The sequence below is a fragment of the Myxine glutinosa genome, chromosome 2 (assembly GCF_964187855.1).
Source record: "Myxine glutinosa chromosome 2, kmMyxGlut1.1, whole genome shotgun sequence".
NCBI classification, from domain to species: Eukaryota; Metazoa; Chordata; class Myxini; order Myxiniformes; family Myxinidae; genus Myxine; species Myxine glutinosa.
In genome coordinates, this window is record NC_136262.1 from 176,144,944 (window position 1) to 176,217,032 (window position 72,089).

A 72,089-nucleotide genomic window follows, 5' to 3' on the forward strand; every position below is an offset into this window, starting at 1 on the left:
AATTATAAGTAATCGCAGTTGACATCAAATCCTTTATTTTCTCCAACGGCCTTATCTCAGACCATCACCTCAAATTCAGACCCAGTAACTCCACCTGGACAATGGACGTACTGCTTCTGCTCTCCCAACAATGAATGGAGGCTCTCAATCTCAGACATGATGTCAGGGCCATCTTTCTGGACAAATTTCCAATATTTGACAAAGATTGGCACCCTGCCTTGCTCTTCAAACTCTCTGCCTAACGCATCAACGGCAAACCCTTCTCATGGTGAGCTGACTTCCTCCACTCTCAGAACCAGCACAAGGCTCTTAACGGGATCCTTTCATCTCCTCTCCCTATCAAGGATGGAGCACCCCCAAAGCAGTCAGTGACTTGGGTCCAGTCTTCTTCTTCATCTTCATCGATTATCTCAGCATCCGTTCATTTCCTCTCTCTATCGAGGATGGAGCGCCCCAAGACAGTCAGTATCTTGCGTCCAGTCTTCTTCTTCATCTTCATTGATTAATTATCTTTCTGATTCTTTAGAAAATCTTGCTTATCTCTTTGCTGATGACTACACCCTCTGCCATAGCATTGCTCAACTTTCATAGAGACAAGCAACAAGTAGCCTCTTCTCTCTCTGCACACCTTGATATAATCCAGAGCTGATCTAACACTTGGAATGTCTTTCATCCCTGACCAATCTCATATTTCCATTCTGTCTGTATAAAAGGACCATCTGGCAAACCCTCCTATCTGCTTAATTTTAAACAAACCTATTAAAGAAATGTAGTCACTCATACACATCTCGGAGTATTGCTCTCCCTTTTGGCTGGCACACCTGCCTCAAACCTTGCACTTCATGATGCCATGGAAACCAAAGCCTTCACAATCGTTTGGATCGCCCATGATGAAGCTAAATCTCAGGACCTATTACTTTTGTATCATAGGTATGGTAGATGTTAGTGGCATCACTGTCTTCTACTCCCTCCTTTCTGGTATTGCACCCTCTGCCCTTTGTTTGCTCTGCTTCCCTCCCCCCCCCCACACCCCCCCTAACCCCCAAAACCCCCTCGTATTTCCTCTCACCTGTGGAACCAACTCCCACAGTCTGTTCAATGTCAGTCTTCTTCCAGGACTTTACGATAGCTGTTCACCATCACCTCAGGTCATTATTTACCTTTCTACCCACAGTAACCTCTATTCTCATGTCTCCATCCATTCTCATGACCTTTTCTTCAAGCCACTGCTTCCTTTCCAGGTTAGTGTTTTCCCCGCTCTCTCACTCTCCTTTTAATTTTTTTGTTCCATTTCTGTTTCATCTGCAGTTTTTCCTTCCTCTTCTTGTTGTTTTTGATCTTGATTCCACCAGCATGTTCACAAACTGTGTCCGCCCCTCCCATTAATCTCATTCTTTCCCATACGCAGAGATCCTCCAATGAACCGTCTCTTTTGTCCCTTTACCTTGCTGTTGGTGTGTCTCCCCCTTTTTTCATTGTTATTTTTCTGGTGAGTTCTGATCCGTTCTGTGTTCTATGAGTAGCTCTTCCATGAGCCTCGACCTTGCATACAAAAGATGATTTGTAGTTTTAGGATTACGGATGAGGTTCTACCTTTAGGAATTGGAGCAGTAATGTCATGGCTGAGACCAACGACTTCAAAGAGGGAACCATTCACTTCCCATAGGGAATCACATAGAACTCTTTTGTTTTCCTGCAGATTTTAAGGCTCGTGGAGGAACTGCAACACAAATCACACACACACACACACACACACACACACACACACACACATTCAAACAAATAAAAGCACCTGACTTTCCCAGACAAACACAGCCAATGAGTTGTGGAAATGACATCACTTTCCAGAACATTCTGGCTTCTGCGACGACATTGCTTTTCTCTCTATAAACAGCAGGGAAATTGAGGAGGAATTCCCTCCTTCCCAAGAATGCCATCCTATGCAGTTTGTCCATGCTCTATCCTCTTCCTGCTGAGCTTCAAGCTAGGAAGCAGCACATTCCATTGTTGTCCTCTCTGATATGAATCGACCGGGGTTCCAACTGGCGACCACCCAGACTCAAGGCAGATGTCCCAACCGTTGTGCCACCGAGTCTTTGGATTTCCATCTTGAAATAATGTCCGATATTCATAATTGTAAAACGTGTTCAATATATCAGCATCATGTTGAGAAGTTTTTTCTGTTTGTTACTTGACAGTCCGGTGAAAGTATGGGTTTGAGGGTTGAGGAGTAGCGGCGGAAACCCGAATCCTATCCCAGGTTCCTCCTGATGACCTTTGATGACTCTTTACTTATTCAGATTCCTTCTGAAGACTCCAATGCAGTATCTGGTCTTCTGTTTAAATATGTTTAAATTTTTCCTTTGATTTGGATGTGTGACGTTATGAGCAGACGATTCATCCACAATGTTGTATATGTATATAATAGTAAGCGTGCTCAAAAAGCTATCCTTCCATCACTGGCATGGATCATTTTTGCACTGGTAACTCCGGGCCTTATATACATTTTCAATTTCACCAATGAAAGCTGTTCATGTTTTTTCTTTTTTCTTTTTAAAAAGGTTTTATTTTATACGAGACCAAATTCCATGTCCATGGATTTTTACATGGAAAATACAGCACTCCACGTCCAAACATGTTCGCAAACAACTTGGAAAATCTTTCTCTGTAAGTGATTGTTATTGGGTATGTAACATTAACAAAACAAATGGCTATTGTTCATGGTACTGTTTTAGAAAATATTTAGCTATTAATACGGCCCTTTGCCCCAGGGCACAGGCACGTTTTCAAGGCTCAGTGCACCAGGCTCCCCGGAGGCACGCAGAACAAATTTCCCGTGAAAAGGAGAGAAATGGGGAACACGCCCGCACAGCGCTCGCTCGTTGATCACTCAGCATCACAACGCTCATGGACGACAACTGCCATGGACCATTTTCTTGGCCGAAAACAAATTGACTATGTACATAAGGTTTAGAGCTATAAGTGTGGGATGTAGTCGGGCATGAAGCAAAAAATCATTACAATTACGGAATGAATATCTACGCTTGTAAGGATGTCAAGAGGTATCGTACGTCAAATTTAACGATGTCAGAATGGGCAAAAACCTTAAAGCTTAAAACCTTGGAATCCCGACCCATCTAAAAACGGTTATGCCAGAGTTTCACAGGCACGGCGATGCATCGATGTATGTTTGATGGATGTTAAACATGGCGACCCATCTGTTAAAGATCCCATGGTATGCTTCACGAAGAGTAGGCGAGCCTTCGTCGGCACCATGGCCAAAGTCCGAATCCCTGCCCTAACTACTGCTGGGAGAGGGATGGCAAACCGCTCAGCATGACCCCAGGCCCAGAGACTGCTTTGGGAGAACGAAGGCTATGTATCACATCGTATGGTACGTCGGATCGATACATAATTAACCCCCTTCACTTACAGCCAAAGAAAGCGCCGTAAAGCAAACCAAGAAAAGCTACACAATGTAAGCTCATTGCCGTTTCAAACCTGACTTGGGTTCCTCTACAGCTGCAGACATTCACATGTATCACATGCATGAGAATTCTAATGCTGCATGCCCCCTTTGGCTGCTGCTTCATCACTTATTTGCGTGTCATCAGTGACAGCGTTGACAAAAGCTACACAAGTAAGCTCATTGCCGTTTCAAACCTGACTTGGGTACCTCTACAGCTGCAGACATTCCCATGTATCACATGCATGAGAAGCCTTACGCCACATGCCCCCTTCAGCTGCTGCTTCATCACTTATTTGCATGTCATCAGTGACAGCGTTGACAACAACCCGCACCTCCGAGGTTCCTAAACATGTACCACATGAAATGCCCAATTGCCAATAGTAGTCATCATATCGTCTCTCACCAGTAATTGGATGGAACAACCATCATATAAATCAAATATTTATATGATAACTGGATATGTATGCGTGTATCAATGTATATATGGAAATACGTTCCTTTCCATTTTAAAGTTCACCTATATTAAAGTTGAAATATGATCTGCATCCATTATGACAGGACCGACTCATTACAACTCTTGCTTTTCAACAGACATTCCATGGATGTACATTTGACTCGAGTTAACGCTTCCACATTTGTTGTATAATTCATACCATTTGATGCGGAGTATTGGCTTCAAGCAGTGTTGATGAAACTGTTCCAGCCTTTTGACATGATAACTATGGAGCTTCCATGTTTTACACTCTTACAGAAGTGCACTAACATATGTGGACCCAAATTGATGTCATGGTCCGCCATACTAATTGACTTAGGTGCCCAAAGGATTGGTGGGTCTTGGAAATCTGTTTTGCTATTTCTTTGTCAACTTGAGCGCCAAACAGTTCAATCTTGGTTTCATAAGACCACAGAATCTTGTTTCTCACAGTCTGAGAGTCCTTTAGGTGCTTTTTTGCAAACTCCAAGTGGGCTTTCATGTGTCTTTCATTGAGGAGAAGCTTCCGTCTGGCCACTCTGCCATAAAGCCCAGATCGGTGGAGTGTTGCAGTGATGGTTGTCCTTCTGGAAGTTTCTCCCATCTCCACACAGGATCTCTGGAGCTCAGACAGAGTGACCATCGGGTTCTTAGTCACCTCTCTTACCCAGACCCTTCATCCCCGATTGCTCAGTTTGGCCGGGCGGCCAGCTCTAGGAAGAGTCTTGGTTGTTCCAAACTTCTTCCATTTAAGAATTATGGAGGGCACTGTGCTCTTGGGAACCTTCAATGCAGCAGAGATTTTTTGTCGGCTTCCCCAGATCTGTGCCTCCACACAATCCTGTCTCTGAGCTCTGCAGGCAGTTCCTTCGACCTCACGGCTTGGTTTTTGCTCTGATATGCATTGTCAGCTGTGAGACCTTATATAGACAGGTGTATGCCTTTCCAAATCATGTCCAATCTATTGAATTTACCACATGTGGACTCCATTCAAGGTGTAGAAACATCTCAAAGATGATTAAGAGAAACGGGAGGCACCTGAGCTAAATTTCAAGTGTCATAGCAAATGGTATGAATACTTATGTCAATGTGATATTTCAGTTTTTTCTTTTTCATAAATTTGCAAAACTTTCTAAAATCCTGTTTTCTCTTTGTCATTATGGGGGTATTGAGTGTAGATTGATGAGGGAAAAAATGAATTTAAACGATTTCAGCATAAGGCTGCAACGTAACAAGATGTGAAAAAAGTGAAGGGGTCTGAATACTTTCTGAATGCACTGTATGCCAGTGCTTTCATCGGGGCTGCGTCCACAATCCACATGGTTGTGTTTCCCTGATGAAACCGTGTTAGTGATTGCTAGTTCATGCTGAGTACATTTGGACAGTAGAAAAACTCCGTTGCTGTCCAGCTATGGACCAAATAATTTCCAATAAGCGAATTTTTTAAATGACGTAATCCGCCCAGTATGCTCACGCACATGCCCAGAAAACCCTGGCAATAACGGTCATCGGTGCAGGGAATGCATATCATGCATGCTAAATAAGGATTGGTTCCATAATAAAGCTTCACAAAGAAATGTTCCACAAAGCTTCCATAATAAGCCAGAAATGCAGTGAAACCCCAATTTTACGCGCCCCAATTTAACGCGAATTCGGATATAACGCAATGAGTCATTGGACCTTTTTTTTGCTCTTTCCGGAAATGGAACAAACTGCTAGAAAAAGAAAATCTTTTTCTGTGAAAGATAAGCTTCACGCACTTGACGCGATCAAGACTAAAAGTCAAACTCAAGTTGCATGAGACCTCAGGATACCGGAATCAACACTTAGTGGCTGGAAATCTCAAGAAGAAAAGCTACGTGCCTCACTTTGCAAAGTTGAAGAAGAAGCAGGACAAGAGCGAAACGCCTGAAGACAGCCAAAGATGTCAGCCTCGATGACTCCCTGTACGAGTGGTTCGTTCAAGCTCGCACAGAAGGCCTTCCAATTTCCGGTCTTCTCAAAGCTCAAGCCGAGAAGTTTGACAAGCAGATCAACGGAGAAACCGTTGACTTGACCGGTTTAAACGCCGTCATGGGATTTCTCAAGTGTTCGTGTCAGGAGAAATTCGCTCAGCCGACAGTGCCGCCGCCAGCGAATACCCGGCTGAACTAAAAACTCTCTTAGAAGAAGGTGGCTACGTGGAAGAACACGTGTACAACTGTGACGAAACAAGCCTCTGCTACAAGATGATCCCAGACCGTACCCTGGCTAGCAAAGATGACGCCCACCGACGTGAGGGGTTCAAACAACGCAAAGATCGCGTGACGTTGTTGTTTTCTGTAAACAAGACTGGAACACATAAGTTAAAACCGCTCATGATTGGCAAATCTCACTCGCCCCGCTGTTTCCACCATGTCAACATGAAGTCGTTACCGTTCAGCACACGCACAGCAGCAATGCTTGGATGACAAGTGTCATCTTTGAGGATTGGTTTCACAAAACCTTTGTCCCTGCCGACCGCGCTCATTAGCGTAAGCAAAAGATAGAACCCAGAGCTCTTCTTTTGCTCGACAACTGTCCCGCTCATTCGCCAGCTGCCAACCTAGTAAGCCGTGACGGAAAGATCCGAGTTTCTTACCTCCCCAAGAACACTACATCCAAGATCCAGCCCCTAGATCAGGGGATCATCTCCGTGTTCAAGCAGAATTACAGGCGGGAATTAATTCGTAGAATTGTAGACGACTCAACAATGCTTGAAGCCTATCTGAAAAGCCTGAACGTAAAGGAAGTTTGGCACTTAGGTAGGAAGCCCTGGGCAGCAATCAGCTCATCATGTGTAGAGACATGCTGGGAAAAGGGTCTGGGGCCAGCCTTTTCATCAAGCCAATCCACCACGGAAGATGATGATGACGAGCCAGATTTGTACGGCTTCACAGAGGAAGATGTGCGTGAGGCAGAGAAGCTGTCTGAATGGAGCAAAGAAGAGCTACACCAGTGGCACTCTGCCGACGACGAATGCCCAACATATGAGCACCTGACGGACGCCGAGATCGTCCGTAACGTAACTATAGCACCGGCGGAGGCAAGTGTACCGGTTGTCGAGCCACAAGAAGATGACAATGAAGATCCTCCACACCCACCCCCAAAAGTGTCTAAAGCCATTGAACATCTCGAGGCTAGCCTCCATTGGCTAGAGACCCAGGAGGTGGCCACATAAAAATCCTCCAACTCAGAAGCATTCTGGATTTCGCTCACAGCCAGCGACATGCTACGTTCAAGCAAGGAACACTCGATCACTTTTTAAAGAAATAAACTGTAAATGATGATTGCTAATATTCTTGAATGTTTTTATTTGTTGTTTTAGGATGTTAGGTCAACATTGGGTCAGTTTGAACGCTGATTTTCTTGAACCACAATTTAGCGCGACCCCGCTTTTTTCGCGATGACATTTTATGGACCTCAACGATCTCGTTATAATGGGGCCACACTGTACTTGGAAAAGTAACAGAGAGAAAGGGTGTGTCTTTATACAACCAAATATTTGGACAGCTTTCTGATCAACTTGCCCAAAAAGGTGATATCTTCCAGCCTGTACTGCAAAAACTCCCAATGATGTGGGTTTGTGGAAGGGCTGTGGACCGGTGCATTCTACCTGACCTCCCGATCATCCCTATCAATGAGTGGACTTTGAAACTTGTGGGATTGATTACCTTGTGTGAACGAGGCAGGCTTGGTGATTTATTTAATGGACGTCTGCAATCGGAAAGACGATGCTGTCATCCCGAGCATTCAGGTAGACTTCCCAGAGGGAGACACCGTATCTGGTTTGGGTGTTTCTTAACACCAATGGGAAGGTCATATCTGGGGCTTGTGCACATGCTTAACACCAATGGGAAAGTTTAAAATGATTATATTTACTATGAATCATGTTGAGAGGACAAGCATTGTGGGAGTGGAAGTTGTATGGGCTGCGAGGGCCGTCATAATTACATCACAGCATTCTTCATCCCAATAATTTGCCATATTTGGGTCTCACTACATTTTGTAGGGCCTTCGGCGCACAGTCCACCAATGATATTGTTACCTTCTCCAAACCTTGTTCAGATTAAAGTGTTTTTTTAAAGTTGAAACTCCCACCATGCTGTACTTGTTGGGTGTGTAAAGTTGCCTTAGTGTGGTGATGAATGAGAAACACCGCATGTGCACGGAGGGTTTCTTCAATTATATTTGAAAGACAATTTGACATTTGATTCAATGTTGTTTTTCATAAATAGCATTATTTTGTAGGCGTACTTTACTAAAAGGTAGACAGCCCCCAAAGGATTTTCTGCCAAAAATGCTGTCGCTAACAATAAATACATCAGTCAACGCATGGATGTCAAATATAGGTCAATTTGCTGTTTGTAAAGACCCTGAAGACCCAAAATACCCTGAAGACCCAAAACACCCTGAAGACTCAAAAGATCCTTTAAGACCCAGAAGAACCAACATACCCCAAGACCCTTAAGACCACCAATACTCCAAAAGACCCAAAATACACCGAAGAACCAAAAGACCCTTAAAGGACCCGAATACCCAAAATACCATGAAGACCCAAAACACTCTGATGACTCAAAAGACCCTTAAATACCCTGAAGAACCAAAATACCCCAAAGACCCTTAAAAACCAGAGGAACAAAAAGACCCAAAAGCTCCTGAAGACCCAAAAGAGCCCGAAGACCCAAAATACCCTTAAAGACCCAGAGGACCCAAAATATCCTGAACACCCAAAAGACCCTGAAGACCCAAAACACCCTGAAGACTCAAAAGAGATCCTTTAAGACCCCGAATAACCAAAATACCCCAAAGACCCTTAAAGACCAGAGGAACGAAAAGACCCTTAAGACACAAAAGCCCCTGAAGATCCAAAAGACCCCGAAGACCCAAAATACCCTGAAGACCAAAAAGACCCAAAAGACCCTGAAGACTGAAAACACCCTGAAGACCCAAAACACCCCAAATACTGAAAACACCCTGAAGACCCAAAGACCCCAAAGACACTGAATAACCAAAAGTACCTTAAGACCCAAAATACCCTGAAGACCCAAAATACCCTTAAAGACACTGAAGACCCAAAAGACCCAAAATACCCCAAAGACCCAAAATACTGCGAAGACCCAACAGTCCCCGAAGACCACAACATACCATGAACACCAAAAAGACGCAGAACACTCAGAAGACCTATGTAATCATGTTTCAATAGCATGTAATTAGTAGACTTACTCTGGTTTTAATTGGACATAATAATCAATGTAGTCAGGTTTCAATAGTACATGTACTGAATAGACGTATTCGAGTTTCAACGATATGTTTTTTTATTATAATGTAGAAAACGTATGTGTTTATGTTTGTATGTTTGTGACCAAAACTTCTTCTTCAAATTTTCTTTCACAAATTCCATCATGTTGTTTATATATTAAAGCTAACCCAAAAACACATTCGTGATTTACCCGTATTCATCAGCGCTACTTTTTTTTTGTTACTTTGACTTGATTAATCGAAATGTAGATCGTGACAATGGCAAAATAAAATATACGTCAGAAATACTTGGCCGTTAGTCCAAGGGAGGTGGTGTATTGGGGGCACATCTGCTCTGGCCTCTGAGAGGCTGGAAGTTCAACTTTCCCATCCAGTTTTTGATACATTTGTATTGACCTTCCCTTCCAGCTCCAACTGATAATTTAAAATAAATATAAATCTGTGTTCTGTTCCTTTTTATTTATACGTGTTGGGTTCTGACTTCTGAATTACAGACTACAGTATATATTCAGTCAGAGCACAAAATATATTTGGCCGACCTCCCCCACCATACCCCCAGCACCATCCACCCCATCCCCCCTCCACCATTCCCCCACCCCCACGATCTCCTACACACCATCACTAACCCCCACCCACCATTCCCGCCTTCCTTCACTCCCTGAGAAAGCAGGGATGGTCAGAGATGCCCATCTCTCTGGAGCGACGTGTGGTGCGGCGCGGAGAGCGCCGAGCCACGCTAGTTTGTAAACAAAGGACAAACACATACAGTATGTAGGATTTGAACAGGGGTTGGAGAATTCGAACAGGGGTTGTAGGATTTGAATAGGGGTTGTAGGATTTGAACAGGGGTTGGAGAATTTGAACAGGGGTTGTAGGATTTGAACAGGGGTTGTAGGATTTGAACAGGGGTTGGAGAATTCGAACAGGGGTTGTAGGATTTGATTAGGGGTTGTAGGATTTGAACAGGGGTTGGAGAATTTGAACAGGGGTTGTAGGATTTGAACAGGGGTTGTAGGATTTGAACAGGGGTTGGAGAATTCGAACAGGGGTTGTAGGATTTGAACAGGGGTTGGAGAATTCGAACAGGGGTTGTAGGATTTGAATAGGGGTTGTAGGATTTGAACAGGGGTTGGAGAATTTGAACAGGGGTTGTAGGATTTGAACAGGGGTTGTAGGATTTGAACAGGGGTTGTAGGATTTGAACAGGGGTTGGAGAATTCGAACAGGGGTTGTAGGATTTGAACAGGGGTTGTAGGATTTGAACAGGGGTTGGAGAATTCGAACAGGGGTTGTAGGATTTGAATAGGGGTTGTAGGATTTGAACAGGGGTTGGAGAATTTGAACAGGGGTTGTAGGATTTGAACAGGGGTTGTAGGATTTGAACAGGGGTTGGAGAATTCGAACAGGGGTTGTAGGATTTGAATAGGGGTTGTAGGATTTGAACAGGGGTTGGAGAATTTGAACAGGGGTTGTAGGATTTGAACAGGGGTTGTAGGATTTGAACAGGGGTTGTAGGATTTGAACAAGGGTTGGAGAATTTGAACAGGGGTTGTAGGATTTGAACAGGGGTTGTAGGATTTGAACAGGGGTTGTAGGATTTGAACAGGGGTTGTAGGATTTGAATAGGGGTTGGAGAATTTGAACAGGGGTTGTAGGATTTGAACAGGGGTTGTAGGATTTGAACAGGGGTTGTAGGATTTGAATAGGTGTTGGAGAATTTGAACAGGGGTTGTAGGATTTGAACAGGGGTTGTAGGATTTGAACAGGAGTGGTAGGATTTGAACAGGGGTTGTAGGATTTGAACAGGGGTTGGAGAATTTGAACAGGGGTTGGAGAATTTGAACAGGGGTTGGAGAATTTGAACAGGGGTTGTAGGATTTGAACAGGGGTTGTAGGATTTGAACAGGGGTTGTAGGATTTGAACAGGGGTTGGAGAATTTGAACAGGGGTTGGAGAATTTGAACAGGGGTTGTAGGATTTGAACAGGGGTTGGAGAATTTGAACAGGGGTTGGAGAATTTGAACAGGGGTTAGAGAATTTGAACAGGGGTTGTAGGATTTGAACAGGGGTTGTAGGATTTGAATAGGGGTTGGAGAATTTGAACAGGGGTTGTAGGATTTGAACAGGAGTTGTAGGATTTGAACAGGGGTTGTAGGATTTGAATAGGAGTTGTAGGATTTGAACAGGAGTTGTAGGATTTGAACAGGGGTTGTAGGATTTGAACAGGAGTCATAGGATTTGAACAGGGGTTGTAGGATTTGAACAGGGGTTGTAGGATTTGAACAGGGGTTGTAGGATTTGAACAGGAGTTGTAGGATTTGAACAGGGGTTGTAGGATTTGAACAGGGGTTGTAGGATTTGAACAGGAGTTGTAGGATTTGAACAGGGGTTGTAGGTTTTGAAGAGGGGTTGTAGGATTTGAACAGGGGTTGTAGGATTTGAACAGGGGTTGTAGGATTTGAACAGGAGTTGTAGGATTTGAACAGGAGTTGTAGGATTTGAACAGGGGTTGTAGGATTTGAACAGGAGTTGTAGGATTTGAACAGGGGTTGTAGGATTTGAACAGGGGTTGTAGGATTTGAACAGGGGTTGTAGGATTTGAACAGGAGTTGTAGGATTTGAACAGGGGTTGTAGGATTTGAACAGGAGTTGTAGGATTTGAACAGGGGTTGTAGGATTTGAACAGGGGTTGGAGAATTTGAACAGGGGTTGGAGAATTTGAACAGGGGTTTTTTTTTGTTTTGTTTTTTTGTATACAAGATCGAGGCTCGTGAAAGAGCGAACATTAATCACACAGAAAGACAAACAGACACACAAAACAAATAACATCGGGAGCGGTAGACAAGATGGGGAGAGAGGGGGAAGGACACAAACACAACATTTGAGAGCAGGGACCGAGAGACATGGAGACATCGAGAGAACTGTGGGAGGGAGAGGGCTTTGGGGGGGAGGCATGGGAAGGGGGGGGGGGGTGGGAGAGGTATAAAACATATGGACACTGCCAAGACTTCCAGGAAAGAAGTTGGAATTTCAAACAAGGTGGATCTGGGGTGAATTAGTGGGGGTAGAAAAGATCAAGGTTTTGGATGGGGGAAGATAAGAGATGGTGGTGAACAGCTGTTTTGAAGACCTGGAGGGAGGAGTGTGATTGAAGTGAGTGTGGGAGTTTGTTCCAGAGGCGGGAGAAAAGAGGAATGAAAGAGTGAAGGTTTCGAGATTTCGGATTTCCGCAGAGAGCCGAGATTTCGGCAGTTTAACCATCAGAGGGCGGCTGGCAGATCTTGTGCGACCTGTAGGAATATTTGGGGGACAGAGCACAGAGAGAGCTGGGGGAGCAAGGCCGGAGAGGAGTCGGTAGAAGACAGAAAGACCACCTACCTGCCTGCGGTGAGTGAGTGAAAGGCCCTCAGAGATAGCTTCATCGCGGGAGATTCCAATGATTCTGAAAGCTTTGGATTCAACAGCGTGAAGCCGAGCCAGGTGTGAGGCAGGAGCACCAGCCCATAGGGGAGAACAGTATTCCATTGAGCTGCGGATGAAAGCCTTGTATGTGGTGAGGAGCTCAGGTGTGCCTAGGAAGGACTTCGCACGACGGAGGATGCCCAGTCGGCGACTGGCTTTGGAGGCCAGCTTGGAAATGTGGTTTTCCCAAGAAAGATCATGGCAGATGGTGAGACCCAAAAGCTTGAGCGACAGAACTTCTTGGAGAGGATTGTTGAGAAAGTAGATGGGAGGGTTGTCCAGTCGATCTTTTCGGAGAGACATAGTAAGAGTGTGAGATTTGTCAGGATTGAAAGACATGTTCCACATGTTTGACCAGTCTGTGATTTTGTCCAGGTCTTCAGAGAGTGAGGAGGCTGCAGACTGCCGATCTGAGGGAAGAGGAATGGAGCGGCAGAGAGTGGAGTCATCAGCAAAGAGATACAGAGGATTTTCCAGAGAGTCGGAGAGATCATTGATAAAGACCAGAAAAAGCACAGGGCCCAGCACACTGCCTTGGGGAACTCCAGCCTGAACGGGAAGGGGAGATGAGAGAAATCCATTCAGGGCCACACGTTGACTACGACCAGAGAGGAAGTCCGCAAGCCATGCATGGAGATTTCCATGGATACCATAGGAGGAGAGTTTGGTGAGCAGAGCTGGGTGCCAGACCGTATCGAAGGCACGTAATATGTCAAGGGAGACAGCTCTGATTTCCTGTTTGGCATTGAGGACCTCCATCCATTGTTGAGACAGCAGAAGCAGCATGTCCAGAGTAGAGTGACCTGGTCTGAAACCAAATTGATGATCAGAGATCAAGCCATTGGAGAAGAGGAAAGATTTCATATCCGAAGCAATGATGGATTCCATGACTTTGCTGATAATTGGGAGCAGGCTGATTGGTCTGTAGTTGCAAGGATCTGTTTTTGCACCTTTTTTGTGTAAAGCGGTAATGTTTGCTGATTTCCAGGATGCTGGCAGATGACCTTGAGCAAAGGATAGGGTGAAAAGAACAGAGAGAGGGTGAGATAGAGCGGCAGAGCAGGATTTTAGGACCCGTGGGCTGATGCCGTCGGGTCCAGTTGCAGAATCAGAGTCGAGGTTTGACAAAAACTCCTCCACCTTGTCAGGAGAGAAGGTCACAGAGTCCAGGAGCAGTTTGGTTCGACTGGGAAAGGTGGGAACAGAGAGAGATGGGTTTGGGACTAAGGATTTTGAGGCAAACACAGAGTTGAGGCATTCGGCTTTGTCACGTGCGATGTCAACTGTGTGGCCATTTGAGGTAAGGGAGGGGATGGAGGGGGAACAAACACCAGAAACGGATTTGACCAGACGCCACCAGGATTTGGAGGAAGGAGACAGGTTTGAGAGTTCATTCTTGAGTGAGGAGAGATAGTGCTTCCTGGCACTCCTGAGGGTAGACACACACTTGTTCCGAGCTTGGTGGAAGGAACTGAGATTTCCTTCAGTTGGATTAGCCTTCCAAGAGGCAAAGGCAAGTTGTTTCAGGGCAACTGCCTCACCACAAGATTCAGTGTACCATGGACGGGAGGAAGGGTAAGACAACTGAAGGCGAGATGGGATAAATCTGTGCATGAGAGAGATCAGTTTGCTTTGGAAGAATTCCCAGGAAGAATTGATGTCAGAGGCAGTGGAGATGGGAGACCAATCCAGACGATTGATGGCTGCTTGAAGACCGTCCCAGTCGGCCTGAGTGAAATGCCAGACTCGTCGACGCTGAGGAGGCTCTCTGAGAATGGCCAGAGAGATGTCCACTTTGACAAGCACATGATCAGAAGAACCGATTGGAGCAGAAGAAGAGCAGCAGACATTAGCAGGGAAGTTAGTCATAACCAAGTCTAGAAGAGAAGATACTCTATTGGCTGAGATCCGGGTCGGGAAATTGACAGATTGTGTCAATCCCAGTGAGTCACAGAAGTCCTTTGCTGAGGTGCCATGACTGGTGAGAGAGGAACCCACACCCAACCAGGTAGCATGATGACAATTGAAGTCACCACATATGAGGAAGAGAGAGTTGGGATGAGTGGATAGAAGTTGGTCCATGTTGTCAGACAGTGAAATGTAGATGGAGTCATCACTGTTTGGGGGACGGTACAGAACACATATGAACAAAAGGTGGGAGCGGAGAGGAAGCCGTAGCCAGAGGTACTCTTGGGGGTGAGGAGGAGAGAGGGCAGTGCAAGGAGAGTGAGGAAGAGAGTTTTTGATAAAGATAGCCACCCCACCACCAGGCCGAGGCTCAGGTCCATCATACCGGAGGAGGGAGTAACCAGGAAGAGATATTAAGGAATCAGAGACATCTTGAAGGAGGAAAGTCTCTGTTAAGCAGATCAAGTCTGGATTGTCAGAAGCAACCTGTATGGAGAGATCAGTCAGGTTTGAGCGAAGGCCCCGGATGTTTGAGGTCCATACCGTTAATGAAGAGAGAGGGGGAGCATCGGGTACAGGACAGGGGAGGGGAGGAGTAGGGTAAGATGAAGGATGAGAGGGGGAGGTAGGGAGAGCAGTTGTTAGTGTGTCAGCGATTGCAGAAGAGTTCCAAGAAAGGGAAGGATGAGGAGGATGAAAGGTTTGAAGGTGAAGGGATGAGGCACAGAGAGGGGTTGTTTGAGGGGGGGGCAGAGGAAAGAAGAAGGTTGGGGGGGGGTGGAGGTATGAGATAGAAGGGAGACGAAGTGGGGAGGAGGCAGCTTTGAGGAGGAGGGGGGAGGAGGGAGAATTGGAGAGGAATGGTATGGTGGGAGATTTGAATGGGAGGGGTTGGGGGGGAGTTTTGAAGGGGAGGAGTGAGGGGGGAGTTTAGGAGGGGAAGGGCAAGGGGGGAGTTCAGGAGTGGAAGGGCAAGGGGGGAGTTCAGGAGTGGAGGGGTAGGGGGGGAGTTTAAGAGTGGCGGGGCAAGGGGGGAGTTTAGGAGTGTAGGTGCAAGGGGAGGGATTTGGATGGGAGGGGCAAGAGGGGAGTTTAGAAAGTGGATGATTAATGAAAGACGAACATTGAAAACAAATTGGGTTTGTTGTGATTTTCAAGTTAGCAATCCGGTTCAGAATGATGGAGGAGGGATGGAATGAATGTGAATTTAGACCATGTAGTGAGGGAGACGTATAAGATATTGAATTTCTTTTTTTTGAGGTGGAATGAGTTGGAGAGGAAATTGAGAAAAGCCTTTTAAATAGGAAGAAAAACAGCGTGTTGTAAAATACCACTGAGTAAAACACTGAAGGGGAAAGGTTATACATATTTAAATAATATTTAAACAGAACCGTGAACAATCTTATGTGCACAAAAATACCAACGGGGGGAGAGCCGAGAGGGACCACCACGAGTCACGTGAAGGGCCGTGAAGGGGTTGGAGAATTTGAACAGGGGTTGTAGGATTTGAACAGGAGTTGTAGGATTTGAACAGGGGTTGTAGGATTTGAACAGGGGTTGGAGAATTTGAACAGGGGTTGGAGAATTTGAACAGGGGTTGGAGAATTTGGACAGGGGTTGGAGAATTTGAACAGGAGTTGTAGGATTTGAACAGGGGTTGGAGAATTTGAACAGGGGTTGGAGAATTTGAACAGGGGTTGGAGAATTTGAACAGGGGTTGTAGGATTTGAACAGGGGTTGTAGGATTTGAACAGGGGTTGGAGAATTTGAATAGGGGTTGGAGAATTTGAACATGGGTTGTAGGATTTGAACAGGGGTTGTAGGATTTGAAAAGGGGTTGTAGGATTTGAACAGGAGTTGTCAGATTTGAACAGGGGTTGCAGAATTTGAATAGGGGTTGGAGAATTTGAACATGGGTTGTAGGATTTGAACAGGGGTTGTAGGATTTGAACAGGAGTTGTAGGATTTGAACAGGGGTTGTAGGATTTGAACAGGGGTTGTAGGATTTGAACAGGGGTTGGAGAATTTGAGCAGGGGTTGTAGGATTTGAACAGGGGTTGGAGAATTTGAACAGGGGTTGTAGGATTTGAAAAGGGGTTGTAGGATTTGAACAGGGGTTGTAGGATTTGAACAGGGGTTGTAGGATTTGAACAGGGGTTGGAGAATTCGAACAGGGGTTGTAGGATTTGAATAGGGGTTGTAGGATTTGAACAGGGGTTGGAGAATTTGAACAGGGGTTGTAGGATTTGAACAGGGGTTGTAGCATTTGAACAGGGGTTGTAGGATTTGAACAGGGGTTCGATAATTCGAACAGGGGTTGTAGGATTTGAACAGGGGTTGTAGGATTTGAACAGGCGTTGGAGAATTCGAACAGGGGTTGTAGGATTTGAATAGGGGTTGTAGGATTTGAACAGGGGTTGGAGAATTTGAACAGGGGTTGTAGGATTTGAACAGGGGTTGTAGGATTTGAACAGGGGTTGGAGAATTCGAACAGGGGTTGTAGGATTTGAATAGGGGTTGTAGGATTTGAACAAGGGTTGGAGAATTTGAACAGGGGTTGTAGGATTTGAACAGGGGTTGTAGGATTTGAACAGGGGTTGTAGGATTTGAACAGGGGTTGTAGGATTTGAACAGGGGTTGGATAATTTGAACAGGGGTTGTAAGATTTGAACAGGGGTTGTAGGATTTGAACAGGGGTTGTAGGATTTGAACAGGGGTTGTAGGGTTTGAATAGGGGTTGGAGAATTTGAACAGGGGTTGTAGGATTTGAACAGGGGTTGTAGGATTTGAACAGGGGTTGTAGGATTTGAATAGGTGTTGGAGAATTTGAACAGGCGTTGTAGGATTTGAACAGGGGTTGTAGGATTTGAACAGGAGTGGTAGGATTTGAACAGGGGTTGTAGGATTTGAACAGGGGTTGGAGAATTTGAACAGGGGTTGGAGAATTTGAACAGGGGTTGGAGAATTTGAACAGGGGTTGTAGGATTTGAACAGGGGTTGTAGGATTTGAATAGGGGTTGGAGAATTTGAACAGGGGTTGTAGGATTTGAACAGGAGTTGTAGGATTTGAACAGGAGTTGGAGGATTTGAACAGGAGTTGTAGGATTTGAACAAGGGCTGTAGGATTTGAACAGGAGTTGTAGGATTTGAACAGGGGTTGTAGGATTTGAACAGGGGTTGTAGGATTTGAACAGGGGTTGTAGGATTTGAACAGGAGTTGTAGGATTTGAACAGGGGTTGTAGGATTTGAACAGGGGTTGTAGGATTTGAACAGGAGTTGTAGGATTTGAACAGGGGTTGTAGGATTTGAACAGGGGTTGTAGGATTTGAACAGGGGTTGTAGGATTTGAACAGGAGTTGTAGGATTTGAACAGGAGTTGTAGGATTTGAACAGGGGTTGTAGGATTTGAACAGGAGTTGTAGGATTTGAACAGGGGTTGTAGGATTTGAACAGGGGTTGTAGGATTTGAACAGGGGTTGTAGGATTTGAACAGGAGTTGTAGGATTTGAACAGGGGTTGTAGGATTTGAACAGGAGTTGTAGGATTTGAACAGGGGTTGTAGGATTTGAACAGGGGTTGGAGAATTTGAACAGGGGTTGGAGAATTTGAACAGGGGTTGGAGAATTTGAACAGGGGTTGTAGGATTTGAACAGGAGTTGTAGGATTTGAACAGGGGTTGTAGGATTTGAACAGGGGTTGGAGAATTTGAACAGGGGTTGGAGAATTTGAACAGGGGTTGGAGAATTTGAACAGCAGTTGTAGGATTTGAACAGGAGTTGTAGGATTTGAACAGGGGTTGGAGAATTTGAACAGGGGTTGGAGAATTTGAACAGGGGTTGGAGAATTTGAACAGGGGTTGGAGAATTTGAACAGGGGTTGTAGGATTTGAACAGGGGTTGTAGGATTTGAACAGGGGTTGGAGAATTTGAATAGGGGTTGGAGAATTTGAACATGGGTTGTAGGATTTGAACAGGGGTTGTAGGATTTGAACAGGGGTTGTAGGATTTGAACAGGGGTTGGAGAATTTGAACAGGGGTTGGAGAATTTGAACAGGGGTTGTAGGATTTGAACAGGGGTTGGAGAATTTGAACAGGGGTTGGAGAATTTGAACAGGGGTTAGAGAATTTGAACAGGGGTTGTAGGATTTGAACAGGGGTTGTAGGATTTGAATAGGGGTTGGAGAATTTGAACAGGGGTTGTAGGATTTGAACAGGAGTTGTAGGATTTGAACAGGGGTTGGAGAATTTGAACAGGGGTTGGAGAATTTGAACAGGGGTTGTAGGATTTGAACAGGGGTTGGAGAATTTGAACAGGGGTTGGAGAATTTGAACAGGGGTTAGAGAATTTGAACAGGGGTTGTAGGATTTGAACAGGGGTTGTAGGATTTGAATAGGGGTTGGAGAATTTGAACAGGGGTTGTAGGATTTGAACAGGAGTTGTAGGATTTGAACAGGGGTTGTAGGATTTGAATAGGAGTTGTAGGATTTGAACAGGAGTTGTAGGATTTGAACAGGGGTTGTAGGATTTGAACAGGAGTCATAGGATTTGAACAGGGGTTGTAGGATTTGAACAGGGGTTGTAGGATTTGAACAGGGGTTGTAGGATTTGAACAGGAGTTGTAGGATTTGAACAGGGGTTGTAGGATTTGAACAGGGGTTGTAGGATTTGAACAGGAGTTGTAGGATTTGAACAGGGGTTGTAGGTTTTGAAGAGGGGTTGTAGGATTTGAACAGGGGTTGTAGGATTTGAACAGGGGTTGTAGGATTTGAACAGGAGTTGTAGGATTTGAACAGGAGTTGTAGGATTTGAACAGGGGTTGTAGGATTTGAACAGGAGTTGTAGGATTTGAACAGGGGTTGTAGGATTTGAACAGGGGTTGTAGGATTTGAACAGGGGTTGTAGGATTTGAACAGGAGTTGTAGGATTTGAACAGGGGTTGTAGGATTTGAACAGGAGTTGTAGGATTTGAACAGGGGTTGTAGGATTTGAACAGGGGTTGGAGAATTTGAACAGGGGTTGGAGAATTTGAACAGGGGTTTTTTTTTTTTTTTTTTTTTTTTTTTGTATACAAGATCGAGGCTCGTGAAAGAGCGAACATTAATCACACAGAAAGACAAACAGACACACAAAACAAATAACATCGGGAGCGGTAGACAAGATGGGGAGAGAGGGGGAAGGACACAAACACAACATTTGAGAGCAGGGACCGAGAGACATGGAGACATCGAGAGAACTGTGGGAGGGAGAGGGCTTTGGGGGGGAGGCATGGGAAGGGGGGGGGGGTGGGAGAGGTATAAAACATATGGACACTGCCAAGACTTCCAGGAAAGAAGTTGGAATTTCAAACAAGGTGGATCTGGGGTGAATTAGTGGGGGTAGAAAAGATCAAGGTTTTGGATGGGGGAAGATAAGAGATGGTGGTGAACAGCTGTTTTGAAGACCTGGAGGGAGGAGTGTGATTGAAGTGAGTGTGGGAGTTTGTTCCAGAGGCGGGAGAAAAGAGGAATGAAAGAGTGAAGGTGAGCAGAGAGCCGAGATTTCGGCAGTTTAACCATCAGAGGGTGGCTGGCAGATCTTGTGCGACCTGTAGGAATATTTGGGGGACAGAGCACAGAGAGAGCTGGGGGAGCAAGGCCGGAGAGGAGTCGGTAGAAGACAGAAAGACCACCTACCTGCCTGCGGTGAGTGAGTGAAAGGCCCTCAGAGATAGCTTCATCGCGGGAGATTCCAATGATTCTGAAAGCTTTGGATTCAACAGCGTGAAGCCGAGCCAGGTGTGAGGCAGGAGCACCAGCCCATAGGGGAGAACAGTATTCCATTGAGCTGCGGATAAAAGCCTTGTATGTGGTGAGGAGCTCAGGTGTGCCTTGGAAGGACTTCGCACGACGGAGGATGCCCAGTCGGCGACTGGCTTTGGAGGCCAGCTTGGAAATGTGGTTTTCCCAAGAAAGATCATGGCAGATGGTGAGACCCAAAAGCTTGAGCGACAGAACTTCTTGGAGAGGATTGTTGAGAAAGTAGATGGGAGGGTTGTCCAGTCGATCTTTTCGGAGAGACATAGTAAGAGTGTGAGATTTGTCAGGATTGAAAGACATGTTCCACATGTTTGACCAGTCTGTGATTTTGTCCAGGTCTTCAGAGAGTGAGGAGGCTGCAGACTGCCGATCTGAGGGAAGAGGAATGGAGCGGCAGAGAGTGGAGTCATCAGCAAAGAGATACAGAGGATTTTCCAGAGAGTCGGAGAGATCATTGATAAAGACCAGAAAAAGCACAGGGCCCAGCACACTGCCTTGGGGAACTCCAGCCTGAACGGGAAGGGGAGATGAGAGAAATCCATTCAGGGCCACACATTGACTACGACCAGAGAGGAAGTCCGCAAGCCATGCATGGAGATTTCCATGGATACCATAGGAGGAGAGTTTGGTGAGCAGAGCTGGGTGCCAGACCGTATCGAAGGCACGTAATATGTCAAGGGAGACAGCTCTGATTTCCTGTTTGGCATTGAGGACCTCCATCCATTGTTGAGACAGCAGAAGCAGCATGTCCAGAGTAGAGTGACCTGGTCTGAAACCAAATTGATGATCAGAGATCAAGCCATTGGAGAAGAGGAAAGATTTCATATCCGAAGCAATGATGGATTCCATGACTTTGCTGATAATTGGGAGCAGGCTGATTGGTCTGTAGTTGCAAGGATCTGTTTTTGCACCTTTTTTGTGTAAAGCGGTAATGTTTGCTGATTTCCAGGATGCTGGCAGATGACCTTGAGCAAAGGATAGGGTGAAAAGAACAGAGAGAGGGTGAGATAGAGCGGCAGAGCAGGATTTTAGGACGCGTGGGCTGATGCCATCTGGTCCAGTTGCAGAATCAGAGTCGAGGTTTGACAAAAACTCCTCCACCTTGTCAGGAGAGAAGGTCACAGAGTCCAGGAGCAGTTTGGTTCGACTGGGAAAGGTGGGAACAGAGAGAGATGGGTTTGGGACTAAGGATTTTGAGGCAAACACAGAGTTGAGGCATTCGGCTTTGTCACGTGCGATGTCAACTGTGTGGCCATTTGAGGTAAGGGAGGGGATGGAGGGGGAACAAACACCAGAAACGGATTTGACCAGACGCCACCAGGATTTGGAGGAAGGAGACAGGTTTGAGAGTTCATTCTTGAGTGAGGAGAGATAGTGCTTCCTGGCACGCCTGAGGGTAGACACACACTTGTTCCGAGCTTGGTGGAAGGAACTGAGATTTCCTTCAGTTGGATTAGCCTTCCAAGAGGCAAAGGCAAGTTGTTTCAGGGCAACTGCCTCACCACAAGATTCAGTGTACCATGGACGGGAGGAAGGGTAAGACAACTGAAGGCGAGATGGGATAAATCTGTGCATGAGAGAGATCAGTTTGCTTTGGAAGAATTCCCAGGAAGAATTGATGTCAGAGGCAGTGGAGATGGGAGACCAATCCAGACGATTGATGGCTGCTTGAAGACCGTCCCAGTCGGCCTGAGTGAAATGCCAGACTCGTCGACGCTGAGGAGGCTCTCTGAGAATGGCCAGAGAGATGTCCACTTTGACAAGCACATGATCAGAAGAACCGATTGGAGCAGAAGAAGAGCAGCAGACATTAGCAGGGAAGTTAGTCATAACAAGTCCAGAAGAGAAGATACTCTATTGGCTGAGATCCGGGTCGGGAAATTGACAGATTGTGTCAATCCCAGTGAGTCACAGAAGTCCTTTGCTGAGGTGCCATGACTGGTGAGAGAGGAACCCACACCCAACCAGGTAGCATGATGACAATTGAAGTCACCACATATGAGGAAGAGAGAGTTGGGATGAGTGGATAGAAGTTGGTCCATGTTGTCAGACAGTGAAATGTAGATGGAGTCATCACTGTTTGGGGGACGGTACAGAACACATATGAACAAAAGGTGGGAGCGGAGAGGAAGCCGTAGCCAGAGGTACTCTTGGGGGTGAGGAGGAGAGAGGGCAGTGCAAGGAGAGTGAGGAAGAGAGTTTTTGATAAAGATAGCCACCCCACCACCAGGCCGAGGCTCAGGTCCATCATACCGGAGGAGGGAGTAACCAGGAAGAGATATTAAGGAATCAGAGACATCTTGAAGGAGGAAAGTCTCTGTTAAGCAGATCAAGTCTGGATTGTCAGAAGCAACCTGTATGGAGAGATCAGTCAGGTTTGAGCGAAGGCCCCGGATGTTTGAGGTCCATACCGTTAATGAAGAGAGAGGGGGAGCATCGGGTACAGGACAGGGGAGGGGAGGAGTAGGGTAAGATGAAGGATGAGAGGGGGAGGTAGGGAGAGCAGTTGTTAGTGTGTCAGCGATTGCAGAAGAGTTCCAAGAAAGGGAAGGATGAGGAGGATGAAAGGTTTGAAGGTGAAGGGATGAGGCACAGAGAGGGGTTGTTTGAGGGGGGGCAGAGGAAAGAAGAAGGTTGGGGGGGGTGGAGGTATGAGATAGAAGGGAGACGAAGTGGGGAGGAGGCAGCTTTGAGGAGGAGGGGGGAGGAGGGAGAATTGGAGAGGAATGGTATGGTGGGAGATTTGAATGGGAGGGGTTGGGGGGGAGTTTTGAAGGGGAGGAGTGAGGGGGGAGTTTAGGAGGGGAAGGGCAAGGGGGGAGTTCAGGAGTGGAAGGGCAAGGGGGGAGTTCAGGAGTGGAGGGGTAGGGGGGGAGTTTAAGAGTGGCGGGGCAAGGGGGGAGTTTAGGAGTGTAGGTGCAAGGGGAGGGATTTGGATGGGAGGGGCAAGAGGGGAGTTTAGAAAGTGGATGATTAATGAAAGACGAACATTGAAAACAAATTGGGTTTGTTGTGATTTTCAAGTTAGCAATCCGGTTCAGAATGATGGAGGAGGGATGGAATGAATGTGAATTTAGACCATGTAGTGAGGGAGACGTATAAGATATTGAATTTCTTTTTTTTGAGGTGGAATGAGTTGGAGAGGAAATTGAGAAAAGCCTTTTAAATAGGAAGAAAAACAGCGTGTTGTAAAATACCACTGAGTAAAACACTGAAGGGGAAAGGTTATACATATTTAAATAATATTTAAACAGAACCGTGAACAATCTTATGTGCACAAAAATACCAACGGGGGGAGAGCCGAGAGGGACCACCACGAGTCACGTGAAGGGCCGTGAAGGGGTTGGAGAATTTGAACAGGGGTTGTAGGATTTGAACAGGAGTTGTAGGATTTGAACAGGGGTTGTAGGATTTGAACAGGGGTTGGAGAATTTGAACAGGGGTTGGAGAATTTGAACAGGGGTTGGAGAATTTGGACAGGGGTTGGAGAATTTGAACAGGAGTTGTAGGATTTGAACAGGAGTTGTAGGATTTGAACAGGGGTTGGAGAATTTGAACAGGGGTTGGAGAATTTGAACAGGGGTTGTAGGATTTGAACAGGGGTTGTAGGATTTGAACAGGGGTTGGAGAATTTGAATAGGGGTTGGAGAATTTGAACATGGGTTGTAGGATTTGAACAGGGGTTGTAGGATTTGAAAAGGGGTTGTAGGATTTGAACAGGAGTTGTCAGATTTGAACAGGGGTTGCAGAATTTGAATAGGGGTTGGAGAATTTGAACATGGGTTGTAGGATTTGAACAGGGGTTGTAGGATTTGAACAGGAGTTGTAGGATTTGAACAGGGGTTGTAGGATTTGAACAGGGGTTGTAGGATTTGAACAGGGGTTGGAGAATTTGAGCAGGGGTTGTAGGATTTGAACAGGGGTTGGAGAATTTGAACAGGGGTTGTAGGATTTGAAAAGGGGTTGTAGGATTTGAACAGGGGTTGTAGGATTTGAACAGGGGTTGTAGGATTTGAACAGGGGTTGGAGAATTCGAACAGGGGTTGTAGGATTTGAATAGGGGTTGTAGGATTTGAACAGGGGTTGGAGAATTTGAACAGGGGTTGTAGGATTTGAACAGGGGTTGTAGCATTTGAACAGGGGTTGTAGGATTTGAACAGGGGTTCGATAATTCGAACAGGGGTTGTAGGATTTGAACAGGGGTTGTAGGATTTGAACAGGCGTTGGAGAATTCGAACAGGGGTTGTAGGATTTGAATAGGAGTTGTAGGATTTGAACAGGGGTTGGAGAATTTGAACAGGGGTTGTAGGATTTGAACAGGGGTTGTAGGATTTGAACAGGGGTTGGAGAATTCGAACAGGGGTTGTAGGATTTGAATAGGGGTTGTAGGATTTGAACAGGGGTTGGAGAATTTGAACAGGGGTTGTAGGATTTGAACAGGGGTTGTAGGATTTGAACAGGGGTTGTAGGATTTGAACAGGGGTTGGAGAATTTGAACAGGGGTTGTAAGATTTGAACAGGGGTTGTAGGATTTGAACAGGGGTTGTAGGATTTGAACAGGGGTTGTAGGGTTTGAATAGGGGTTGGAGAATTTGAACAGGGGTTGTAGGATTTGAACAGGGGTTGTAGGATTTGAACAGGGGTTGTAGGATTTGAATAGGTGTTGGAGAATTTGAACAGGCGTTGTAGGATTTGAACAGGGGTTGTAGGATTTGAACAGGAGTGGTAGGATTTGAACAGGGGTTGTAGGATTTGAACAGGGGTTGGAGAATTTGAACAGGGGTTGGAGAATTTGAACAGGGGTTGGAGAATTTGAACAGGGGTTGTAGGATTTGAACAGGGGTTGTAGGATTTGAATAGGGGTTGGAGAATTTGAACAGGGGTTGTAGGATTTGAACAGGAGTTGTAGGATTTGAACAGGAGTTGTAGGATTTGAACAGGAGTTGTAGGATTTGAACAAGGGCTGTAGGATTTGAACAGGAGTTGTAGGATTTGAACAGGGGTTGTAGGATTTGAACAGGGGTTGTAGGATTTGAACAGGGGTTGTAGGATTTGAACAGGAGTTGTAGGATTTGAACAGGGATTGTAGGATTTGAACAGGGGTTGTAGGATTTGAACAGGAGTTGTAGGATTTGAACAGGGGTTGTAGGATTTGAACAGGGGTTGTAGGATTTGAACAGGGGTTGTAGGATTTGAACAGGAGTTGTAGGATTTGAACAGGAGTTGTAGGATTTGAACAGGGGTTGTAGGATTTGAACAGGAGTTGTATGATTTGAACAGGGGTTGTAGGATTTGAACAGGGGTTGTAGGATTTGAACAGGGGTTGTAGGATTTGAACAGGAGTTGTAGGATTTGAACAGGGGTTGTAGGATTTGAACAGGAGTTGTAGGATTTGAACAGGGGTTGTAGGATTTGAACAGGGGTTGGAGAATTTGAACAGGGGTTGGAGAATTTGAACAGGGGTTGGAGAATTTGAACAGGGGTTGTAGGATTTGAACAGGAGTTGTAGGATTTGAACAGGGGTTGTAGGATTTGAACAGGGGTTGGAGAATTTGAACAGGGGTTGGAGAATTTGAACAGGGGTTGGAGAATTTGAACAGCAGTTGTAGGATTTGAACAGGAGTTGTAGGATTTCAACAGGGGTTGGAGAATTTGAACAGGGGTTGGAGAATTTGAACAGGGGTTGGAGAATTTGAACAGGGTTTGGAGAATTTGAACAGGGGTTGTAGGATTTGAACAGGGGTTGTAGGATTTGAACAGGGGTTGGAGAATTTGAATAGGGGTTGGAGAATTTGAACATGGGTTGTAGGATTTGAACAGGGGTTGTAGGATTTGAACAGGGGTTGTAGGATTTGAACAGGAGTTGTCGGATTTGAACAGGGGTTATAGGATTTGAACAGGGGTTGTTGGATTTGAACAGGGGTTGGAGAATTTGAACAGGGGTTGTAGGATTTGAACAGGGGTTGGAGAATTTGAACAGGGGTTGTAGGATTTGAACAGGGGTTGTAGGATTTGAACAGGGGTTGTAGGATTTGAACAGGGGTTGTAGGATTTGAACAGGTGTTGTAGGATTTGAACAGGGGTTGTAGGATTTGAACAGGGGTTGTAGGATTTGAACAGGAGTTATAGGATTTGAACAGGGGTTGTAGGATTTGAACAGGGGTTGTAGGATTAAAACAGAGGTTGTAGGATTTGAACAGGGGTTGTAGGATTTGAACAGGGGTTGTAGGATTTGAACAGGGGTTGTAGGATTTGAGCAGGGGTTGTAGGATTTGAACAGGGGTTGTAGGATTTGAATAGGGGTTGTAGGATTTGAACAGGGGTTGTAGGATTCGAACAGGGGTTGTAGGATTTGAATAGGGGTTGTAGGATATGAATAGGGGTTGTAGGATTTGAACAGGGGTTATAGGATTTGAACAGGGGTTGTAGGATTTGAACAGGGGTTGTAGGATTTGAACAGGGGTTATAGGATTTGAACAGGGGTTGTAGGATTTGAACACGGGTTGTAGGATTTGAACAGGGGTTGTAGGATTTGAATAGGGGTTCCCCATGTCATAAGCCAGGGGTTCAGATACAGCATATATTAACCCAGTGAAATGATTGAGTCGATAATGGGTAGTGAACAAAATCGAGTGGAACAAGGTGAGCGAATGCAAAATTATGAATAGCCGACTATCAGTTACACGGCACTGATCAAAGATAGCTTGGGGAGTATAATTCGGCAAATGGAGGAAAAATATTGTAAAATGCAGATGGTCTCGGCATCAAAACAGACGCAGCATGTGCTATTGCTATGTCTGAGCCGCCATATGAAACTGTTCCTTGTCCCCTGCAGTGCAGGTGCTAACGTCTGCCTTGGGGATCGCACATGTTCACCTATCTTGACGTGATGTCATGTGTGCAACATATTGTCAAGTACTCGGGGATTACGACCACCTGCCTACAGAGTGTATTCAAATGTTATGATTACGACCACCATGCTGAAAGGTGGAAACCACACTCCGAATCGCTTGTCGGCCCCAATTCCGAACCGTTAGGGAAAGGGTCTTTAACTAATACGAAAGAAAACAAAAAATAGAACAGCGATCTCACTGTATTATCGAAAGACAAATCTTATCCAGCTTACCAGCTTACAGCACTTGGGAGGGAAATGGCAAACAGTTTTATGTATTTCAGTTCAATGCAGGGAGTATTTGAAGTCGCAGAAATTAGAGGCTAAATTCAGAACTGTGTGGAAATCCAAACTCTCAGTGAAGAAGATGACAGTGTAGTTCATGCACAACAGAAGCAGAGGCGTTGATTTTCCCAATGGAGTAGTCTTTAATGCAGATAACGTAACAATGAATTAACAGCTGTTCACCACCATCTCATATCTTCTCCCATCCAAAACCTTGATCTTTTCTACCCTCGTTAATACACCCCAAATCCACCTATTTCATATTCCGTTTTCTTTCCTGAAAGTCCGAGTAGTGTCCATCTACTTTAACCCGTGTACCCCGCCCCAGCCCTCTCCCTTCCACAGATCTCCCGATGTCCCTGTTCTCTACTGTTGTTGTGCTTCCCTCTCTCTCCCCTGTTGTTTCCCACTCCCTTTATTATATGTTTCAGGTGTGTTTCTGTTTATATTTTTATGTGTTTTGTGCGAGCTCTTACACGAGCCTCAACTTTGTTTTCCAAAAAATGAATATATATATATATATATATATATATAAATATATATATATATAAATATATATATATATATATATATATATATATATATATATATATATATATATATATATATATATATATATATTGTTGCGGATCCCGGGTTCGTCGACATACTAAGGGGGGTTTATGCCCCGCTCCCCCTCAAACTCCGGGTCCACTGAGGCCGCCGTCCACGACTAGGTTCGTGGTTGATGGATTGCCAAGCAATTCCGATCGCCAATTTCCCAGCTACACGTCGAAGAGTTTACTGGTCAATATTCCCAAATAACTTCACGACACGTGACCGGAGAAACCTGGGATCGAACCCTCGCTTTCACACACCTTATTCAATTGCGTGCCGAGCGGATTTGCACGGTGTGGAAAGCGGCGTTACCTCACGAGATTTATGGACCTGAATCTAGCCAAATTCGGTCTCGGATGATGCTAGGCCAATGGAGAAAGGACGTACCGAACAGGTTGGAATGTAACAACGAAATGTACAGCCTTTTATTTAGAAGGCACAGAGAATAGACAAAAGATAAAGCTGAACAATTCTTACCTATCATAAACCCCACAGGCGCCTTCACACTCACTCTCACACAGGGGAAAATACACTGGTTATTTTCGTACCGGTGTACGTGCTTGGATTGCCTCGCTGGTGGCCACGTGGTCTGGTGTGCGCAGCTCGCAGCTGATCGTGACGTGCAGCCTGGACGAGGTCAGGTCCGAAGGACGAACCGCCGCCTCGAAGTCGGCACGGACGAACTTCAGCACAGGTTGGACGAGCTTGCAGGTCAGCCGGATGGCGCAAGAGATCGGCGAAGAAGCGATGGGTGTCGGGCGTCGATGCAACAAGCAAGAGAGAAGTGTTGGCGAAGGACAAAGGCAAGAGAATTGTGGTCCACGAGGCGAAATCAAGAGCACTATCGTCGGCGAGGCAGAGTCCAAGAGGGGTGTCGTCCACGTGGCGAGGCGAAATGCAAGCGTTTAGAACAGGAGGTCGTCGCGCAGCAAAATCCCAAAGCAAAGAGCACTATCGTCGGCGCGGCAGAGTCCAAGAGGGGTGTCGTCCACGTGGCGAAATCCAAAGCAAGAGAGTGAAAATGCAATCCGCGTGGGCTGTTACCAGATCCGCCCACGCATGCAAAAATGTTTACCTCCCATTGGCTGAGGCTTGTCGCATCATGGCCACATGGGCCGTGCTTTTGGCCATGCCTTCCTGCACGTTAGTAATGGCTTCTCCCAGCCACACAAAGGCTTGACATCCTGCTTAACTTCAACACATATTGGTCTTGATTACTACACAATGGGAAAGGACTAATCTTTACATTCAATAGGACATAGCTAACTACTGCAGGCTACATGTTGTCGTGCAATTGACGATAGGGGGTTTGCCTTTATGGCACAACCGCAACAATATATATATGGCACAACCTTAGCAAAAGGCAAGAGTGACTACACTGACTCTTGATGACCATTACTCTACTAAATCTGCAGCTTCCATTGAGACGATGCAAATGATTAAAGCAACAACAACTCGATTTTTAAAAAGCTCTGGAAACCTATTAATTGCACCTTATTGAGCAATGCAATCAGTCATCGTGTGTCGACTTTATGCGTTGTTAACATTCCAAGCCTCATGTGACAATGACAATCAAAAGAGCAATATCGTTAGATGTAGTAGTTTTGCTCGGCTCAAATGTCTTTCCTCTTGGCATTTGGGAGCATTTGCCCACTTTCACTTCCTGCTATAGCATGCTCATGGCAAAAATTGACACATAGAAAGGGTAAATAGAATTCATCGTCAGGGCAGCTACAGCATGTTTAACAGCCTGCACAGCCTCCAGAAAAGTGCAAAAGACATTTCAACCGCTTAAATATCCATAAAACCATACTTTTGAACAGAAAGGAATCGCCGGATAAGATAATGTAAGATTGAGAAAGCCTTAGGCCCATGCATGAGCTGAATAAGACCATGCAAAACTGGCAACTATATATACTCGTCTGTATCTGCAAGCAACAAAAGTCAAAAAAACATCTAAAGAGGAACCAACATTTACATTTCTTGCACAGAATTCCAGCGAACATAGTAAGTGATGGAGTGAGGAATTGCAAGTGGCAAAAGAAGCGCAGATTCTCTCTTGAGGTGTTGGGGTCTTGTTTGCAAAGCAGAGCTTGGTGGGAAGTGGTGCACTAATCTTGATTTAATATTTCTCAGATGTAGCAATACAATACACATAAAAATTGTATTCCAAAAGTACCGTTCTCAAGAGTACCTGGAAGCGTCCCCATTACGAGCCAGGTTCAAATTCTAGATTTTATCCCATTTTTTACTCCCTTCATTTTAATCCATGTAAATTGATACTGATGTTACCTATTGTTTGTCCTCATTTATATACAAGCTCCGACATGAGCCTGAGAGCAATGTTTAAACTAGAACAATGTGACCGTGTCACCAACATGCCTCCGCAAAGTCCCACAATGGGTAGATGCCCTCGTTCACTGTCCTAAAAATAAACAAGTTTTAATTTAAATCCCTTCAGCAGTTTTCAAGTGTCACATTTTCACCAGTCATGGCAGGTTCCACATCAATCGGTGAAACAGTTTCAGAGAAGGGATTTTTTTAATTATCTGCTTTCAAGCTAATATGACTGCCATACCACGTGACATATGACCTTTAAAAATGTACACTCTGCATATGTATGGGTAGGTGATCATGTTTTTGAAGTTTCGTGTTGATCGGATAAGGTTTGTTTTTGTCATTATTTTCAAACTATATGCAACAAATGCTGTTAGATGTTATTTGTAAAATTTCGCATCAATAGGGTGAGCGGTTTCAGAGATATAATTATTGTAATATTTTCCTTCAATCCAATATGGCTGCCACACCATGTGACCAATGATGTTGTTATGATCATATTTTAATCGCCATGCCTAGTCAATGACACACATAAAGTTTCGAGTCAATCAATTTGATGGTTTGGAAGATGTTTTAGGTTAAATCCAAGATGGCTGCCAAAACAAGTGACCTATGATGTCATAAATTTAATGTTTAAATACAAATGTGTCATAGATCATGTGCATGCAATTTCAGATTTTTACGATAAGGAATTCCATTAAAAGATTTTTGGCCTGGTATACCACTTCACCTATGATGTCATCATGATCATGCTTTTGTTCGCCATTGGGAGTACTTGAAAATGCGCCAAGTTTAAAAAAAAATTCCATTCAGCGGTTTCCGAGAAATATTTTTAAAATTATTTGCTTTTAATCCAAGTTGGCTGCCATGCCACGTGACCCATGACGTCACAATTATCATGAAAACATTCTGCATGGGTGTCACTCCTACCCTGAAAGTAATGTCTCAATCGGACATGGGGTTGCTGAGAAAAACAAGGTTTATCCCGTACGGACGGACAACCAGAAAACATAATGCCTTCGTCGACGGAGGCATAAAAATAACTCCTGAAACAATGATGAAATATAAAGAGCACGTGGGCTTAGCACAGCAACCAGCAATGTTTTTATACAGGTGCCAAGGCTTAAGGATGATTAGAACAGAGGGAAAGGGTCAACACAGAAATAAGCCGGGCGAGGGTAAAGGGGAAAACAAGACCACACTGACTTGAGTGTAGGAGTTGCAGGTGAAAGGGCAATAGGATCTCAATGGGTGTAGAAAAGCTCAAAGGGACAGATGGGACGGACCATGAGGTAGCATTGTGTGGCAGCCTTGAAGTCGTAAAAAGAAGATCTTGAGATAACAAATTTGGGAAGTTTGTTCCACTTGCAAGAGAAGAGGTGTATGAATGAATGGAGGTGGGAATTAGCTTAGACTTGGGAGGGAAATAAGGTAATGGGTTATGATAGAACATGTATGCCCTGTGAACGCAGGGGTTGATTAAAGAGTGCAGAAGGCAGAAAGAGCAAGGTGGGTATGTGTGTGTGTGTGTGTGTGTGTGTGTGTGTGTTTGTGTGTGTTGAGTTGGTTGTTATATCCATATGCGGGTTTCAGAGGGTGGAATGGAGTCCTACCATGTATCGAAGTATCCACTTCTGTTTCCATAAGAGATCATGATTCATGGACCAGTTTGTGAACTTTTATTTTTGTTAAAGTTTTGTTCTGAGGGTTCTTTTGAGCTTTTGAGGATCGTCACCGATCCTCGGACAGCTTCCAATTGCAGTTCATTTGTTGTAATATTCCCAGGGATTGTTTTTTAAGATCTCGGTAAGGTTTTCTAAAATCAATCCCATTGGTCCAATAAACTCTGGTACAATTTCGGCGATATTCAGCTTACAGGATATTTTCACTTCATTGTTGAGGTATCTTTGTATTTGGTCAATTTCTTGATTTCTGTGTTATTTAGGCCAAATTGCTGGGGACTGACACCTCAATTAGCAATTCCTTAATTTATTTTTGGTACCTCAGTACTATATCTGGTCGCAATGCTTTGTTTTTTTATGTTCACGCTTGATGTGATAATTAGGTCATACGTGAGCATTACTTCCTTGTTTTCAGTGATCGCTTTTGGTTCAAGTTTCCACGAGTTTTCTGGAACTGGATTATTGAGACTTTTGCAGATGTGCCAGTGGATTACTCTACATACTGTCGTGTTTTTTTTTTGTTTGTTTGTTTTTTGTATACTGAATCCGGGCTCGTGAAAGAGCTAACATTTATTTCACAAACAAATCAACCAGACAAACAAAATATACAAAAAGAAGGAGCGGAAGACCAGATGGGGAGAGAAGGGGAAGCACACAACCACAACATTTGAGAGCAGGGAGAAGTGTGGGAGGGAGAGGGCTTGGGGGCAGGAGGCGTGGGAAGGGGAGGGGGGGGGGGAGGTATAAAACACAAGGGGACCGAAATTAGCGGGGGTAGAAAAGATCAAGGTTTTGGATGGGGGAGGATAAGAGATGGTGGTGAACAGCTGTTTTAAAGACCTGGAGGGTGGAGTGGGATTGAAGAGAGTGAGGGAGTTTGTTCCAGAGGTGGGAGAAAAGAGGAATGAAGGAGTGAAGGTGAGCAGAAAGTCTTGATTTTGGCAGTTTAACCATAAGAGGGTTGCAGGCAGATCTTGTGCGACCTGTAGGAATATTTGGGGGACAGAGCCCAGAGAGGGCTGGGGGGGCAAGGCCAGAGAGGAGTCGGTAGAAGACGGAAAGACCACCAACCTGCCTGCGGTGAGTGAGTGAAAGGCCCTTGGAGTTAGCTTCATCACGGGAGATTCCAATGATTCTGAACGCTTTGGTTTCAACAGCGGGAAGACGGGCTAGGTGTGAGGCAGGAGCACCAGACCAGAGGGGAGAGCAGTATTCCATAGAGCTGCGGATGAAAGCCTTGTATGTGGTGAGGAGCTCAGGTGTGCCAAGGAAGGACTTCGCACGACGGAGGATGCCCAGTCGGCGACTGGCTTTGGAGGCCAGATTTGAAATGTGGTTTTCCCAGGAAAGATCATGGCAAATAGTGAGACCCAAAAGCTTGAGTGACAGAACTTCTTGGAGAGGATTATTCAGAAAGTGGATGGGAGGGTTTTCCAGTCGGTCTTTTCGGAGAGACATCGTAAGAGTGTGAGATTTATCAGGATTGAAAGACATGTTCCATTTGTTTGCCCAGTCTGTGATTTTGTCCAGGTCTGCAGAGAGTGAGGAGGCTGCAGACTGCCGATCTGAGGGATGAGGAATGGAGCGACAGAGAGTAGAGTCGTCAGCAAAGAGATAGAGAGGATTTTCAAGAGAGTCAGAGAGATCATTGATGAAGACCAGAAAAAGCACAGGGCCCAGAACACTACCTTGGGGAACTCCCACCTGAACAGGAAGAGGAGATGAGAGAAACCCATTCAGGGCCACACGTTGACTACGACCAGAGAGGAAGTCCGCCAGCCATGCGTGGAGATTTCCATGGATACCAAAGGAGGAAAGTTTGGTGAGCAGAGCAGGGTGCCAGACCGTATGCAGTGTGTTCCCGGGGGTTAAGATCCCCCAAGGTGGCGGGTGGCCGATCAAGCTTTAACTCAGAGGTATTCACTCAAACAATGGCGGCTCTTCTTTACACGCGCGGGAACGGAGGTTAGCGAAGCTCTTACCTGCATGGATTCCACTGGAGCATCCTCAAACCACGACAATTAAACAAGGCCAACACGGAATAAAAATGCAATAAATAAAGGGTTTAATAAAATAAATGCAGGTAACAAGAAATGCACGGTAAAATCGAATTCCTAATCGGGGCACCCCCATACGGACTCGTATACAACTCAAAGGGAGAAAAAAATGAAATTAATAAAATGTGTGTGTGGTTTGTCTGCTTAGTACAAGGCTTTGAGCAGCCCTTGAACCCCGTTGGATCCTTGAACGAGTCCCTGCACGGGAAAACACGCCCTCGGTGCAAAGTCTGTTCACCCCACCAGCCGCCAAAGGTGAAGCAAGCAGGCCCTCATTCCGTCCTCGTCCCAAGCTCCACAAAGCACCGAGGTCTCTCAGGCACACACCGTCGTCATGAAGCCAGCACCAACGAATCAGGGAAAGGATGCATCAGCTCCTCCATGCAGGCAGGAACAAAGCGAGCGTGCGAATGCCACCGCCAAGAGCGAGCACGAACTGCGACCACACGCAACGAGAACCGAGCGCCAGAGAGAGACAAAATGACGGTCCCTCAGGCTTTTTGTTCCACGGTCTGGAAAGTCATCTGAGTCCATCGCCCTGACCAATCATCACCTCTCAGGGCGGGGCCCCACAGCCCTGCCTGCTTGGTGTTGCGATGACTCAGCTGGTGGCGCCAGCAGCAGCGTTCAATATCTGAATCCCGTGGCTTTATTTAATGTTTATAATTATGCGCCAATTGCTTGGCTGGTAGTGTGTCTAGTGTATTGTCATAAGGAACAAGGGAAAAATCACAGAGGCACTTACACACAGGGGATTTACCCTTAAACCTTACCTACATAGCACAAGAGCCACCCTCCGTATGGCCACACGTCACACATACTCCAAACATCCGGCCCTACTTAGTTACAGGAAGTGGCTACACGACATCCGGAGCCTGGTAATCTACACAATCCTACCTGGCCTAAGGTATTTCATGAGCTACTTTATAAAGTTAACAATACTTTGTTGTGCCTTTGGGTGTACAGCCTGTTCTGATATGAGTTTTTTTACACCCTGATAAGAGGTAACTCGTACTTTCTGCTTCTGCCTTGCAGAACCTACACTTGTCTGATTGACTCAGTCCTGCCATTTTCTTGAACCCATTGGTGTAGTGTCCGTGGTCTTGGATATTTATAATGATTCGTCTACATCCCAAGTGAGCTGACCTCTTCTTAGCCATTCCAAAGAGTCTTCTTTGGCTACTCCTAATATGTCCAACTCTTTTATTTATACCTTCCTGCTCTTTTTCGTTTTTTTCCCAGTTGTCGGTGTATATCTGTTGATATTTCGTTTTATATTTTTCTTTCTTATTTTTTTTGCAATTGTTGGGGCTGTATTAATTGTTGTTTCGGTTTCTTGTGAGACATATTCCAGTCTTTGGAATTTTTTTGCTAGATGGGTTAGGAATACATACCTTCTCTGGTTTGTTGTCTTCGTGTTTGCTTACAAATTGGATTCGGTAGTCGGTTGCACTTTTTATGTATTCGGCCAATCCTACAGTTTTTCTGTGCACTTGGTTGAGCTCCATCAGGCCACTACCTCCTTCTTCTCATCTCAGCAGATACATTCTCAGGATGCAGTGATTTTTATGAAACATTTTCTGGATGGTGAGAATGTTCCTTGTTTTGATATCCAGGTTATAGATTTCTGTTTGTGGCCAATTTATTATTCCACAGCTGTACTGAAATACTGGTGTTGCGAGTTGGTTAGTGGCTTTGATTTTGTTCCTTGGAGAAAGGTATGTTTTCAGGACCTACGCAGGTATTATTTGGTAATTGTTTGCACCTTTTTTGTGGCATATTTGGTGGCCTCTTCTACTCCAAGGTATTTGTATGATGCTTCATTGTCGAGCTCCTTTATTGTTGTATTTGTGTCAATTTTTATGTTGTCCATTTTTGTTGGTCTACCTTGTATGAATGTGCACTTGGCACACTTATCCAGGCCAAATTCCATTTAAATGTCGTCGGAGAACTGTTTTGACTAATTTGAGTTGTTCTGCCAATTTTTCGTCGTTTGGTACAAAGAGTTTTAAATCCTCCATGTACGGTAAATGTATCACCTTTTTGTCTCTTTGGACATTCTCTTATTTGATGCCAGGGTGTATCCATGTCTTTGCTCATTAAATAAGGTTGCTCAGTGGGTCCAGGACCAGGAAAAACAGGAGGGAGGAAAGGCCGTCTCCCTGGAGATTCCTCGACGTATCTTCACTCCTCGTTTTTAGGTCTTTCCTTCCGAGTGGTGTGTGTGTGTGTGTGTGTGTGTCTGTCTGTCTGTGTGTATGTGTGTGTGTGTGGTTTTTTTCGTTTTTTTCATTTTCTTAAATTTTCTTTAAAACATTTTCTTAATGGTTGTTTCTTCATTTTATTTCTTTTAAACGACTCACTTTCTTGTTTTTGTTTTTCTTTTTTTGACTATCCAGCATATGTCAGTCCATCACTATTCGTTTTCAAAAATACAGGAGGAAGTAAATTTTATTGACGTTCTGTTTATTTTCTCTCCCTTTTTCCTATTGCCTATTCCGTTTTGTCGCCCGATATTTGTTCAATTTTCCCTCCTGTGGGCCTAATAGACAGCCTGTTTCCATCAAGGACGTTTGGAGTATCAAACTTGGGTGCAGTTGCAAGAGAAGGGAAGAAAGGATTACGAGGATCCTCTCAGCAAATTTTATTTCCTACTCCTTCCAACTCTGGCACATCTCGGAGTGCTCGCCTCATGGATTTAGGAAGCGGCCTGTATTTACGAGCTTGCCTCGCAGCCTTCACCGCCAGCGTCTCATCTTTTCTGCTTTTGCTCTGGGAAATTCTCATCACTAAGTGGGACAGGAAGGTAAGTGACGGTGCCCTCGGAGATTCATGAAAGGTAGGTCTGGTACACTGAGACCAGAGAAATCAGCAGTGTGCGACAACATTGAGATCTGACAACATCGCCATTTCCAAAGCGGATTTGTTCTTTCCAGTTAAATTGGTATGTACATGACATTCTGCCTTGTTTCTTTCCCATGTGGAAAACTTTCCCTGTATCAGTGTAGTGTCCACATCTAACGGTGTTTAACCACTGAATTATTTATGCCTCCGCCGACGAGGTCGCAGGCATTATGTTTTCAGGTTGTCCGTCCGTCCGTCCGTCCATGATAGGTTTTCGTTACAACGATAACTTGAGAACGGCTGAAGTGATCCAATTCAAACTTGGTACAGGTATGTATAATGAAGTAAAGATGACCTGATTATATTTTGGGGTCACAAGGTCAAAGGTCAGAGGTCATGTCAGGTAAAAATGTGATAACTTGTGAACAGCTGAAGTGATCCAATTCAAACTTGGTACAGGTATTTATAATGAGGTAAAGATGCCCTGATTATATTTTGGGGTCACAAGGTCAAAGGTCAGAGGTAATGTCAGGTAAAAATGTGATAACTTGTGAACAGCTGAAGTGATCTAATTCAAATTTGGTACAGGTATGTGTAATGATGTAAACATGAACTGATTAAATTTAGGGGTCGAGAGGTCAAAGGTCAGAGGTCATGTCAGGTAGAAATGTGATAACGTGAGAACGGCTGAAGTGATCTAATTAAAACTTGGTACAGGTATGTATAATGAGGTAAAGATGATCTTATTCGATTTTGGGGTGACAAGGTCAAAGGTCAGAGGTCATGTCAGGTAAAAATGTGATAACTTGTGAACAGCTGAAGGGATTTAAATTCAAACTTGGTACAGGTATGTATAATGATGTAAACATGAACTGCAAAATTTAGGGGTCGAGAGGTTAAAGGTCAGAGGTCATGTCCGGTAAAAATGTGATAACTTGAGAACAGCTGAATGGATTTAAATCAAACTTGGTACAAGTATTATAATGATGTAATAATGTGGGCGGAGGCATATCGGTCAACGTCGTGACGTCGAAGAGTGTCGTTCGAGTCGTATCCTATCATTGATACCATCTTCCAATGCACATTGTGGGATGGGATGCACACCGCACCACCATGCACATTGTGGGATGGGATGCTCACCGCACCACCACGCACATTGTAGGATGGGATGCACACCGCACCACCACGCACATTGTGGGATGGGATGCTCACCGCACCACCACGCACATTGTAGGATGGGATGCACACCGCACCACCACGCACATTGTAGGATGGGATGCACACCGCATCACCACGCACATTGTAGGATGGGATGCACACCGCACCACCACGCACATTGTAGGATGGGATGCACACCGCACCATCATGCACATTGTGGGATGGGATGCACACCACAGCACCATGCACATTGTGGGATGGGGTGCACACCGCACCATCATGCACATTGTGGGATGGGGTGCACACCGCACCACCACGCATATTGTAGGATAGGATGCACACCGCACCACCACACACATTGTAGGATAGAATGCACATCGCACCACCATGCACATTGTGGGATGGGATGCACACTGCACCACCACGCACATTGTGGAATGGGATGCACATCGCACCACCATGCACATTGTGGGATGGGATGCACACCGCACCACCACACACATTGTAGGATAGGATGCACACCGCACCACCACACACATTGTGGGATAGGATGCACATCGCACCACCATGCACATTGTGGGATGGGATGCACACCGCACCACCATGCACATTGTGGAATGGGATGCACATTGCACCACCATGCACATTGTGGGATGCGATGCACACCACACCACCACACACATTGTAGGATAGGATGCACACCGCACCACGGCACACATTGTAGGATAGGATGCACATCGCACCACCACGCACATTGTGGGATGGGATGCACACCACACCACCACGCACATTGTGGAATGGGATGCACACCGCACCACCACACACATTGTGGGATGGGATGCACACCGCACCACCACGCACATTGTGGGATGGGATGCACACCGCACCACCACGCACATTGTGGAATGGGATGCACTTTGCACAACCATGCACATTGTGGGATAGGATGCACATCGCACCACCATGCACATTGTGGGATGGGATGCACACCGCACCACCACGCACATTGTGGGATGGGATGCACACCGCACCACCACGCACATTGTGGGATGGGATGCACACCGCACCACCACGCACATTGTGGGATGGGATGCACACCGCACCACCACGCACATTGTGGAATGGAATGCACATCGCACCACCATGCACATTGTGGGATGGGAAGCACACCGAACCACCACACACATTGTAGGATAGGATGCACACCGCACCACCATGCACATTGTGGGATGGGATGCACACCGCACCACCACGCACATTGTGGAATGGGATGCACACCGCACCACCACGCACATTGTGGAATGGGATGCACATCGCACCACCACGCACATTGTGGGATGGGATGCACACCGCACCACCATGCGGCTTTTACATTAATCGTGCATTAACACAAGCGTTCAGTGAAACACAGTAAACAAGAAGAAGCCAGGGTCAAGTTACAACAAGATTATGTAGATTGTGCAGGTTATAACTCAGATGTGAATAAGGAAGGCCTATGGTCACGGTTTGTTTTTCTGCCTTCGCCCCCGTAGGAGATCGGAAGCATTATGTTTTCGGGTTTTTCTGTCTCTCCGTCCTTACGTACGTATTTACGTCCGTACGGGCTAAACCTCGTTTTTCTCAGCTACTGCATGCCCGGCTGAGACAAAACTTTCAGGGTAGGAGCGTCACCCATGCAGAAGGTTTTTGTGATAATTGTGACATCATAGGTAGCGTGGTATGGCAGCCATCTTGGATTTAACCTGAAACCTTAAAAAAACAACTTCCAAACCATCAAATTGATTGACTCAAAACTTTATGTGTCATTGACTAGCCATGGCGATCAAAAGTTGATCACGAAAACGTCATTGGTCACATGGTGTGGCAGCCATATTGGATTGAAGGAAAATATTAAATAATTATATCGCTGAAACCGCTTACCCTATCGATGCGAAATTTTATAAATATCATCTAACAGGACTGTTGCATATAGTTTGAAAATTATGACAAAAACTAACCTGATCCAATCAACACAAAACTTCACAAATGTGATCTCCTACCCATACATGTGCAGAGTGTACATTTGATGTCATGTGGTGTGGCAGGCATATTAGCTTGAAAGCTGATATTTAAAAAATCCCCTCTCTGAAACTGCTTCACCGATCAATGTGAAACCTGTCATGGCTGGTGAAAATGTGATACCTGAAAACAGCTGAAGGGATTTAAATCAAACTTGTTTATTTTTAGGACAGTGGACGAGGGCATCTGCCCGTTGTCACACGCAGGGACTACGTGGAGGCTTATTGGCGACACAGTCGCACTCCTCTAGTTGTTTGTTGTTGTTTTCTTGTGAATTCACCTAAGTGACTAAATAGAATGCTTCTAGAAAATGTGTACCTTTGTGACTTTTGGAGCGGAGTACAGCTCTGACGTCATGTTAAACCTTGATGTGATGGTAATGTGACGATAACATCACGACCGACATTTTTGCAGGGCTCCGGTACCTCACACATTGACACTACACACCACTCTATCTGGTATCGATCATTCTGAATGATTATGATTCGATCTCCTTTCCTCCCCACAACAACAAAAAAAATCGATTAAACATTTTCCCTTCACATTTTCATCGGTGAAGGATCGTTAGTTTACTCCGACATTGTTACCTCCATCACCGAAGGTGGACGGAGATTGTTTTCACTTCCGTCTGTCTGTTTGTCTGTCTCTTTTGTCTGTCTGTCTGTCTTTTGTCTGTTTGTCTGTCTCTTTTGTCTGTCTGTCTGTTTCTCTCTGTCTGTCTGTTTGTCTGTCTGATCCAGGAGAGCTACTCGATTAGTGATTCGGTTCAGGCCCGGCTCCAGATCTGGTCTGCCAGTGGATACAAAGCAAACTGTTCAGCCTGGTGGAGGTATGTGCTCTACCGAGTGCCGATCTCGTTACTTCCGCCAACGAAGGTGTTCGGAGGTTGTTTTCTCTCCTGTCTGTCTGTGAACACAATATCTCAAAAGTTTGTGGACGAATTCAGACGAAACTTTTTGGACAGATTGGGTATGTGACAAGGAAGAAATGATTAGATTTTGATGAAGATTGGAATCTGGATGCGGGTACGAAAAAAAATATTTATAAGTGATTTTTCACCATTGAAAGATGGAGACCAAAAACCACATAGGGCCTACATCACGATATTTCAAAAAGTTGTGGACGAATTATGACAAAACGTGGTTGTAGACGAAATTATGACCACCGAGATCCAATCTAGTTTGTGATATTTTTGTATGAGATTTTATTTGATAAGTAAAATGAAAGCAACTTCTATCAATTCTGCTTTGCTCCATTCTTTTGCATCCGCATTGCTTGCTACGGCTGCTCGGATAGTACGATCAAAGATGGACCAATCAGCTGGCGTTCATGACGTGTAAGTACGTACGCAAATTCAGCTTGCGCGCGTGCATCGTACCACGTGCGACTAAAAAACCCACAAACCCGTGGGTGTCAAATGGAGCAGCAACTTCTATCACTATTTGCAACTTTGCGGTCATGAAGCACTTAAGTAAAGTAATCGAATGCATTAATTACTGAGCGGTAATGGTCTAATTAATATCTGACTTATGACTAATCATCTGCCTGCGGGGATAAAATACACACAAAGGAAGAAATCATTGTTCCCTTTCCTTCCAGGCATTGGAAAGGGGGGGGGAAGCAAAGCGTTTCCAATTTTGCGCAGTTCTTGAAACATAATGCAAATTGTCGCCGCCAAATGGATTTTTAACGGATTTCATTACGCCATATGCATCGAGAGTATAGCAGCGATTGAGTGAATCAGAGCACCGATCACAATCAGATCATTTTATATGTCCGTGTCGCCTTTTCATGCACTGGAGCACTGTCTAAGATCGTACACGCTAAGAATACGTCTTCTTAAAGGAGGAATACTTTACAATGCAGAGAAGGTACTTCCTTCTTTTCACCCAGCAGTGATTAGAACAGGTAGGAATTGTTATTCATTCAGATGTGGATTTGGGAAAAGAGTGTAGATGGTAATAGTCTGGTCTGAATGTCCCTCCAACCCTCGCCCAATACCCTCCCCCCCCCCCCCTCTCTAACCCTTCCGCCTTCAACCTCTCCCCACTTTCAAGAAATTATATAATTGAAATACATAAATGCGACAGCGACACTTGCATTTTAAAAGTACAGTAACTTGGAAAGAAATGGACGCAACCATGTCCTATCTTAGGTGTGTGTGTGGTTGTGTGAATGTGTGTGTGTGTGTTTGTTTGTGTGTGTGTGTGTGTGTGTGTGTGTGTGTGTGTGTGTGTGTGTGTGTGTGTGTGTGTGTGTGGTGCGCATGCATGTGCGCTTCACCACCACTGGTCTTCATCTTTCTCAGCCCCCCCCCTCCCACTCAGGTCCGCCAAATCTCAGCCCCCCCTCCCTTCCACTCGGGTCCGCCAAATCTCAGCCCCCCCCCCCCTTTCACTCGGGTCCGCCAAATCTCAGTCCTCCCCCCTTTCCACTCAGGTCCACCAAATCTCAGACCCCCCCTCCCACTCGGGTTGTGTGTGCGTGTACGCACACGTGTATTTTTGCTTGCAACATGTCGCACGTCCACAAGAGCTTCGTGGTGCTGTTGTTGTTCAGGTTCTTGTTGGCGGTCGATTTTTGAAATTTGCACCCATTGGTCAGACTGCCTTCGGACCACACCCACATCTGTCACTTGACTCCACCCACCATAGCACCGACACAAAATGATACGGCCGCCATCTTCGTTTTTTGGTGGGCTGAACACACCAGAGCAATAGGCTTTTTCTGATTAACACATTGCCCAGGTTTGTTGCACCAGATTTCCATTGGCTTTGTTTGGGTTGAGTGTTATTCACGATAAAGGACCCAGAGAAATCGAATCATATGTCAAATAATAGTAAGGTTTAATCAAGCCCGTCAGAATTCCCATATGTCAAAATACACGGTAATCAAGCATAATGTTACGTAATCAAGCGTAATGTTATGCAAATTACTAAAAAAATAGTGATGTAATTTTTTTTTAATGGCCCTATATTGAGGTTAAGCAATCCTGGCCTTGTGATGAATCGTCTCATTCTGATATAACCGTGCATGACATGGATAAGAGGAGTCGAGTTACTCTTCTAATTAGCGCATTAAATGTATTTCCCAATCGACCTGTTCATCTTTTAAGAGGGCTTTAAATGCGAGTTTCCAAATCGGCCTGTTACCCAATTTTCTCATAGGTTGTGACAACAGTGCGGTCATTCTTCTTTTATGTTGAACCCTCAGTCATGGACTATACAGTCCTCAGAGGCCAGGCCTTAAATACTCTTAAAATAACTACATAGATAGAAAAGTGAAAAAAGAGATAATAGTCTAAGTTTTTGAGGAGGTAAAAAAAAATCTGCTTTTTGAAAAGGGGAAGATCATAAGTGTGTGGAAAGACGTGAGAAGGTAAGAATTCCAGAGTTTGGCAGTAAAGGGGAAGAAAGAAACATCAAAAGGGCCCACCCTTTAGTTGCCATGGCCACACAATAATCAAGAGATGTAGAAGCTTGTCGAGTATTCCGTGGTCTGGCTAATGGCGGAGGTATACAAGCAGCAAGTTCTTGGGAGCAGAAACCAAAGAAATATCTGTAGAAAAGAGAAAGAGAGCCAACTTTGTGGCATCATTTGAGCAGGTCGAGTTTCGAGGTCAGATTGGGAGAATTGATATGTCGGATTACTTTGTATTCAATTCTGTTTTGCCCAGTAAGTATGTGGAGCGAGAACCACTGATCTCCATAGCATTCTAACTGGATAGGAAAGGAAGCTCATTTTTTGAAGCCATTTGTCTGCAATCTTTGCTCTCCCATGAGTCCCCAAAACAAATGAATGGGACTTTTAGTAACTAAGGTAAGTGCCACTTACCAACAATGCTTTTCCAAACCGGGATATGGACTAAAGTCAAGTCGGAATGGGATAAAATCAAGTGGAAAAGGAGAAAAATCAAGTGGGAAGGTGTAATTTTTGTAGGAACTATGCACCTTCAAGCAAGTATTTGTATTGATGCAAACGAAATTTTCTGTATTGTGAGAGAAGGAATATGGCAGTTGAAGCGCTTCCGGTGGCTTTATGGACCGGACTGAATGAATGAATGAATGATCGTTTTAAGGCCATTTTCCCCGCTATCGCGGGGGTCAGCCTTGCGGGCCCCATGACAATCATGGTTCCCTGTTTGAGGCAATGTTTTTATGGCCGGATGCCCTTCCTGACGCCAACCCTTGGTCACGCTCTTACAATGCGCAGGGATATGGTGTACCTATTCTAAGCTGGGAAACACACCGGGATCATTCATCCCAGCAAGCTGGTACTCAATTTGCCGACCTCGGAAGGATGACAGGCTGAGTCAACCTCCCTGGTGTTAATTCAGTGATCGACCGGGATTCGAACCCAGGATCCTAGGATCCCAAGCCGGCACCCTGACCGCTAAGCCAACACCGGACTGCCAGACCAATTAACGTTTGACCCCCAATTCCAGTTAGTATATAAATCAGTGACTAGTACCTCCCCAGATGTGAGAGCAGTACTCTATACAAGTACAAATCAATCCTTTATATAGTTGAAGTAACTGTTGAGAGGAGAAGAATCTTCGACATCTGACTAGGACTCCTAGTTTCTTTGAGGCTGACTTAGCTATTTGTGTAATATGTGGATTCCAATATAAATTTGATGTTAGGGCAATACCTAGTAGGTTTGTTGAATCACATGGTGCAATTGTGAAGCTTTCAAAGGGGATTGGAGAGTTGAGAGGAATTTTAGATGGAGAGAGAGATGGGAAGAAATGGAGTTTTAGAAGCATTAAACTTAAACTGATTACATTTGCCCCACTGGGAAATCCTGTTTAAATCTGGATTTAAAGAGATGGCGCTGATGAAACGAGAAGTAGATCGGGTGAGTGAAAATGGAACAGATGTGAAAAACATGGAGGAATGTAATGTTGAGTCATCAGCATACAAGTGGATTTGGTTATTTGTGTGTGGATGGGTGTACCGTCTACCTCCACCGGTTGGGTTGTCATCTCCACTAGTGAGCCCCAAGACTGAATGGAGCTTTGCTGGTCTTGAAGCACCCATTTCCACCCCAGCAAGGAACCATGACTCATGGACCAAGCCAACTCCTCATTTGTGCTATGTTTCCTCCTCCATCCCCTTAGTGACGACGATGTGACCTTCAGGGGTGCACCCGATCCCAACCAGCTGCACGCCTGCTTTCCCAGACATGGCATGTCGCTGTCTCTGGTCACCATCTACAAACGTGGTCCCAACAGAGCTCATCTGTCCTTGGCGGGAAGGAGTCAACAAATCGCACTGCAGGAGGAAATTGGCAAAAGGGATTCGTCCACAGTGGGAGAGAGTCGACAAACCACACCAAGCTGCATGGCTAGGCTGCATCCCAAACGCATGTTGATCGGCGTGACACTGGACGCCATATGAGGTGCCACCCTCGTCGTGGTCTTCCCACCCATCAAAGTTGTTGTATTCAGCATGGTCTTCAATCCCATTCATCCCTAACGAGTGGGAGATGGAAAAGTGCCTGGCCTCCCCCTCGGTGTGTGTGTGTGTGTGTGTGTGTGCATGTGTGTGCGTGTGTGTGTGTGTGTGTGTGTGTGTGTGTGTGTGTGTGTGTGTGTGTGTGTGTGTGTGTGTGTGTGCGTTTATTTATTACAACAAATGGCTTACTTGTATAGCTTTTATTGGTTGTTGCATGCAGCTCTCTTTAGCTAGAAGAGCATGGGTGTTCATCTATCTGATCATCATCTATTTGGAACTTGCTGAGTTCTGGCGCCAGTGGGCTACCGCTCAGTCTGCTGGGTCAATGGCAGAGACTGGGCGGTGAAGGCTCTCAGAAACTCAGAGTCTGAACGTCCGCATGCCACCTGTATCTGTGCCAGTTGTGTCCCGTATTCTTCTGTGCTGTCACCTCTATGGTCTTCCTCCTCTGGTGTGTCTGAGGGCCAATACGGACATAGTTATTTAAAGCATCCCTATAATTTGTTGTTCTGTGGACGCTTTTGTTCATGTGCAGATATAAGGGTTTATTATTCATTGAACTATTATTACTTGCTCAATTCTGCTCCCCTCCCTGTAAACATAATTATTATAATTAAACATACCTGGTCTCTGGGTGAATTCTGACTGCTGTGGTTCCCCATGGTGATTGAGAAAAGCCCATTAGGGAATTAATTGGCTGCGGTTCTTAACACCACATCACACATCTCAGGCTCGTTTGGTCTAATTTGTGTGACTCTCGAGTCTAGACCGATTCAGCACTTCTTCGCATCTGCTTGGTATCGCGACATTGGACGTGTGATCCGGCAGGGAGGTCCCCAAAACGGTTGACCATTATGGTAGCGTTGCCTCCCTCACAGAAACGATCGCCAACCCTCCGCACAGTTGGTGATCTGGGGAGGGGTGTTGCTTGGTTTCTTGCCTAATTATTTTAACATGCATTGTTGATTGGGAAACACGAGTGATTATTTAATTACATATATTGTTTAGTTTTACGTCTCATGATTACTTTACTCACTCACACGATTAAAGTAGAATATATGTTGTAAATCCTGTGCCGATCAGCAAGGCTGATTCATGGTAAGTAAAAATGAACTTTTATTTTGTACCGAAAAAAAATTCTAACACAAGGACTATAATGCCAGGACGTTTAAAATTATGCTATTTAAACTCGAGGGCTATCGTCGTAAGATAATACAGAATACCTTCCTTCAAGCTTAAACTCTGAGCAGTTAAGATGGCAACTAGCAAAATGCTTAAACTCTGAGCCGTTAAAATGGCAACTAGAAAAATGCTTAAACTCTGAGCAGTTAAAATGTAAACTAGAAAAATGCTTAAACTCTGAGCAGTTAAAATGTAAACTAGAAAAATGCTTAAACTCTGAGCAGTTAAAATGTAAACTAGAAAAATGCTTAAACTCTGAGCAGTTAAGATGTCAACTAGAAAAATGCTTAAACTCTGAGCAGTTAAAATGTCAACTAGAAAAATGCTTAAACTCTGAGTAGTTAAGATGGCAACTAGAAAAATGCTTGAACTCTGAGCAGTTAAAATGTCAACTAAGACTTGCTTTGGGGACCACACAAGATGGAAGCAAAACAAACGGGTCGATTTTGATAAAATAACATGACACTCACGGCAAAAGAGTTAGCTAACCTTTTGTAATTGTTTGCAGTATTTTTGTTTGTAATCATTTTTAATGAAACCGTAATTATGTGCATTAGTGTTCTTTAACTTTTGAAATTCTACCCTATGAATCACTTGCCCCCATGAATCTAACACCCTTTTCCCCATTGAAACAATGCCCCGACATCAAGTTATTATTTTTTCTATTTTTTTGTGGGGGCTAAAATACATCCCTACACCCACTATGGAATGGGGTTGGGAATCATTTAATATTACCTTTCACATAGCTAAAAAGGCTTTGGCACGAGGGATTACTAAAAACAAAATCCAAAATAATCTGAGTTTTCTTTTTCAATTTATTATTATTTTTGTTTGTTTGTTTTTGGCCTAAAACACTCCCCGACAATCATTGATGAACCTCTGAAAATTTGATTAAGATCCACTGCCACCTCTGAGAAAAATAGTGAAACAGACACACACACAGACAGACTCTTATAGTACAGATAGATATATGCCATCTCTTATGGTATAGAGAGATATCTGCTATCTCTCCGTTATAGTATAGATATATGCCACTAATAGCCAAATTTTGCCCTGATTTGGACCAACAACAGATTTCTGCGACACAACTGAAGTTTGTAATTATCACAAAAGTGAGTACACATAATTTTATTGGCAAATTTGCAATTTAAAATATAATTCTTCAGCTTGAACAATCTATATCTATATATATAATATATATATCTATATATATATAGTTACGTTTGTGGGGAGGGTGGACAATGATTACCTTGGAGCCAGGTAGCATTGTATAGGTAGTGTGCTCTGACTGTCGTGAAGAAGAAGAACCCCCATGTACATAAGTATGAAATTCGTTTAGACCAGATGTCGTTTAAGAGTGTATCTTCGTTCCCATCATGAGGGGTGGGGTTATGTTAATTAGTTATGGATTATGGGTAATTAATCCCCTGTATGTAATGGCTTCTGTTATTTTTCCTCTGTTCCTTATGACAATGCAGCATACACACACATAGCGAGAAACCACGCATTTATAACACGAAATAAAACCAACCGGAAACAGGACATTGAGCACTACCACTGATACTATCCTGGTGATCACAAAGGCTGGCAAGTGGCCTAAGGCCACGCCCCCCGAAGTGTAGTGATTGGTCCGGGATTGGTTCGAGCAAGGACTGCTAAGATGTGACTATTGGATTTGTGGAGAAGGCAGGGCGGGTCGGATGACGTCAGAGCCTTGAGTACAAAGGAGTTGGAGGGCCGACATTTTCTCTCATTTTCTGGGTTTGGTGGCGAACGGTCGTGTTCCTGACATTTTGTCTCTTTGGGTCGATCGCTCTCTCTGGGCTGGCCTCCATAGCGAACAGTCACACACACGGTGCCTCTTGAGCTGGACCTGGAGGTGTTGGTGAAAGGCGGACGCATTTGCGTGCTCAGTTTGCGCGGGGTTCCGATTGAAGGCATGGCCGCATTTTATTTTCCTTGGCACGTCGGTGTTGTTGAACGAGATTGAAGGGGACGAGCGGGGGCGAGTGGAATGGGCGCGGCCAGCTGACTTCGCGCTCGGCGGCTAGAGGAGCGGACTGCACAGCGAGACCTAGTTCCCGTTCGCGGGCATTGCAGCCTGTGGTTCCCACGCAAGGACATGGAGACCTGTGACGATCCGGGACGGTGTTAAAGGGCTGCTCAGAGCTAAGTGCCACACACACACATTTTTATTTCACAGTTATTTTTCCCATTGATACGAGTCTGTGTGGGGACGTCCCATTTAGGAATCTTATTTTGCCCTGTGTTATTTTGTTCGCCAGCATTTCTTCAATAAAGCCACTATTTTTGTACATTTTAAATCCATGTCGGTTGAATTAATCATCGCAGGTTCGAAGACGGCCGGTGGGACCTGTGAAGGTAAGTTGGTCATTCTCCTTTCCGTCGCGTGTAAAGAACACCGTCATTTTTGATAACAGTGTAACAAAGCATTTATTAAAACTAATAATATTCACAACAATAATAATATTCGTGCCATTCGGCAATAATAAAACGAACGTATAATCTCAGCCCTGGTCCAAGCAGACCTGGGCTTGGTGAAAGGTAAACTAGTGCTGAAGCTGTAGAGCAGGCAGGTATGCTTCAAGACCGTTAACAAAAACTACATCAAACATGCATGCAACATGGTGTGGTGTTTCTATGGCCTAGACCCGAGAGACAAGAGACAATGAGACAGAGCAGCAGAGGAAGGAAAGGGAGTTAAAAAAAAACTCAATTGACACGTGATTCTGGCCTCGCCTTGGAGTGTAAGCTCGTTCAGCTATCTGTTTCGTTGGAGGATTTTAATCCCGGGGAACAGGACAATATATACAGTGCATTCAGAAAGTATTCAGACCCCTTCACTTTTTTCACATTTTGTTAACCTTTTCACACACATGAAAGCCCACAGAATCTTGTTTCTCACAGTCTGAGAGTCCTTTAGGTGCTTTTTTGCAAACTCCAAGCTGGCTTTCATGTGTCTTTCACTGAGGAGAGGTTTCCGTCTGCCATAAAGCCCAGATCAGTGGAGTGTTGCAGTGATGATTGTCCTTCTGGAAGTTTCTCCCATCTCAACACAGGATCTCTGGAGCTCAGCCAGAGTGACCATCGGGTTCTTGGTCACCTCTCTTACCAAGGCCCTTCTCCCCAGATTGCTCAGTTTGGCCGGGCGGCCAGCTCTAGGAAGAGTCCTGGTTGTTCCAAACTTCTTCCATTTATGAATTATGGAAGCCACTGTACTCTTGGGAACCTTCAATGCAGCAGAGATTTTTTTGTAGGCTCCCCCAGATCTGTGCCTCGACACAATCCTGTATGTGAGCTCTGCAGGCAGTTCCTTCGACCTCTTGGTTTTTGCCCTGATATGCATTGTCAGCTGTGAGACCTTATATAGACAGGTGTGTGCCTTTCCAAATCATGTCCAATCAATTGAATTTACCACATGTGGACTCCAATCAAGGTGTAGAAACATCTCAAAGATGATCAAGAGAAATGGGAGGCACCTGAGCTAAATTTCAAGTGTCATAGCAAAGCGTATGAATACTTTCTGAATGCACTATATATATATATATATATATAATTATAAAATTGAAATCTTGCGTGTTTGTGTGTAACATTCGATCGGTCCGGGGGCGTGGCTTACCCCTTTGAGAGAGTAGTAATATCCACCATTTTATTAACTCGCATAGCTTTGAGGCCTGTTTTGTAGGCCCGTGGTGTCTTGCTCTCTCTCTCAGTTTTATTTCAAATCAAATTCGATATATCATTTCGTTTTTCACAGTCGCGAACATAGTTTTAGACTCGGTTGAAAAAAAACGGGCAGAAAATCCGATGAAAGTTTCCGTTTATAGAACGAAATGAATTCTGAAAGGCTTGTATCTTCAAGGCCATTGAGTCTGTTTCACGCCTTTATCTTCAATCTAAGTCGCCATCTGATTTCATTTTTATCGATGGTTTTAGACTCGGTTGAAGAAACTGCGCTCCAACGCGAGTCGAAAGAATTGACGCGACCAAAGACGGAATTCGTCCGAGTTGCTTTATTGAAACAAAACAGCTCAGGTATTCTGACAAGCCCGTTTATCGGGCAGCAATATATATACACATTTATGTCGGGAAGTTTGCCCGGCAAAAGCTATACCGGGCATGCCCGGGTGTCAAGGGCGAGCCTTGGAAAGGCGAGTCTGGACCTGCCCGGGCGTGTTTGGCTGCGGCGTGGCAAGTCGAGGCTGGGCATGCCCGGACGCTCTGGGCGAGCCCTGGAAAGGCGATAGCGGGCATGCCCGGACGCTCTGGGCGAGCCCTGAAAAGGCGATAGCGGGCATGCCCGGACGCTCTGGGCGAGCCCTGGAAAGGCGAGAGCGGGCATGCCCGGGAAAGACGAGACCGGGCGTGCCCGGGAGGTTCGGGCGTGCCCGGGAACAGTGAGTCCGGGCATGCCCGGGAGAGGCGCGTCTGGCCGTGTTCTGGCCGGTGCAAGGCGATTGTGTGCATCCAGCGGTAACCGCTACACACGCCCCTCCAGAATCGACCTGCACCGGCAGGGTCAATTTAAGGGGGGTCCGGATGACCCGGCCGAAGCGACCCCTGGAGGGTCGTGGGGAGGGGTCCGACGTGGTGGTGGGTGGTCGAGCGGGGGGAACTGTGGACGGGGGGCGGCCTCGCCGCGGAGGAAGGGCCAACCGTGGTGGTCGGTCGACGTCCATGTGCGCCGGTTTGAGGTGGTCCACAGAAATCCGGTCCGGCCGGCCGCCGAAGTCGACGATGAAAGACTTGTCGCCCCGTCGCAGGACCCGGAAGGGCCCGTCGTACGGCGGCCGGAGTGGCCCCCGGTGCGCGTCATGACGCACAAAGACGTACTCCGCTGTGCAAAGCGCCGGGGGGACGTAGGACTGGGGGCCACCGTGGCGGGACGTCGGCACGGGGGCAAATCGTCGGGCGGCCTCCTGGAGGTCCGAGCGCTGGCGAGCGGCGGACCAGGGACTGGTAGCGTCGGGCACGAATTCGCCCGGAACGCGGAGCGGCTGGCCGTAGACGAGCTCGGCGGCGGACGCGTGGAGGTCTTCCTTGGGGGCCGTGCGAAGGCCCAAAAGGACCCACGGCAGCCGGTCGGCCCAACCGTCATCCTGAAGGCCGGCCATGAGTGCGGCCTTCATGGAGCGGTGAAACCGCTCGCACAACCCGTTGGCTTGGGGGTGGTAGGCCGTGGTGCAGTGCAGCGTGACCCCCAACGAACGGGCGACCGCGCCCCAAAGCTCAGACGTGAACTGTGGGCCGCGGTCGGACGAGATGTCCGCTGGTGCGCCGAAGCGCGCGACCCAGGTGGCGATGAACGCCTGCGCCACGTCGGCGGTGGTGGTGGAGGCGAGGGGCACGGCCTCCGGCCACCTGGTGGTCCTGTCCACCATGGTGAGCAGGTGGGTGAACCCCCGCGAGGGGGGCAGGGGACCCACCAGGTCCACGTGGACGTGGTCGAAACGCCGTTCAGGCACGGCGAAAGGTGCCAGCGGGGCCTGGGTGTGGCGGTGGACCTTGACCCGCTGGCAGGCCGTGCAGGCGTTGGCCCAGTCGCGGATGTTTCGTCGAAGGCCGTGCCAGACGAAACGCGCTGACACCAGCTTCTGAGAAGCTTTCCGGCCCGGGTGAGAAAGGCCGTGGATGGAGGCGAAGATGCGGCGCTGCCAGGAAACGGGCACGATGGGGCGAGGCTGGCCCTGGGAGACGTCGCAGAGCAGGACGGTGCCCGCGAAGGGAATGTCGGCCAGGCGGAGGCCCGTGTCCGCCGCACGGAGTGCCTGCACCGAGGCGTCGGTGGTCTGGTCGGCCGCCATGAGCGCGAAGTCCACGCCGAGGTGGACCGCGTTCGCGCTGGCCCGAGAAAGACAGTCGGCCACGGCGTTGTCTTTGCCGGCGACGTGCCGGATGTCCGTGGTGAACTCCGACACGGCGGAGAGGTGGCGCTGCTGGCGGGCCGACCACGGCTCCGTGACCTTAGCCATTGCGTAGACAAACGGCTTGTGGTCGACGAAAGCCGTGAACGGGCGGCCCTCCAGGAGGTGTCGGAAATGGCGAACGGCCAGGAATAACCCGAGCAGCTCGCGGTCGAACGTGCTGTAGTTTAACTCGTTCGGCCGGAGTTGCCGGCTGAAAAAAGCGAGTGGCTGCCAAACCCCGTCCACCCATTGCTCATGGACGGCGCCCACCGCGTAGTTGGAGGCGTCCGTAGTGAGGGCAATGGGCGCGTTGAGCACCGGGTGAGCCAGCAGCGTTGCGTCGGCGAGGGCCCGTTTGGCGCTGGCGAAGGCCGCGTCCATGGCCGTGGACCAAACAATGTCATGCTTGGCCGGCTTGCCCCGGAGGGCCTCGTAAAGGGGCCGCATGAGCTGAGCAGCGCGGGGCACGAATCGGTGATAAAAATTCACCATGCCGAGGAACTCTTGGAGGACCTTGATGGAACGGGGACGCGGGAACGTGGTGATGGCCTCGACCTTGGTCGGCAGCGGCACGGCCCCGGTCTTGGTGATGCGGTGGCCCAAAAAGTCAACGGTCGTCGCGCCGAAGTGGCATTTGACCGGGTTGACAATTAAGCCGTGCTCGCTGAGGCGACCGAACAGTGTACGGAGGTGGAGGAGGTGCTCGGCGCGGGACGTGCTGGCGACGAGGATATCGTCCAGATAGACAAAAAGAAACGGCAGGTCGCGCAGCACGCCGTCCATCAAGCGCTGAAACGCCTGGGCCGCGTTCTTGAGGCCAAACGGCATCCGCAAAAATTCGAACAGGCCGAACGGCGTGATGACGGCCGTCTTCGGGACGTCTGCCGCCCGGACAGGTACCTGGTGGTAGCCCCGTATCAGGTCAATTTTCGAAAAGATGACCCGTCCCGGGCGGAAAAGTCCCGAATATGCGGGATCGGGTACCTGTCGGGGGTGGTAGCGTCGTTGAGACGGCGGTAGTCGCCACACGGGCGCCATCCACCCCCCGGCTTTGGCACGATGTGCAGTGGCGAGGCCCACGCGCTATCGGAGCGCCGCACGATGCCGAGGTGCTCCAACGCGTCGAACTCGGCCTTCGCCACAGCGAGCTTGGCCGGGTCGAGGCGGTGGGCCCTGGCGTAGACCGGCGGGCCCGTAGTGGGTATGTGGTGCTCGATCCCGTGCCGCACCGCGACGGCCGAAAACGTCGGCCGCGTGAGGGCCGGGAATTCCGCGAGCAGGCGAGCGAACTCATTCGCTGCCGGGAGGGCGCACGCCAGTTCGGTTGGCGCGGAGCTGCTCATCGTGCACGCCAGGGAGCTGAAGGTCTCGGCGTTGACAAGGCGACGACGTTTGACGTCGACCAGCAGCCCGTGCGCGCAGAGGAAGTCGGCGCCCAGCAAAGCCATGGGGACGCAGGCGGTCACAAAAGTCCATTGAAAACGCTGGCTGCCGAAGCAGAGGGTGACGACGCGTGGGCCGAAAGTGCGTATGGCCGAGCCATTAGCAGCGACCAAAGAGGGGCCGCAAACGGCGTCCCGCCTGTCCTGCTCGGAGGCGGGTATGACGCTCAGTTGGGCGCCGGTGTCACACAGGAAACGCCGCCCAGACGCTTTGTCCCGAATAAACAGCAAGTTGCCCGAGTGGCCGGCGCTCATGGCTGGGAATGAACGCCGGCCCGGCCGTTTCCCGACCTGCCGAAAGTGCACGGGGGCCGGCACGTCCGAGCCTTGTGTCCGAACCTGGCGTGGTAATAACACCACGCCCGGTCAGGTGGAGGCCCCGGCCGTCGTGTCGGAAGCGGGCGGTGCGGCGTGGTGGCCGCCAGTTGCACCGGCAGTTCGGCCTCCAACCGCGCAGGGCACTCGGGCATCACCTCGGACGGCGGCGGGCTCCAGGTAACCGCGCCGATGTGCTGGCCCGCCGAGGAGATCTTATCGGCTTCCCTGGCGAGGGCGCGGGAATCCGTGATCAACGTGCCAGCCAGGGCGAGGCGTACCGGGTGAGGCAGCTGGCGAAGGAACAGCTCGCGGAACAGAAAATCCGGAGAGTGCTCACCGAGCAACGAGAGCATATAGTCCATGCGCTCGGACGGGCACGTGTCGCCGAGCTGGGGCAGAGCGAGCAGGCGCCGTGCGCGTGCTGCCGGTGAGAGGGCGAAAGCGTCGAGGAGGAGTGTCTTCAGCGCGTCGTATTTGTCAGCAGCCGGCGGGTGCTCGAGGAGGCTCAAGGCGCGGGCCGCGGTGGTGGAACCGAGCGCCGCCACAACATGGTGGAAGCGGGTGTCGTCCGCGGTGATGCCTCGCAGGGCGAACTGAGAGTCCGCCTGAGCGAACCAAACAGCCGCGTGAGCCTCCCAGAAGGTAGGCAGTTTAAGCGTCACTGCCGTATCCATGTCGGTAGGTCACCAATGAAGAAACTGCGCTCCAACGCGAGTCAAAAGAATTGACGCGACCAAAGACGGAATTCGTCCGAGTTGCTTTATTGAAACAAAACAGCTCAGGTATTCTGACAAGCCCGTTTATCGGGCAGCAATATATATACACATTTATGTCGGGAAGTTTGCCCGGCAAAAGCTATACCGGGCATGCCCGGGTGTCAAGGGCGAGCCTTGGAAAGGCGAGTCTGGACCTGCCCGGGCGTGTTTGGCTGCGGCCTGGCAAGTCGAGGCTGGGCATGCCCGGACGCTCTGGGCGAGCCCTGGAAAGGCGATAGCGGGCATGCCCGGACGCTCTGGGCGAGCCCTGAAAAGGCGATAGCGGGCATGCCCGGACGCTCTGGGCGAGCCCTGGAAAGGCGAGAGCGGGCATGCCCGGGAAAGACGAGACCGGGCGTGCCCGGGAGGTTCGGGCGTGCCCGGGAACAGTAAGTCCGGGCATGCCCGGGAGAGGCGCGTCTGGCCGTGTTCTGGCCGGTGCAAGGCGATTGTGTGCATCCAGCGGTAACCGCTACACGGTAAAAGAAATAATTGAGAACATTCATGCACACACGGGAAATTGCAGAGATATATTTTAAAAATCGCGCCACGTTGATATACGAAAATACACCGCCTAAAATAACAGGCATACAGTATATATCTTCGTTATTTCAACCAACTTTATTACCCGGAAGTAAAATATGTTTCAGGAAATTACCGAGAGATATTTCTTCGATTTTTTTATATTATTTATATGCGCATACACTTTAAATAGGTTTATTTGAAATCTTTAATTTTCACAATGTAATTTATTTGTCATTTGATGATCGGCAAAACGATAGCACAAACACAATACTATTTGCAGGAAGAATGTCGTATCAACCCTCCGACGGCGCTACGGACGCGGACAACGAATCACACCTCACGTCTATGGACGCGAATAGCAACATCCGCACGAATCAGTCATCAATGATTTTCATTGACGCGCCTGGAGGCACAGGGAAGACGTTTCTTATTAACCTGATTCTCTCTAAAGTGAGAGGGAGTGGAGAAGTTGCCCCCTGCGGTGGCCTCATCTGGCATAGCTGCTACCCTCATGCCTGGTGGAAGAACAGCGCACTCAAGGTTCCAAATCCCTCTGACACCGAGGGAAGATGGCGTATGCAACATGGATAAAAATTCCACTATCGCAGACCTCTTTCGAAGTACAAAACCCATCGTGTGGGATGAGTGTCCTATGATCAGGAGAGAGAGTTTCGAGGCTGCGGATCGCACGTTGCGTGATGTATGTGACAAAGACGAGCCTTTTGGAGGGATCTTGACGATATGCTGTGGTGATTTCCGTCAACGTGATCGGAGATAAGGGCCGAAATCACGTGTCACAGGTAAGTGATTTAGAACGCTGGAGAGGTGAGCCTTATGGCTTGCTGGCCCAAATAATCTCCCTGATGATGTCCAGCGTTCGCTTTAGTTCTATTCTCATATCTATTCAAACTGACATTGACCCAACGGGTCATGGGTCGTCTAGGGGTAGCATCATCATCATCATTGGCTGAGGGGTCACATCATTGGCTGAGGGGTCACATCATTGGCTGCGGGGTGGCATCATTGGCTGAGGGGTCTTCTCCTCACTGCTCATTACTAAAAACTGCTCTTCTATGTGAGGATTGATAAATAAAAGCAATTAGAACCAGTAAATTTAGTTTTATATGGCATTTTCCCTCTCTATTAGAAAGTGTGAGAAAATTATATATCTTCACCATAGGTTGACCTTTGACCCCCACTGTAACCATGGTAACCCCTTAATTATATATTAAATAACATTGACCCAACGGGTCATGGGTCGTCTAGTATATATATATATGTATATGTATATATATATATATATATATATATATATATATATATATATATATATATATATATATATATATATATATATATTATATATATATTGTTACGTGTTCCTCCCCGACCTCCTGGTCTCGGTATACCTCCGAACCCCGGGAGGAATCACGGCAGAAAAATATATATTTCCGTGTCGAAATCAATAAGGAAACAACACCAATGATTACGAACAAACCAATAACATATTATAAATGACACAGGAATAACATTACCACCAATGACAATTAAGAGTGCACTCTCTATTCCATCAGCTAGCATGCATAAAGTAACTCACAGTGTTCCAAGTGAGTGGAAAGAACCTTCCCCAATGTCTCTATATTCCCGTCTTCGAGCTCAGAGTTGGTCCCCTCCAGTGATCAACGGAACGATGTCGACTCTAAACCAGAATCTCGTTCCGAGGGCAGGCACAGACACGCCGCCCAAAACGGCACCAAGGCGCACACGACCCAAAGCGGAGAAAAGGGTCACGTGGTTAAAGTGGCACAAAGACGTACTCACGGCGACTGGGAAATCCAAAGGCCCCCTCCAGGTAGGAAACACTGTTCCCGATCGGCGAGCCGCAAAGTAATCGTCAGAAGCCTCAGTGCACACACACACACCACAGATACGTCTGAACGTGGTGGAAACGGTTGACGAAGCAAGGAAAGTCTGCTCGACGCGCGAAGCGCACGAGTCAAAATGGCGGACGGCTCATACTTGAGACGTAATCACACGACGATGGTTCCTCTGAATCCAACGCCAACCTGACACGCGGGTTTGATCAGTCACAGCGATAACAACTCTATCGCGGAATCCCTTTCCAGGAAACCCCAAAGTTCACTCGTGTCTCTTGCTCGACAATGGTCGATCCAGAACGCAAAGCAACCAGCTTCTTCTCCAACTTGTCTCACCGCCTCCTCCTCCTCGCTCGTCGTTTTCTGGTCCACGATTTCCTGTATCATTTTAAGTTAACCTTTTAAACTTTAGATAGCTGTTCCTGAATAATAAACCTTTTGAGAATAATAATAATACCTAATATCAGAAACATGTCAAGTGGGTGAAAACCCCAATAACGGAAGTTACGAATCCGTAACAATATATATATATATATATATAACAAGCAAAGACACGGTTGGGAGTAAATTCATACGACTCCATGGTGAGATCTCCAAACTTTAATTGAACCAACAAGGACTCAACGTTTCTGTAAACAACATGAGAAAAACCACATGCATCCGTTAACGTTCCTCACTAAATTGGATTATATATTCGCTAACCTTAATTTTTATCACTCTTGAGGAAGGTTAACGGATGCATGTGGTTTTTTACATGTTGTTAACCGAAACGTTGAGTCATTGTTGGTTCAATTAAACGTTGGAGATCTTACCATGGAGTCGTGTATATATATATATATATATATATATATATATATATATATACAGACTTGGCATTTAATATGGAATTTTTTTTTCTTGACTTGGGTTTACTTTCTTAACTCAGTATATCAATCTGGTGAGTTTCTTTTACACTTTGGTGATTTATTTGTTAAAAGAACCATGTCACTGTCTGTCGCAGCAAGAAGTCAACAACAGGATTATATCACAGGTGGCGTGGCAAAATGTAAGGACAGGTGCATTTGACGATTGGCTTCACAATCGGGTATATAAGGGTTGTTGCGTTCTGTATTAGTGGAAAACAACTGCTGCACGTCTCCAAAAGTTATTGCCGCTTCCTCTGGAGATGGTCCGTCAACTCGACAATGCTGTTTGTCATGGAGTGGTGGCTTTACGAAATTACGGCATGAAACAGCGTGCTATTGCTCGGCAGTATGGCATCACTCAAGGTCAGGTGTCAAAGATCCTGAAACGAAATGCTCAGAGGGGTGTCCCTACTCCAATACCGAGGCCAGGATGTCCCCGCAGAACCACAAGGAGGGATTATCGCCAGCTGCACCGGTTAGTCCGCAATGGCCATACCAAGTCAGCTAATCGGCTTAGGGCTGAGTGGCAGCAACTGACAAATGTGCCTGTATCCAGAAGGCTAGTCAACCAATGACTGGTTCAAGCAGGTTATCCTGCCAGGCGTCCCCTGAGAAAGCCACGCCTGACCAGACAACACCGCCAGCGCCGATTGCAGTGGGCCAGAGAGCACCGTCAATGGCAGCCAGGACACTGGAATCACGTGATCTTCAGTGACGAGTCTAGATTTCTGGTCTATCATCAAGATGGCCGCGTCCGAGTGCGCAGACAAGTGCATGAAGCCGACAACAAAGATTGTATAGTGCCAAGAGTCCAAGCTGGAGGTGGTGGGGTGACCGTTTGGGCTGCTTTTCATGCAGGGGGCAAAACTGACCTGGTTGTTCTGAATGGAAACCTGAACCAGTTCAAGTACAGGGCCATTCTGGAAGAAACATTGCTTCCGTTTGCTCGTGCAGCCTTTCAAGGAAACTTTGTCTTCCAAGATGACAATGCATGGCCTCATCGTGCTCGCATGATCCAACACTTTCTTGCTGACCGTGGTGTAGAGCATATGGAGTGGCCTGCCATGTCCCCGGATATGAATCTGATAGAGAACTTGTGGGCAGAATTAACGCGTCAAATCGACCACTTGGACCAGCAGCCGACCTCTGTGCGTGAATTGCAGCAGGCTATTGTCACTGCATGGCAAGCGATTCCTGTCCAAACCATGGCAAATCTCATGAACAGCATGCCTCAACGTGTACGTGCTCTCCTGAATGCTCGTGGGGGTTACACGAAGTACTGAACTGTAATTTTACTGTCCGTAATCCCAGTCGTAATTTAACTTTTGTTTTTGTTTAAAAAAAAATTGGCTAATGTGCAAAATAAAGAGATACTTCTGGAAAACGTACAAAAGTTTAACACAGTACTGTCCATGAATTGAGTTCGATATCAGTTTACATCACTTTCACGGATCAATTTATTTGTTTCGAAATGTCAAATGTGGTTTTTGTTTCTTTTAAAGGTCACATTAACAAAATCTAGAATAATTTCAACATAATTCCAATGAACTTTTGCTTCTAAGTCATCTTGAAAAGTAAGTTCACCCACACAAAAAAAATATTCCATATTAAATGCCAAGTCTGTGTATACACATACACACACACACACACACACACACACACACACACACACACACACACACACACACACACACACACACACACACACATATATATATATATATATATATATATATATATATATATATATAACATATATGGTGGGGGGGGGGGGGGGGGGACAAGGTTGGGGTTTTTGTCAACTGAAGCTGAGTATGTAAGATGTTTTGTTGTATGAAGTTGTAACCACTTAACCTATTGATCCCCAGTGTTTCTGTTGTGTCTGCACTGAAGACTCCATCAAGAAAATACTGAAATATTTTGATTGCAACAGTTTCATTCGCCAGTTGAAAGCACATGCGGCTTTATTCATCTTCCGATTCAGACAAGCAAATTACCAAGCAGCACCCAATGACATGATCAGAAATGACATTTTAATTTCCCGAGGTCAATGTGCTATCTTGGCCGTGTTGGTAGTACTATGGTGGCTGGTTATTCTTGTGTTAACATCCTACCTTGTTCTTATTTGGATAACGTTTGCAAAAAAAAAAAAAACACTTTGATGGGGAAAGGTTTGATGGTGTTGCATTATATATTTTTAATGTTCATCTATGGCACCAGGCATAAAGTTCAACATTTTGTGAATCATGTTACGTGATTGTTAGCTTTAGCGATTGTTTCCAATGCCCTCTCCAAATTCCAAATTCCTGACCAAATAAGCCGCAGACAACTTTGACGCCTTTCGAGCCATTCTTGAAAGATTTAGGCCAATTGCGCAGGCACTTTGAGCCTCTGACCCAAAACAAAAGGGACATTGCATATGTAAATTATGATTTTGATCATGATGATGATGATGGTCATGATGATGATGATAATGATGATGGTCATGATGATTAGAATGACCATAGGAAATTTAGCGTCCCCCTCATGGAACTGCCCTGGGACCATACTTTGCCCAGTGAAGTAAAGCAGTGAGCCTTTTTTAATCACCTTCATCATCAAAATGCTTGGATATATATATATATATATATATATATATATATATATATATATATATATATATATATATATATATATATATATATATATATATATATATATATATATATATCAGGCCTCCTGTCAGGCCTCAGAGAACTTGAAAAGTTGGTCTCCCGAGAAAACGCACAAAGCGAGGCGGGAGGAGAAAGCAGAGAGAAATACCGATTGTGATTTCTCTTCGCGACCAGCGACGGCCCGGCCCACATTTTAATAATTCCTGCGAAAAAGTGTCCCCTGTCAACTTCAATAACCTCATCTATCCCTGTAGAACATACACAGCACCAAAACAACACCGTTCTGACCTGTATCTCGCCTTATTCAATGCTCAGTCTGTAAGTAGTCCTGACAAGCGAACCGAAATTACCTCTTTTATTCAAGATAACGATATCGAGGTGCTTTTTCTGACCGAAACTTGGCTCCGACCCAGTGGCGACGAAGCGAGGTGTGCTGATCTCACCCCACCTGGATACACCCTGCAGTCATTTCCTCGCTCCTCCAGGGGTGGGGGCATGGCTGTTATTTACAGAGACAACTTCTCTCCCTTTGTCTCCTTCACCACGACTTTTTCGTTCGACCATTCATCCTACGAGCTAGCCCATGTCACCTTCACTCTGTCAGAAAACACTCTTCATTTCTTCTGCCTCTACCGACCTCCACCTAACCGGAAAAACAAGCTTACTGACTATGTTCGTGACCCAGCTTCCTAATCTGCTCGACCACTGCAATACTCTTCCTGGTTTCGTCTTGATTCTTGGAGATTTCAACGTCCACTACGCCCAACCACAACATCCACTCACTTCAAAGATCATTGACCTCCTTTCTACTTTTAGTCTGTCTCAGTCTGTCTCCCAACCTACACACGTTAAAGGACACATCCTGGATTGGTTAGTTCACAGATGCGATGATCAGTTGGTGCAGTCCACGTCAGTGACCTGTGCTATCACCTCGGACCACTTCTGTGTCACCTGCCACCTGTTCCTCGTCTTCAGCCCGCCTTCATCACTGCCCGCAACATTCGTGCCATCGACCGTTCCGCCTTTAAAGAGGACCTTCACACCCGTCTCTCTGGCCGTTCCTATGTCACTGCAGAAGACCTCGACTGTTGCCTCCGCACAGCGTTGGACTGTCATGCTCCAGCGACACGGCGCGCCGTTCCCAGACGCAGGAGTACTCCGTGGTTCAGCGCAGTCAGCGACGAAGTCAGGGCTGCCAAAAAGGAACGACGATGTGCCGAGAGACAGTGGCTGAAGACTGGCCTCACAGTCCATAAACAGTTGTATAACATAGCTAAAAGACTCGTCATAAAAATCATTCTGAAAGCAAAAACGTCATATATTTCTGATCGGATTACTAGGAGCTCCTCCTGCAAGCAACTGTTCAGCATTACCAACTGCCTGTTTGCCACCAAAAATAAATCCGTTCTTCCCACTGTTTCCTCAAAACGAACGACCCCAACGCTTCCTGCATTTCTTTCACAATAAAATTCAGTCAATAAGAAACAATCTTGACGAGCAGTCACTCCTTTCCTTCGATGATGCTGAACACTGCTTTCACGGACGACCTCTCAGTTCGTTTACTCCTGTTACTGAGGAAATTGTCAAATGTACAATCCTCAAGGCAAACACAAAAACATGTGATCTTGACCCCCTTCCCACCGATTTGTTTATTGAGTGTTTGGACACCCTCCTCCCATTTATTACTGCAGTTATCAATGATTCTCTGACTACGGGTTCATTTCCGCTTCTCTTTAAACAAGCTCTTGTTAAACCACTTCTTAAAAAGCCCACCCTTGACCTTAACGACATGAAAAATTACCTTCCTATCTCCAATCTGTCTTTCCTGTCAAAGATCACAGAAAGAATTGTGCTATCACAGATGAATGACCATCTAGTTTCAAATAATCTTTTCAATTCTCACCAGTCAGCATATAGACCAGGCCATAGCACCGAGACCGCTCTCCTAAGAATAACCAATGATCTTCTGACCTCTCTTGACTGTGGTAAGGTTTCCGTTCTTGCTCTTTTGGACTTGTCTGCCGCCTTTGACACGATTGACCATAGTGTCTTAATTCGTCGTCTTGAAATCACATTTGGTACAACTGGTACTCCACTTTCTTGGCTTATGTCCTATCTTACTGATAGAGTGCAAACAGTTGTTGTCAATGGCCAGAAATCAGCCCCTTCTCCGCTTTCCTTTGGCGTTCCCCAGGGCTCAATCCTGGAACCTATCCTCTTTCTTTTGTACAATCAGCCTCTATTTGATCTTGTTGCCAGACATTCAGTTGATCATCACGCCTTTGTGGACGACAATCAGCTGTACAAAGGAAGCACGATTCAACAAATCGTGCCCACCGTTGAAGTGTTAGAAGGCTGTATTGCCGACGTGAAGGCGTGGATGACCCAAAACAAACTTCAGCTGAACGATGCTAAAACAGAGTCTATGATTGTAAGATCGCACAGATGTCCTCTACAATGTTCACTTCCTACCACTATTCATGTTGGTGAAACCGATGTAAACTTTGTTTCGTCGGCCAAGAACCTTGGTGTGGTTTTCGACTGTAACATGACATTTTCCAAGCAAGTACTTCAAACTTGCAAATCAGCATACTTTCAGCTGCGAAAGATCGCATCCATTCGCCACTTTCTTACTCCTCAAGCTGCTCTAACTCTGGTCTGTGCCCTTGTCCTCCCAAGGCTAGACTATTGTAATTCTTTGTATGCTGGCTGCCCTCAGTTTCTCTTGGATAAGTTACAAAAGGTTCAAAACTCTGCCGCTCGTCTTGTCTGTAAGGCGAAGAAGTCTGACCATGTTACTCCGCTTCTTGAATCTTTACACTGGCTGCCTGTCTCTGCTCGTGTGCAATACAAAATTTGCACACTATGTTATAAATCATTGTGTGGAGCAGGACCTCACTATCTCTCCGATTTGCTCACTCTCTATGACCCTCAGCGACGGCTTCGTTCAAGCGACGACTCTATGACCTTAGAGCCGCCGCGCACCAGCACCAAGTCGTTTGGCGAGAAATCCTTTTCCTTTGCTGCACCTCTGCTCTGGAATGACTTGCCTTCCTCTGTTCGACATGTCGACTCTCTTCCTGCCTTTAAAACCTCCCTCAAAACCTATCTCTTTCACAAGTCTTTCAAAGTCTAAGTCCTGTTTTCCCTTTGGTTTGAGGTGGGACAGAGATCGAGAGTATGTCTGTGTACATGTGCGGGGGAGGGAGGGGAGGAGGAGGGGGAGTACACATCTGTGGGTTTTGAATGGGGAGGGAGAGGAATAGGGAAAGAGTGAAGGTGTGTCTGTGTATGTTTGTGTGTGTGCGTTCGCATGATAATGTAAAGCGCCATGAGGGTAGTTTACTCTGCTTGATGGGGCTATATAAGACTCCTTTATTATTATTATAATATATATATATATATACTGTTATATTGATCATGGCATCAGATTTAATCGATTGACTGCAATTTTAAACCCGTAATCAAATGGAAGAATTTTTTGCACCAGACAATAAAATACAGGTGACAATGACAAAAAAACATTTCAAGACTTCGGTACACCACATACCTCTGCCAGGATGAACAGTTTACATTTTGTTTCCCTCTGATAGGCCAGATCTGGATCCCGATCTGAACTAAAATCGAATCAGCATGTTCTGGTTGCTTAACTAACTCATCCACAAGTTTTGTTATAATCTGTCCATAACTTTTTGAAATATTCGGCTCTTTGTCGTTTTTGGCCCCATCTCTCAATGGTGAAAATGAAATCATTTTTTAAAAAATGAAAATTCTTGTATCTTGATCCAGATCTTCACCAAAATCGAATCAATTCGTCCTTGTCACAGACTCAACATGTACACTAAGTTTCGTTCGAATCCATCCATAACTTTTTGAGATATTGTGCTCACAGACAAATTAACCAGACAGACAAAGGTGGGTGAAAACGTAATCTCCATCCACCTTCAGTGTCGGTGATAACAAAACATTCCACCAACAAGCCAACCTGCTCAATAGGCAGAGCTCAGGTGCGAACGAAGCCCAGAGCTCAATGGGGAATTCTGCCTTGACTTTTGAGCTCTACCAGTTAGTGGTGCCTTCAATTTTGAATATGGATCTTTTCAACAACTAAATTTTTGCACAATATAAAACTTTTTTGGCTTAGACCTACTCTCGTGCAGATGAAAAAATATCCGGATTGAAATGACATGTATTAGTTTCCTGTATTATATTGAAAGAAGACATGTATTAATTTCCTGTTTTCGATTGAAATAAGCCATGTATTGATGACATTTCTGGTATTGCATGTTAATACTCTCCTCCGTTTTGGAGGTAGTGGTGGTGCATATAATCACTGAGAGATACCGAAAGACACAAGACAAATAACCGAAAAGGACCAGAAGGCACCACGAGCACACAAATTCAAAGTTCCTTGTTCAAAGTATTCCTTAAATTTTTTAAGCAACGTTTAAAGTACGATTCCTACACAGTTTTACCATGCCAGTGTACTTTCTGTGTTCTTTTATCCAGCCGTTGTAATTCTTTGTAAAAATCGTTTAAATATTTTGTGCTGAAGATAGGTAGGTGTTTGGGTTTGGTGTTCAACAATGTCAATTGTTCTGGTGATACTGATGTACCATACTCTGTTACAGAGCGTCGGTGCTGCTGAAGCAGCTTCTTGGCAAGAGTTATACTTGGTGGTTTGTCATTGCCTTCCCAGCAGTAGTTAAGGCAGGAATGAGTAATTCATTCAAGGCGTCTACTCTTTTTGAAGGACACCATGGCATCCTTAACGCCCACAAATGAATTATTGGTGGGTCGAGATTCGAACCGAGGCTATACAGCTTTGAGGCGAGGATGTGTACTACAAGACCACCCTGCCAGCCCCAATGCTAACTACAAGGGTATTAAACAATATATACGCATTCAAAAAAAGGCTCCGTAGTGAGCTTTGTTTGACTCGCTTTTTTTTGGTGTCTTTTGGAGAATAGATGCATCTTCTTTTAGTGAATTTTGGAGATGAGATGCACTGCGTTTAGATGCATTTTAGAGATAAAATGTGCAATCTTTTGATGCATTTTGGAGATGATGCATGGCTTTTTGGTGCATTTCAGGAAATAGATACATAGTGTTTTGTTACCCTTCGGAGATTAGATGCATGGTCTTCAGTGTATTTTGGAGATGAGATGCATGGTTTTTTGGTGCATTTCAGGAAATAGATACATAGTGTTTTGTTACCCTTCGGAGATTAGATGCATGGTCTTCAGTGTATTTTGGAGATGAGATGCATGGTTTTTTGGTGCATTTCAGGAAATAGATACATAGTGTTTCGTTACCCTTCAGAGATTAGATGCATGGTCGTTCAGTGTATTTTGGAGATGAGATGCATGGTTTTATGGTGCATTTCAGGAAATAGATAGTGTTTCGTTACCCTTCGGAGATTAGATACATGGTTGTTCAGTGTATTTTGGAGATGAGATGCAGTCTTTAGTTGCATTTTAGAGATGAGATGCGCAGTATTTTGGTGCATTTTGGAGATGAGATGTGTGGTTTTTCGGTACATTTCAGGAAATAGATACATGGTGTTTCGTTACCCTTCGGAGATGAGATGCATGGTCGTTCAGTGAATTTTGGAGATGAGATGCAGTCTTTCGATGCATTTTAGAGACGAGATGCGCAGTCTTTTGGTGCATTTTAGAGATGAGATGCAGTCTTTTGGTGCATTTTAGAGATGAGATGCATAGTCTTTCGTTGAATTTTAGAGATGAGATGCAGTCTTTTGGTGCATTTTAGAGATGAGATGCACAGTCTTTCGTTGAATTTTAGAGATGAGATGCGCAGTCCTTTGGTGCATTTTAGAGATGAGATGCAGTCTTTTGGTGCATTTTAGAGATGAGATGCACAGTCTTTCGTTGAATTTTAGAGATGAGATGCGCAGTCCTTTGGTGCATTTTAGAGATGAGATGCACAGTCTTTAGATGCATTTTAGAGATGAGATGCGCAGTATTTTGGTGCATTTTGGAGATGAGATGTGTGGTTTTTCGGTACATTTCAGGAAATAGATACATGGTGTTTCATTACCCTTTGGAGATTAGATGCATGGTCGTTCATTGTATTTTGGAGATGAGATGCACAGTCTTTAGATGCATTTTAGAGATGAGATGCGCAGTCTTTTGGTGCATTTTGGAGATGGGATGTGTGGTTTTTCGGTACATTTCAGGAAATAGATACATGGTGTTTCGTTACCCTTCGGAGATTCGATGCATGGTCGTTCAGTGTATTTTAGAGATGAGATGCACAGTCTTTAGATGCATTTTAGAGATGAGATGCACAGTCTTTTGGTGCATTTTGGAGATGAGATGTGTGGTTTTTCGGTACATTTCAGGAAATGGATACAAGGTATTTAATTACCCTTTGGAGATTAGATGCATGGTCGTTCAGTGTATTTTGGAGAAGAGATGCACAGTCTTTTGGTGCATTTTAGAGATGAGATGCGCAGTCTTTTGGTGCATTTTGGAGATGAGATGTGTGGTTTTTCGGTACATTTCAGGAAATGGATACAAGGTGTTTAATTACCCTTTGGAGATTAGATGCATGGTCGTTCAGTGTATTTTGGAGATGAGATGAACAGTCTTTCGATGCATTTTAGAGATGAGATGCGCAGTCTTTTGGGGCATTTTGGAGATGAGATGTGTGGTTTTTCGGTACATTTCAGGAAATAGATGCATGGTGTTTCATTACCCTTTGGAGATTAGATGCATGGTCGTTCAGTGTATTTTGGAGATGAGATGCACAGTCTTTAGATGCATTTTAGAGATGAGATGATCAGTATTTTGGTGCATTTTGGAGATGAGATGTGTGGTTTTTCGGTACATTTCAGGAAATAGATACATGGTGTTTCATTACCCTTTGGAGATTAGATGCATTGTCGTTCAGTGAATTTTGGAGATGAGATGCAGTCTTTAGATGCATTTTAGAGATGAGATGCGCAGGCATTTGGTGCATTTTAGAGATGAGATGCGCAGTCTTTTGGTGCATTTTAGAGATGAGATGCACAGTCTTTTGGTGCATTTTAGAGATGAGATGCATGCTTTTTCAGTGCATTTCAGGAAATAGATACATGGTGTTTCGTTACCCTTCGGAGATGAGATGCATGGTCGTTTAGTGTATTTTGGAGATGAGATGCACAGTCTTTAGATGCATTTTAGAGATGAGATGCACAGTCTTTTGGTGCATTTTGGAGATGAGATGTGTGGTTTTTCAGTACATTTCAGGAAATAGATACATGGTGTTTCATTACCCGTTGGAGATTAGATGCGTGGTCGTTCAGTGTATTTTGGAGATGAGATGCACAGTCTTTAGATGCATTTTAGAGATGAGATGCGCAGTCTTTTGGTGCATTTTGGAAATGAGATGTGCGGTTTTTCGGTACATTTCAGGAAATAGATACATGGTGTTTCATTACCCTTTGGAGATTATATGCATGGTCGTTCAGTGAATTTTGGAGATGAGATGCACAGTCTTTTGGTGCATTTTGGAGATGAGATGCAGTCTTTTGGTGCATTTTAGAGATTAGATGCACAGTCTTTTGGTGCATTTTAGAGATGAGATGCGCAGTCTTTTGGTGCATTTTGGAGATGGGATGCACAGTCTTTTGGTGCATTTTAGAGATTAGATGCACAGTCTTTGGATGCATTTTAGAGATGAGATGCGCAGTCTTTTGGTGCATTTTAGAGATGAGATGCACAATCTTTTGGTGCATTTTAGAGATGAGATGCCCAGTCTTTTGGTGCATTTTAGAGATTAGATGCACAGTCTTTAGATGCATTTTAGAGATGAGATGCACAGTCTTTTGGTGCATTTTGGAGATTAGATGTGTGGTTTTTTGGTAGATTTCAGGAAATAGATGCATGGTGTTTCATTACCCTTTGGAGATTAGATGCATGGTCGTTCAGTGTATTTTGGAGATGAGATGCACAGTCTTTAGATGCATTTTAGAGATGACATGCGCAGTCTTTTGGTGCATTTTGGAGATTAGATGTGTGGTTTTTTGGTAGATTTCAGGAAATAGATGCATGGTGTTTCATTACCCTTTGGAGATTAGATGCATGGTCGTTCAGTGTATTTTGGAGATGAGATGCACAGTCTTTAGATGCATTTTAGTGATGAGATGCGCAGTCTTTTGGTGCATTTTGGAGATGAGATGCACAGTCTTTTGGTGCATTTTAGAGATGAGATGCACAGTCTTTTGGTGCATTTTAGAGATGAGATGCACAGTCTTTTGGTGCATTTTAGAGATGAGATGCATGCTTTTTCAGTGCATTTCAGGAAATAGATACATGGTGTTTCATTACCCTTTGGAGATTAGATGCATGGTCGTTCAGTGTATTTTGGAGAAGAGATGCACAGTCTTTAGATGCATTTTAGAGATGAGCTGCGCAGTCTTTTTGTGCATTTTGGAGATGAGATGTGTGGTTTTTCGGTACATTTCAGGAAATAGATACATGGTGTTTCATTACCCTTTGGAGATTAGATGCATGGTCGTTCAGTGTATTTTGGAGATGAGATGCACAGTCTTTAGATCCATTTTAGAGATGAGATGCGCAGTCTTTTGGTGCATTTTGGAGATTAGATGTGTGGTTTTTCAGTACATTTCAGGAAATAGATACATGGTGTTTCATTACCCTTTGGAGATTAGATGCATGGTCGTTCAGTGAATTTTGGAGATGAGATGCACAGTCCTTAGATGCATTTTAGAGATGAGATGCACAGTCGTTTGGTGCATTTTGGAGATGAGATGTGTGGTTTTTCGGTACTTTTCAGGAAATAGATGCATGGTGTTTCGTTACCCTTCGGTAATTCAATACATGGTCTTTGATACATTTTTGAGATGAAATGCACAGTCTTTCAGAGATTACATGCTCGCAATTTCATTGCTTTTTGAAAAATAGATGCACTGTCTTTCGGTGCCTTTTGGAGGTATAATGCCTGATTTTTCACTGACTTTTGGTGATTAGACTCAGTACTTGAGGACATCAGGACAACCATGACAGGTCGTGTATGTTTCCAAACCCTGGATGGTCGCCACTCCATCACATCGACTGCGATACATATTATTTTCTGTTTCAGATGGATGATAATTTATATTGATAAAACTGATATTTATTTTGTAGTTATTTTCCAAATTGAACCATTTATCTTCATAATTGTCCAATTTTTATATATTTTATATCAGACAAAATTGCGTTGATTTTTCATGGACCTTTGAATGCTCGGATTGAACATAGTATTTCATTATTCAGAATTCGGTCCTTTTAAGTATTAATTTCCTCTGGTTTGCAATTCTTATGAGCATAGCAAGTGTGGTGAGCTGCATTCACCCCTGTGATTGACATTGCCGAGTGAATGTTGAAAGCACACAAAGACAAGTGTACAATGAGTTTGGGGTCTCAGCAGATGGGGTCTGCTCTTCCACCCACTTGTGCTTTTTTTTTTCTTTCTTGCATGTCCCTGTTTTTAAACAACTGCTACACGTTATTGCGCATACGATATCAACAAATACAATATTAAGCACACCGTGAGTTGTACGTTCGCTTCTGCCTCGAACTCGCATGGAACTCAGAGTGTCCGTGCGGCAAGGAAGCGCTCCGAAGGAGGAGGCATTGAAGCCATTTCGAAGTGCTCATCAGTGCAGAGCTGATTAGCAGCAGAAGAGCATATGGTGATGTGCATTTTCGAATCGTAATTACCTTCAATACGCCGCTTCGCCTGCCTGGAGGAAAAAGGGGTATAGGAGAAAAACGTGATGTGATAGCTGCATCTATAGCCTACATCTTCAAACAATCTATATATTAATTTAGATTAATTTATACTCGTGTGTATGCCTTTGTTCCTAACTGGCTGTCATTTCTGCATCGTTCGTGAAAAATATGGAACAACACACAAGGTAAGTAGAATTGAGGTTGTCGGGTGAAGTTTTGCATATTTATTAGTTCCATAGTCAGAGGAAGAGCAGACAATATGAATATAAGAATTTAATTAGAAAAATACACCGGTTGCCCATGATTTTGGAAATTCAAAGCTTGCGGTTTAAAGAATCCAGTTGTTTGCAATAACACTTTACAGCAGGGTACAGTTGCGAATGAAATCGTGCTCATCACTTGGGCTCTGTCTTACGATGGATGGGTGTACCAAAAGGTCCGTACTGTGCACCACTATCAACTGCTTGCAAACGTATATCAGAACGACCTGTCCAATCAACTGAAGCAGTTACAGTTTAAAAAGCTGTTTCGTCACGTGCGTGTAAAGCATACATTTTACCTGGACGAACAAAATGGAAGTGAAGTTTCTTGCAGCACACAAAGAAAGCCTGTTGACATCCACTTCCATTATAGTAGATGAGTCCTGGACCCCACTGTTCAATCCTGAGATAAATAGATAGTCACAGCAGTGCGCGCAGTAGTTCCCCACGCCAAATAAATTTCACCAAGTTGCTTTTAATGACAGCGTCCTCCACGATTCCATGTCTCAAATGCTGTTTCATTTCTTATGTCAGGCTGTTCCAAGTTGAACGAGCAATAACTCGTCACTACCACTGTGACCTCTTGGAAAAGCTAGAGTTAAGATTTGCCCTCGGAAGTAATATTAATCGACGGTTTAAACACAATAAAAATTCAGAAATGCCCTAAAATATAAATTCAGAAAATTGATACAACAAATAAAAAAAATAACCAAAGCTACACATTATTTTGGTTTATATTGTTGTTTATATT